This window comes from Coptis chinensis, chromosome 7, assembly GCF_015680905.1.
Source record: "Coptis chinensis isolate HL-2020 chromosome 7, ASM1568090v1, whole genome shotgun sequence".
NCBI classification, from domain to species: Eukaryota; Viridiplantae; Streptophyta; class Magnoliopsida; order Ranunculales; family Ranunculaceae; genus Coptis; species Coptis chinensis.
Genome location: NC_141462.1, coordinates 92394612 through 92463171, shown reverse-complemented (window position 1 = coordinate 92463171; position 68560 = coordinate 92394612). Strand labels below are relative to the sequence as shown.

Genomic DNA, 68560 nt, shown 5'->3' with positions numbered 1-68560 from the left:
CACCAGTTCGACGTCAATCTTCATACAATTCACTCTACTTAAACCCCTTAACAAACAATGAACTCAAACACACTAGAACCACCAGTGACATAACTAACCGTAAAACATTAGCCCAACAACTTTTTGACAATTCAAATAATAAAGAAAATCTACTACCACCCAACTCAAAACAACAAACTACTATTTTAACCAAAAGTAAAAACAGTAATGTACTAGTTCCACTTAGTGAGAGGAACATTGATAATAAATATTTTCCCATTACTCCATTGAGTGTTAAGAGTAAGCTATTGAAGTCATCTTCATTGCAGTTATGTATATATGCAACTGAATGAACTCGATACGAGTTTTGGGTTGAAGGTTTGGGATAGTTTTGAGTCTGACAAGTCGAGTCAGGTGAATGTTTGGGATCATTCGGATTCTGAAGCTACACTGGCTTCTTCGCCATTGTTGCCGGTAAAAAATATTGCGAACAAACCCAAAAACGAACAAGTGGTCTGGCTGAAAAGAGAAAGGGTAAAAAAAGAAATAAATTTTGTTTCGAAATAAAAAATAGACCGAGATTCATTAGTTTCACAAAAACAGGGAGTTTATTTAATGGTGGGGGGGGGGGGGGGGTGTTAAAAATAGGGGGGTTGGGCCACCATGAGGGAGGTTTAGCATAACAGGCTAGGAAGGAAGGGCGTGAGCCCCATTTCTTACAATAAAAACAGGGAGTAAATAAATGGTGCAACAAAAACAATTGGTAGAATCTACTAGACCACTATTTGTATTTCGAGCATAAATTTATACACCTATTTTTTTATTTATAAAATATATATATATTTTTTATAAAATATTTAAAAGATCCACACCGATTATATTGAAGGACCCTATCTAGCCCGAAAGGCTATCGCCGATGCACCATTTTGAGTAGACTCAACCACCTCCACCTTGTCCATCCATGAAGACTTGTTTTCGCTCTTCGGTCAACCCATGATAGCAGCACCTGTCTCTAGTCATAGTCACAAATTCGGAATTCATCATTAATTCGACAAGGATGAAATCATTAATTCGTACAAATTCATTTAAAAAATCGGGAAAATCATAAATAATTAAAACATAAAATAGTATGCAGTGTGTAATTGTGCGTCATGTCATTTCGAGTATATATCAAATTCAAATTTTGCAAATATATGTGTAAAGTCTTGTTATATCCTACAAATATTTGCAATTCAGAAAATAAAATATTAAAATAAATGAATTGAAAGCTATCCATCATTAAAAAAAAATCGCTAAACATCAAGAATTAGGAGACTTTTACCTTTTTTACTGTTTAATTTATTCGTTTATAAATTAAGTAACTAGTCAATTCGGAGACTTTTTACTTCTTTTTTGAAAGTAGAGATTTTTGTGACTATGTCTCTAGTTCGAAGGCTCATCTTTATATATATATTATAGCTCTCTCATCTTAAATTGAGAAAGCATAGCTAGAGTGTCCACGTGTCCATACTAATTACGATAAATTAGGAGGAAAAATCTGCGAAAACTAAGAAGAGTCGCGACATCGCATGAATTAAAACGAAAACCCCATACGTACCATCTTTCTTCTCCACTCACTCATTCAAGATTCGTACTTCAACTCCTCTCCACGTCCTCACTTTCTCTGAAATCACCGCCATCTTTTCTCTCATCGCTTCCTTCATCTATCTCCTCGACTTCTTCGACATCGATTTCGTCCAGTCCTTAATCCCTCTTTGCCCCCATTGAAGAAGAAGAAGAAGACATATTCATCACCCGTCTTCTCCCATCGTTGATTCCTCCTCCTCCAAAAACATTCACTCATTCATCCGAAGACGAAGACGATGAGGGAATTATTGATTCAGTGGTTTCAGGCACTACCCCGTCTTACTCACTTGAATCAAAGCTCAGGGATTGCAAGCGAGCGGCATCCATTCACCGAAAAGCTCTGCAGAGAGTCGCGGATCGGTGAAAATCTCTTATTGGATTGCCATTAGATGGGTTCGATTCTTAATCCATTTTGGGGCGATCTTTGTGAAATGCCTGTTGGTTATGTTCAAATTCCAAAGGGGATTCTTTGGGCCTTTGTTGCTCGATGGAACAGAGTATTCTATCCCAATGGCTACCACAGAAGGCTGTTTGGTAGCCAACACAAACAGGGGGTGTAAAGCGATTCATGTGTCTGGTGGAGCAACGAGCATGTTGTTGAGAGATGCAATGACTAGAGCTCCAGTTGTTAGGTTTGGATCCACAAAGAGAGCTGTTTACCTCAAATTGAAACCCCACCAGTTTGTCTGCCTACATGCCAAAAATAAGTAACTGGCACTGGTTAATGGAGACAGACCAAAGTTTGGGTTTATTAGTAATTAAAGCTTTTGCCAAGGACAGATTGGTGAATAGTGGAGATAGAAGACAAATGTGTATGATAGGGACCAGACGAAATATCACCATCTTCTTCTCCTTCTTTTGGTCCTCAGTTCACAATTTGATAAAACTCAGACAATAAAAGGTTTAGTTTGTTCCTTGGTTACTTTTCACCATTTGATTATTTAATAAGCATCAAGGCAGTAGCCTTTAAGATCAGATTGGGTTGCTTACTTCTTAACAATTTTTCATTCTTTGTTGCCATTGGTAGTGTTTTTCATCAATGTCGAAAAATTCTACTTCAATGTTAGTTCAACTAAACAATTTTTAGTGCTAGAAAATTTAATCCTTAAGACCCAATATCATGAAGAAATTATAGATCCAATTTCTGGCATAAACCAATTACCAAGTTTCTAAAGTTTTGCTGCTATTGTGTATAGCTACTCCACACCTGGAGGCTATTCCTGCAAGGTTGTCCATCCTATTGCACTTGCAAAAGTGATGAACATTGCACAAATGATGAAATCTGAATTTGACGACAAGCATTATTATCTTTCTAGTATTGGTGGAGTGGAGTGGAGACTGGTAGCGACGCAGCTGAATTTATTCTTCTCGGAGCAAATACTGTTCAGTTTCATTGATATCTGTGATGCCTATTCTTTCTTAATCTTTGAATGCCTACGAAGAGTTTGAAATTGTGAAAGCTACGATTTAGCTCCAATAATTAGAGAATTTTATTTTAGATTGATAGGTGATGTCTTTAGTTCCGTTTGTTATGTTTTGTTAATTGGTAATGTGTGTCTTATTTATGGTCATTACTTATCGTGTGTCTACCGTTGCTCATTTAAAGATTAAGCTATGTTGCACGGACACGTACGCAGACACTGATGCGGCGACTCGGCTATATCTCAAAAAATAGGACGCGAACGCGACAAAAGACAACATAGATCGACACACAGGTGCCTTTCTCCCAGAGGCAACACATGTTAAGGTTCTAAGCGATATATTTTATAATTTTATTTTATATAAATTGAACATTAAAAACTACATTAAATATATCAACATTCATAAATTCAAAACTATTAAAGATAAATAGTCACAAAATTAAGTTTAGTATTTCCTAATCAAACTTTAAAAACATGTCATAAGTCTTAACAAAACAAAAAAAAGCAAAAATTGAGTTTTTTAATATTATTTTGATTTATTTTTTATTTTTTTAGGTCAAAATCCGCATCCTGACCATGTTGACCGCATCCTGACTGCGTCTTGACCCGCGTCTGGTTTAGTTGACTGCGTCTTGACCATGTTGACCGCGTCCAACGCGGACACAGCCTATTAGTAGGTGCGTCCGTGCTTTAGAGAGATTAAGTAATGGTTTGGGGGACATGGTTTATTATTCTTTTCTAAATGGTGCTATGTTTGCAATATTATAAATTATTTACATGCGCCTGAATCAATTACTGTGTTTGTATCAGTAAGTGGAGGTTGTATTAGCTAGACTATCGTCTTATTGTGTATTGTCTTAACTATGTATGAGGGTTGTAAATGAATGGGGCAAGTGCATAGAGCATATTTGCACACATAAAGTGCAAATTGTATGTAACGCAAAGTAAGGGTTCATACAGTTTAGGGCATAGACTTGATGAGTTCTTCCTTGCTTTTTCAATATTTTTTTTTCTTTGCTCATTAGTTTTGGGATCTCTGTTCTCAGCAGATAACGTGGTGGATATTTCAAAGCTAACACCAACATATATACATATTTCTTATTGTAAGTTCTTGCATCCTTTTACAAACTTGATGAGTTCTTCCTTGCTTTTACAATTTTTTTTTCTTTGCTCATTAGTATAAATAATTGGGGTTTATCCCATCTAGTGGATGGTTGATTTCTATAATTAGTGGATACAATTAGATGATGGTTAAGAATTATGATGGCAATTAGGTTACATTATGTTCAACAAGATTATTGAATAATATGTTAGTAAGCTGTTACAATGTCCGATTTTAATTTTTTCCAAACTCATTAAGTTATTTTCTGCTCATTCAATTACAATAAATTAGTTGAGTAGTTCATATTTGTTTTTATTAATTAGAGAATTCTCAACACATTACCAGGCGTGTTCTTTGTGCAGACTATTCCACATGCATGTTGTTACCGTCTCAATTGAGGATGGCATCTAAGTACAATACTAAAGTATACTATAGACAGACTTTAATTGGTGGGAACTATGGTCTCCTCAACATGACAACGTTTGTTCCCAATCCTGATTATTATAGACAAGAAAATTTTCATTGAGATTAAAATGATATTTATACTTGAGTGATACTCTAATTCTAACGTCCTTCCTCTGTTGATGGATTTATTATGTTCAATGCACTGATGTGGCATCGGCTTATGGTCAAAGGAGTCCTTGCTGCTGATAGCAATTCATCACCATTTTTATGCGTTTATGCCCATTGTTTCAAAGGAAGAATGATCGAGTTCCATATTATTATTTTAAATTGCCCCAAAAAAGGACTACATAATCATAAAACTATTGGCTCACAAATGAAGTTCAAACACCACATAGATGTGGTGTGAATGCATGGACGAGCTGATTTTGTAGAAGTATTAGAATATCCAGGGTTTAGTGAATTTTTCTTTGTTTTGGTAGACAATGTTGTTACACCCTAAATTTATCGTAAGGTTCTCACAGGTGGGATCTTACTTATTAAATCTCAACTTGAAAGAGGAGAGAAAAACTACGATACATGTCTCCAACATAGACTGGAAAGCCCTAAACCTGCCAAAAACCCACGACTCATTCACCAAAAAAACACACACACACACACACACACACACACACAATGACTAAAATTAAAAACAATCCTAGAGATTCTCTCGCTTCAATTTCTTATTCATATCATTTCCATACTGTTATCATTGTCTTTATTTTTTTAGTTAATTTTTTGTTGCAATACTTCTTCTTTTTCCAAAACCCTCGAATTCATCTTTTAATTGTTAGTTGTAAGAGATGAATTTCCCAAAACCAATTAATTGTTGATCGAGAAATCAAAGTAAATAAGACTTGATACTCAAGCCATTATAAAGTTAGTAGAATCGATAAGCATATAAATTAAGTCTTCCCAATACTCAACCTATAGACATGCCCCTTAGGCTTTACATATGCTTTGTCTTTCACATCTATAACATCCCGGCTTTTTTTTCTTTTGTTTTCCTAGTATAAAAAAAAATAATAATAATAATAATAAAATAATGAAAATAGATAAAACAGATATAGGATATCCAGCAGTTATGGATAAAAGCCCGTAGGTAAATAGATAAGGGTTGTCCTTGTTTTTCGGTGAGTTTTCTCACGTAGAGTTTTGGGGAAAAACACAGCGAGAGTTTTAGACAGAAAAATGGGATTTTTCTAAAAGAAGAAAAGGAAGAGTTCTTCTGTTAGCTAGCTGATAATCGGAGAGCGCTACAGGTGAGTAGATATTTTATGAATGTTTATTTTATAAAATCTTTGTTACTGTAGATTTCTTTTCTGTTGAAATCTGTTGTGTTGTTAAAACTTAAAACTCAATTTGATATTGAACCGTAGAACCTGTGCTCTGTGTGGTGGTCCGCTATGTTTATTTGGAACCTGTTAGTATAGTATTGAAACCGCTTTGAACCGCTTGAAGCTCGAAAAAGCGTTAATGGCGGGCGAGCCAAACCAACCTTTGTCCGGTATATGGTTGTGGGAATAAGCGTGGGTTTTGATGTTAGTTGAAGTTGGATCGGTGTTGTCTGGATTGAAACTTGGTGGGGGCCGAAGCTATGAAACGATAACAAACAAACAAGCGTCGCCGCCCGAATTGATGGAGGGTCGAACACCTATTGCCGTGATTAAGTTTGATGTAAACTTAGTTGTTATTGGGAAGTGTCGGGTATGTGTTTTGGCCGGTTGATGGTTGTTGGTGTCTTGAGATGGAGCTTTTGGCAGAGCAAAGAATGGCGTCCGCAATTTTTGTATTGTTTAACTTTGTTTTGTTTTGATTTTTTGTTGTGAGGTTTTGTTGTTTGGTTATGGGTTGTTGATGGTTGTTTGGGCACCGTTAAAGCTTGAAGCTTTGAACAAGCTTTAATGGAGGCTTAATCCGATCTAGTTTGGATGAGGATAATAGATCTAATGATTTGAAGATTTTGCTTTCATTAAAGTTGTTTGGTTTTTTGAGGGGTGAAACCATTTGGATTGGAATGAGGAGGTGATGAGTGGTGGTAGTAGTGGTGGTAACCGGTGGAGAAGATGAACAGTGAATTTCGGTTGGGCCTTGGGCTGAAATCGGTTTGGTTTGGGCCGGTTTCAGTTTTGGGCTTTAGGCCAAGTTTTAGTTTTGAGTTGGGCCGGTTTTAAGTTATTTTGTGGGCTGGTTTTATAAATCCAAGTGGGTTAGGTTATAATTTATGAACAATAAGTTTAGATTGGGCTTGGGCCGAATCAGGCAAGTGGGCTTGAGTGTTTTTTGGATATTTTCATTTTTGGCTTTAAGTTTAGACTATGGGCTTTAGGCTTTGGGCTTTTGGGGTTAGATAAGTTTAGACTGGTTGACTGCTGTTGACCCTTGACATGTTGACTTTGACTTTGACCAGAATTGACTTTGACCAGGGTTGACTTTGACCAGTTGACCCAATTTGACATTTTAACTCGGATTATGATTTGGGCTATTAGGATGGGTCTAGGGCTATTATCATGCTTGGCTTTAGGCTAAGACTGTTATATATACGTGTATGTGTATTAACTACTATGTGATATTTCAGTTTTTATGATATGCAACGTTATGACACTTAGACATTAATCTAATTAATAACGCGTAAATAAAAAATACATGAATCAAGATATTCTTCCGTTCTCTAAAAGAATATATATAATAAATTTTAATAATGCGTAAACAAATTTACCGCACTCTTTTAGAACTCTCCACGCCTCAAGTTTTGGAATTGAGTTTTATGACTGTTGATGTCATATGTTAGGTGGGCATTTATTGAATGCGCCATAAATGGCCCGTTAAGCGTTATATAGGGGTATTCATTGAATGTGCCATGAATGACCGATTGTTTGGACTTTGCTGTAGAGGAACTAAGGTATTCGTCTTGCGGGTTAGTTGTATTCTTTGATTATGCGAGTGTTTGGAGTTGACTTTTGAATACCTAATATAATATCTACATATGTTATATAGAAGTTCTAACTTTCTTTTGCAGGAGGGTAGGACTTAATAACATTTTGTCTTGAGGACGCCAGTCCTACCCTTATACAGCAGTGGATATCAGTAAGTTTTAATTTAATGATTTAGATATTAAAACGAGTTATTAGAATGAGTTAATATAATGGAAGTTTTGCTTGGGAAGAAACTATGCCAGTTGAAATGACGGAACTACCTATCTTCCAAGCTGAGAATGATTAAGTTATGGGAAAATATAACGTGATTGTTTGGATAATTAAAGTATGATAATGTTTATATGTGGTTAGTCTATTCATACCAGCAAATTCCATTTTGCTGACCCATGTTTGCTTTGTTTTGGCAACGTGGGTGTGTTCTTAGGAACATAGATGGAAGGCAGTGGAACCGCGGCGTGTGATTTGGATTCTTGCCTGGAGCAGTCCGGGAGGTTATTTTATTAGGTCTGATCTTTTGGAAGTATGTAATAACGTAGTTTTCTTTTTGTATGATATGAAAATACGATGTTGAAGACCTGTTATTCTTAGAGTGGTTTGATGTTTTATTGGGACGGAAGATAGACTTTTTATAAAGTAATAAAGAGAATTTTTGGAGATTATTTTTGTTGTTAAGATTCTTTATGATGTGAGTTTTAGGTTTTGACATGTGTTGTATCCACCCCGTCATAGTCTGAGTTTTTAAACAATTGAATCGAGTGATGTTTGATATATTTATATTTCAAATATTCATTTTTTTTTTAATTGTTTAGAAATTCGGGCTGTGACAACATCTGTTTTGGATTGATATTGGACTCTCCTCACCTGTAAAAAGACCAAAATATTTAATGTGTAGAAAGGATAGAATAGCAGAGGAAAGATTTATTGTAAAAATTGACATAATTAATGGAAACCACAATTTTTAGCTGTAGAAAAGCATAATCCTAAACACATCACTAATGCTCACACTTGATGTAAATTTCACAATTATAGTTGGAAACATAAGAAACAAAACAAATCAACACACAAACTTTACCATTACAATTTTTCCCACACTCTGACCTCATAATATATAGATGCTCCCAATTGCAAATCATTCGATCAATACCAACAAATTGTCCTTGAAAATGTATTTAAAAAAGGGTTAACTAGTATTACCCCCCTACTAGATGAGCCAATTAGGATTTCCCCCAACTAGATGGAGAGATTATGGTCTCCCCCCTGAGTACACACAAAAAAAAACACGGTCAACCTAAGTTGACTTTTTTTTTGTGTGTATTCAGGGGGGAGATCCTAATTTCCCCATCTAGTTGGGGTAAATCCTAATTGACTCATCTAGTAGGGGGGTAATACTAAAAGATCCTTTAAAGAATCAACACTTGAAGTTAAATTCATGATTAACTAAACCTTCAGCCCATGTCAGGAGGTGCATGCAATACATTAGAGCATTCATTTTTTGTTTGGTAAGTCATAAGAGCAATCAAACAACCTAGGCATTGGAATCTCATGTTATTTAGGACATTTCAATGCCTGATAGAATATCTTAAATTAGAAACCTCTGTATTTGATCCCTATATGATCATAGGAATTGTTGGGACTCTGTTATAACTGGGGTCAATGTTGCAGAGTTCCTATGAGTACGAGAATGCCATAATAAAGATGCTATTAAGCTATAGGTTACTCGAGTTGTTCCTCCATTGCAGATACTTGCTTCAGTCAAACGTCAAAGAGATCACTCAATGTCTATGTAAACTGTTGGGTTGTAAAGGGGTGGCCGGATGAGAAATGAGTTAAATTTGATGCTTGCTAGAGAATTAGAATCATTTGATCACTATAAGGCAAAACATGAATCCAATGTCTGATCATGGAGATCCTTAATGGCATGTTAAAGTAAAGTGTGGCAGAAAAAGAGATCACCTATCATTTTGAATGTAGAAAGTTAATATCTCAAATTAATATGAATAGTACATGAAAACGAAGAAAATTGTATCTATACAGATGTTATGGCGATCAAATGACCACATAAATTACAAACTTGGGGAGATCAGTTGTGATTGCAGACGGTGAAGTAGAAAGTCACATCCGATCTTTGCTTATCTGCACCAAATATTTAGTATGTGCTTGGTGTTGAAGGGAAATTTAAGCACATGACTAGGTGTGTTGGCAAATGTGTTTTAAAGTGGTCATATCATGATCGGTCAGGGTATCGAATTCCCTATCAAAGATGACGAACTCTAAATGTCCTCGGGTCTGCCACTAGCAGACTACAATAAGTGTCATATCATCCTCAAACCATGACTATAGTATGCCCACGCCATAGAACCTTCGCATACTAAATGAAGTTTACTTAGTTGTTTGTTCTATGTACTCACATACTCTCATTGTTAGTATTACCTGAATTTTAAAGTTTGTTTTTGGTAAATTATGATATACAAATATCAAGAAACCTTTGGGTGCATATATATATTATTTACAGCCCAACTGCTCACATTTGAACATGAGTGCATACATTCCTTGCCTTTGTTATACTAAGGAATCCAGTTTCAACTATAGAATGATAGTAGACTCTTTGTTATTATTTATTAATTTTTCTAAAATGTTTTGATTGGTTTTTATTAGTGATATTGTATTTGATCAAGTGCTATTAACTAATGGGTTTATTATCTATTTTTTAGTTTGAATCATCGGTACGAGTCGGACTCTACTAATGAATGTCTCCAACCAATAATTCATTTATTCTTCTAACGATCCATTGGAATGGGAAGGAACGAGGATGATCAAGGTACTATGCTTTTTCTTTTATTTGACCCTTCATTCTTTTAAACAAGAAATCGAATATATAGATATTAGTCCTTATTATTCTTTGGGTTTGGGGGAATATACATATAAATGGTGGTGTTCTCTTTCTCTATAAATCAGTGGCAGTTTTTTGTAAGGTTCTGCGTTAGAATAATGATTGTGCTTATAAGAAGTCTAAGAGGATGAAGTGGTGAAGAAGTCCTAAACCAAGCACCACAGCAAGTAAGTCTTTGGACATGATAACGTGTATTGTTGGTTCATCACATGTATATTGTTCCCTGTGAGATACGCTTTAAACTTTAAATCTTATAGAATATTAACCGTTATCACAAGGTTATCTCATCCAAAAAAATTATACAGTGTTAATCTCAAGTACGTTCTTGGTATGATGTTGCATTTTCAGCTTTTATGATTTTGCATTGTAGATGGTTAGATTATAGGATTATGCTTAAAAGATTTCATTTAATTCAATTGGGCCTACCTAACCAAACTTTATTCTTTGGGTAGCTAGCTTTCTCTGCCAAAGAATGATATATATCAATTTTCCATACAATTTATGACCAATGATATGGAATATTCTAACTTCTTAAATTTGGACAGAAAAATATATAAAATATTGAAACTTAAGTAAATACTCTTAGAATGTCTCAAAGCTGCAGATTTTACATAATGAGATTATGTCAATTTTGCATAACACGTTGTACAAGAGATAACTTTGAAGTTTTTTATTTATTTTTATTTAAACTATTTGTTGTAATTTCTAACTTCAAGTATTTATAAATCATAGAATTGGTGGCAACGATGAAAAAATGGCTTGGAGTTTCTTGGTAATTCTGAGGAAAGGAGGAGCTCACAGGTGAAGTGGATGACGCTGAACTGAGGCGCGCCAAGTTGCTACAAACCATTTTTGCTATTTTTTCTATAAAGACAGTGATGGTTTTGTTGAAGCATTGGAGGTCAAAAGAGTATTGGAGTGTTTGGGTTTAGCTAAAACATTTTCTTTTGCTTGAGGTAAATATAAGTGCACCATTGTTATGATAAATGACATGTTTTCTACATCTATTTTGATTGAGCTTTGCGTGTTATAATATTAGATTAAATTGTCAATTTGACATTATAAGTTTCATTGATTGATTTATCTATATCATTAGGGGTTTATTAGATAAGAAAGGATATTCAACATGCTGATGGTTATATCCAGTATCCTGTGTGAGTTTTTTCAACCACCCATGCATTAAGACACCGGTCTACTAGCTTCTCTCAAAACACTCGATCTCAAATTTAGACACATACCAGTTTTACAGTGTGGATAAATCTGGAATTGGTGGACTGGTGCGTATTAGTGATAATCAAATTAAGTGGACCAACGACTATTAGGACATCTAGCACAGTTGCCTATTTATAGTTTTATTTTGTTGGTGATTAGAAGTTTTTTTTTGGTTTATGTGATGGTTTTAGTGGATCAGATCAGACTTTAAAATGACTCATTACATGTCATTTCAAGGTATTTTTATAAGTTTTCGATGATCCCAAATAGTTAAAATCATATATAACTATAATTTGATAATTTGATAACTAATAGAAGCATTTGTGAATTTGATTTTATTGCTATTTTTTGCAGAGACACTGCGGGAGGATCTACGTACACAGTTGGCTATTATAGATCACCTTGATTAATCAACGGGAAATCAGGAGCTTGATTAATCAATGGGAAAGTAGAAACTTGATGTTAAAGAATTGAATCAATTTCAAAGCACACACAAGACGGGAAATCACAAGTTTGATGAAAAAGAATTGGATCAATTTCAAATAACCATGAGACGGGAAATCAGAAACTTGATGCAAAACACTCACGAGACAGAAAAATTGGATCAATCCCAAAGCACCAACCAGACCAGAAATCAGAAGCTTGAATAGTACGTACTATGTCTAAGGTTCAAACTTATTCTATCCAACCAACCAAGAAGGCCCAATGCAACAAAATATCAAGTCTTTTTCATACACATTGTTCATTTGAAGTTTTAGAGCAAACTAAACCGCTAATGCATTTGTTTTCTCATGATTTTACCATGTTTCTTGAATAACATTATTGTTTGAATTGTACACCCATGAGGTGCTAATTATAGCTAGCACAAATTCCAATTGTATCATGACTTTCTTCTAATGGCAGATGTCTCTAAAAAAATATAAAGATGGAATTTCAAACGGGATTCATTACCAAAAGTCCAACATAAATAGTCTTACTTACTTAAGAGAACAAATAATCCAAACTCACTCACTCTCTCTCTCTAAAAAGTCTGAAAGTACAAATAGATAGACGATTATGACAATAAACAGGATTAATGCGCCATAAGTATGCAAAAATTGCAAATGTGCATTGTCGTGTGTAGCAATTCAAATTAGTTTTAAAAGATGAAAGACTTTTAACTTATATTATAAAATAATATTATTAAATAGTACCCGTTCGTAAGACGGGTTCGAAAACTAGTCTGACCCAAATGCCCATCACATAATTACACAATAAATAATCTCAACCAATACTTAGTGGGATTCGAACGTACTTGCAACCTCTCCAATGAGAAGAGGGGTGCACAACCAACTGAGCTAGAAGCTCGTGTGTAAAAAATTTGGACCATTTCTCGATTTGTACGTGTCATCCTTGCGCAGGGGCTATGCTAATCTTCTTCCAATTTTAACGGATTTCCCCGAAAAGACAAAAAGTGTAAGATTATAACTAGATCACACACATTTTGATAATTTATACACCCAGGGTAGATATTTTGGCTGGGCAAAATCAATTTGTTTGTACTATGCTGTGGAGTAGGCACAATACTGCTCTCATTATTAGCTTATCAACTTCACAGGCTGATATAATTTTCAATGCGCCGTAACCAGATGAACATCCCAAACTAATAAACTTTTCTAGCTTAAATCCCTGTCAACCAAAAAAAAAAAAAAACAGAGAACTAGAGGGACCTCAGTTGGCCATGTCAACTACTTTTTGTTCATAATGTTGAAGTAGTACAAAAGTGTTGTGAGTTTGTGATTAGATCAAGCTAGAACTGGATCAAAAGGCAACTAAAATCTACTTGTATTTCCGAGCTGCCATATCATAATTATTAAACCATAAAGGTAACTTTTAGTACATCAATTAGGGTATTTAGGTCATTGAAACATTTCCAAAAACATAGCCGTTATAGATGAGAGTAATGATTAGAAAACTAGGAAAAAACCAGGTTTCCAACCAAAATAACCTGTCAATATATGAACAAAAATTACAAAAAACTAGCCGTTATGAAGAGTGCTTCTGAACCCAATACCCATTCATCCACCTGACATTTGTCTCCGTTTTCATCTCCCCCAAAAAGAAAATAATAATGAAGATTCCTTGGCTCCCCTCATGATCTCTTCCCACTTAGTTATCAATCCGCTCTTATGTGTCACTACTATTCATCCACTATTCTCTCTCTCTCTCTCTCTCTCTCTCTCTCTCTAGTAAACCACTCTTTTCTCCTGTTCCATTGCTATCTTCTAAGTTCATCTCCACCATTTTGTTGGAGATAAGTAACAAACATCCTACATTTTTTCATTTCTGTAATAAAAATCTAGTCTTTAATGACTATAGAAGAGAGGAATCACTTCATCGATGATTTTAAGAAGTACCCATTTCTACTTCATCAAATTCAAATGCCAAAAACACCAAATGGGAGCAATGTTTTGGAACAAAAGATGGAAAAGTGGAAGAAACAGTCCTTATATGAAAACCCATTTCGGCATTACTACTTACTGTTGCTGCTTCTTCAGGTGTTTGCATTTCAACCAATATTAAGTCAGTCATGGGATGGAGTTATAATAACAGAAGCAGATTATCAAGCATTAAAAGCCTTGAAACACGATTTAGTTGACACGAAAGGGGTTTTGAGAAGCTGGAATGATAGTGGGTTTGGAGCTTGTTCTGGTAACTGGATTGGAATAAAGTGTGCTCAAGGTCAAGTTATTGTGATTCAGCTACCATGGAGAGGTTTGGGCGGTCGAATATCCGAAAAGATTGGTCAATTTTCTGCGCTTCGGAAATTTAGTCTACATGATAATGTCATTGGGGGTATGATTCCATCATCACTTGGTTTCCTTCCTAATCTAAGGGGTGTTCAGCTTTTCAATAACAGGTTTTCAGGTGCAATCCCTCCTTCACTTGGTTCTTGTCCTTTGCTTCAATCTCTTGATCTTAGTAATAATATGCTTACCGGAGCGATACCTTCTAGTATCGCAAACTCTAGCGTGCTTTCGAGACTTAATCTTAGCTTCAATTCCCTCACTGGTTCTATTCCAGTTAGTCTCACTCACTTACCTTCACTTACTTTCCTTGCTCTTCAGTACAATAACATTTCTGGTGTTGTTCCTAACACTTGGGGAGGGAGATTGTATCAGCTTCAATCTTTGACCCTTGATCATAACTTCATTACTGGAAGTATCCCTGTTTCATTAAGCAAGTTGGGTAAGCTTGAAGAACTCACCATGAGTCGTAACCTGCTTAATGGAACCGTACCTAATGATCTAGGCAATCTCTCAAAACTTCGAATACTAGATTTATCTAACAATGACATCAATGGAAGCTTCCCTGTGAGCCTTTGTAGCCTGTCCTCACTTGTTCGGTTGGATCTGGAGGGAAACCACATTGGGAATCAGATTCCAGAAGCAATAGATGGACTACAAAAGCTTACCGTTCTCGACCTGAAACAAAACCTATTTACAGGTCGAATTCCAGCTAATCTTGGAAAAATTCCCAGCCTTACCCAACTTGATTTATCTGAGAATGGTCTCACAGGAAACATTCCGTCTTCGCTGGTTGATTTAATTAATCTTAGCTTATTCAATGTGTCTTACAACAGACTTTCTGGTTCTGTTCCTTTTCCTCTTACTAGAAGATTTAATTCCAGTTCTTTTATGGGAAACCTTCTGTTGTGTGGGTATAGTCCATCAACCACATGTCCTAATCCACCGTCTCCTCCATCACCTGAAATTTTAAAACCCCGACGTCGAAAACTGAGTACCAAAAACATAATCCTAGTGGCTGCCGGAGCTTTCCTTGCAATTTTGTTTATACTTGGTTGTATTGTGCTTTGCTTTTTGATAAGAAGAAGAGCTGCTTCAGATGCTAAGAATGGTCAAGTAGCTGGTAAGGCTGCGCCAACAAGTGGGAAGGAGGCAGCTGCAACAGCAGCTGATGTGGAAGCAGGAGGTGAAGTTGGAGGGAAGTTAGTCCACTTTGATGGTCCATTTTTGTTTACAGCGGATGATCTGTTGTGTGCAACTGCCGAGATAATGGGTAAGAGTACTTATGGGACTGTGTACAAGGCTACACTTGAGAGTGGGAATGAAGTAGCAGTGAAGAGGTTGAGGGAGAAGATAGCAAAGAGTCAGAAGGAGTTTGAACTTGAGGTTAATAAGATTGGCAAGATTCGGCATCCGAATCTGTTGGCTCTCAGGGCATATTACTTGGGCCCAAAAGGAGAGAAACTTCTTGTCTTTGATTTCATGCCAAGAGGGAGTCTTGCATCTTTTCTCCATGGTATGTTTCCATTTTGCTCTAATATTCAATTAACAATTATTAGTCTACAATTGATCACACCACAAAAGTAGCAGCCACATTTGAATCAGTGTACTGACAATGTCCATGTTGCATTTATATTGCAGCGCGCGGACCAGACACTCCAATATATTGGCCAACACGGTTAAACATAATCATTGGTATAGTGCGTGGTCTAGACCATCTTCACACACATGAGAACATGGTACATGGAAATCTCACAACTGGGAATGTGTTACTTGACGAGAATGCAAATACCCAGATCGCCGACTACGGTCTATCGAGGCTCATGACTGCTGCTGCGAATTCCAATGTGATTGCAACTGCTGCTGCCTTGGGCTATAGAGCACCTGAGCTCTCAAAGCTGAAGAAAGCAAACACAAAAACCGATGTGTACAGCCTTGGTGTGATTATGTTGGAACTTCTAACAGGAAAGTCCCCTGGGGAAGCAATGAATGGAGATGACTTGCCTCACTGGGTAGCTTCAATTGTGAAGGAAGAGTGGACTAATGAAGTTTTTGACTTGGAGTTAATGAGAGATGCTTCTACCATAGGCGATGAGTTACTTAACACACTGAAATTGGCTCTGCATTGTGTTGATCCGTCACCATCAGCACGTCCAGAAGTCCAGCAAATTCTTCAGCAACTTGAGGTTATATTGCCTGAACTGGGTGCAAGCTCTAGTGATCGTGACGACCGTCCTGGTGATGTTTCTGGTGTTCCCTCGAGTGATTGAAAACTCTAAAGCAAATTTTAGTTGAAATTCTTTTATTCTTGATATTTGATGTTGGTGATATGTTTTTCTTAGTTTAGGTTAGTATATGTAAATATGCTTCATTTACATCAACTGTAGGAATTCTCTATGACCACATTCATGATTCATGTGGTGCTTTTGTTGCAAGTGTGTTTCTCGATCAATTTTCCTTGTTTGTTTTTCTCTTTTAATACCAAAATACCGGCTCCACCAATTGACAAAGTTTCAGCACATTTGATTCGAAATTTCAACCGCCTTCTACTGGGCACTGGCACAAAGTAACGTGATTAATTATTATTACTTTTTCACCGAAAACAGTTTTACACATGAACAAAGCCCGTAAAAATACCCAACAACACTAAACGACAAACACAGAAACATAAAAAGCCCCAAAGAAGAGAGGATAAACCCTAAATAAAATCTCAAAAAAAAAAAAAGTAGAATGGCATCAAAGTTCGGTATGGCAGGTGGAATACCAGAACGACGTGTCAGACCAATTTGGGATGCAGTTGACTCTCGTCAATTCAAAAATGCACTTAAATTGACTGCTGCACTTCTCACCAAATACCCCAATTCCCCTTATGCAATTGTAAGTCCTCTCTCTCTCTCTCTCTATATATATATATATATTTTTAATTATTATTGACACATTTTTATGTTATGTTATGTTATGTTATGTTAATAGGCACTGAAGGGACTTATATTGGAAAGAATGGGGAAATCTGAGGAGGCATTAACAGTTTGTTTAACTGCCAAAGAACGATTGTACTCCGATCATTTGGTTCTTATTGACGATCTTACCCTCAGTACTTTACAGATTGTTTTTGCTCGTCTTGATCGATGTTAGTTTTAGTATTATTACTATGTCTCAATTTTAGATTATAATACTTACTGTAGGGTAAATAATGCTTTATTTTCTCTTGTATATGCTAGTGGATCTGGCCACCAGTTGTTATGAGTATGCTTGTGGGAAGTTTTCAAACAATTTGGAACTAATGACGGGCCTGTTTAATTGTTATGTTCGTGAGTACTCCTTTGTGAAGCAACAACAGGTTTGATGTTAGCATGCGTTTGTTTATTGTTTTTTATTTGTTTGGAAAAACCATTGCTAATGTAGTGCTTTTTGTTGTGTGGCAGACAGCAATTAAAATGTACAAAGTTGTTGGCGAGGAGAGATTTTTACTCTGGGCTGTATGCAGCATTCAATTACAGGTTTCTCTCTCTCTCTCTCTTCAACTGTCATTCCTTCCTTTAAACTGTGCGTCATTCCCTGTAGTGGGAAGGTCGCAACACAAAGTACAGTTGTGGATTTTAAGGCATGTCATTTGTATATATTGGATTAGTTCCCATCTAAGACATAGTAAAATTTATCTGTGTTCACATGTGCTAGGCAGGGATACCAGTGTAAAATGGTGAGGTCATGTCTGACATGGACCGTGGGTGTTTGAGTTAGCCTGACATAACACGAATGGGTCACCTTATCGAATTCTCAGCTAATAGTTAAATCTGTGCATGCTGCGTGGATGATTTGTTAATCACTATGTCGTCACACTGCTTTAGGAGCAATTAATTATATCTTCCTTGCAATTTTTTTTTTTGTTTCCATGGTGCTTTAGGTGCTTTGTGGTAATGGGGGAGAAAAATTGTTGCTCTTGGCTGAAGGTTTGCTTAAGAAGCATGTCACCTCTCATAGCTTGCATGATCCAGAAGGTTTGCTCTTTCTTCTGTTTTTTCCCACTTTTAGATCTTTCTATCAGAAGAAATATATTTATTCTAGTAGTATGTCATAGTAATTTCTTAATCATACTTCTAGGTGTTAATATAATTTCTTAATTATATCGTTATGTTAAGTTATGACATAGTAGTAGTTATATTATTATTAGTGTATCAAAAATGTAGTTGTTTAGATTGATTAAGAAAAAGTAAAATAAAGACTAGACTGTCATAGTTGTGGACCAGAAAGTGCAAAATATTCTGTTGAGGTGGTCCGTTGTGACTTGTGACCGATTACTCCTTTCTGTTTCAGCCCTTCTTGTCTACATCTCTATTTTGGAACAACAAGCTAAATATGGCGATGCTCTTGAAATTCTCTCTGGGGAGTTGGGATCACTTGTAGCAATTGAAGTTGATAGGCTACGTATACAGGTACTTTCTAAAGCCTTTCCCCTTTTCCTCTCTCCCTTTTTCATATCTCTATCTATGTGTATCTGTCTGTTTATTGGACTATATATCTACGCAGAAAACACACACATACTCACCCGCACAAGTTGCTGACGACGTTTTAAATTTATATTCATTGGTTTGGGTGTATTCACGTGGTTTTTTCCACTTAGCAGCATTTATTCATTCATATTATGTGCTCACAATCAGAATTACATTGCCTACATGTTAATACTTCACAGAAGTTCCCATTCATAATCAGTGATATATATTGATTGAGTACATGACTTGTGATATCTAACTCCTTACCTCCTAACAATTTTGACATATTGCTGAATATTGTTCTCTCTTTCAATTCGAACTTCTATAACACCTGCTGGTCTTACCCATGTAATCAATGAACTCCTTATTGGAGAAGCAAGGCAAAAGGCAAAACCGCAAAAGTGATAAGGAATTTGGGGCCTAGAGGAAGTGGATTAAAGGTGGAGAGTGAAGTAAATAGAAGAAAAATTGTAACACCAATTGGGAATTAACAAGAATAAATAAAAAGAAAAATAATAGACCAGTGGGCATCCAGCGATATCGATGAACAAGAAAACCTCAAAATTGCACATGGAAGTTATCTTTTTTACCCTCAGGCAGTAATCTATGTTTTTTTTTCAGCCAAATACTTCTAGATCAGAAAAGAATTATACCATCTTGATCCTGTCAGCATGGACTAGAGAGTATATCCCAGCATATACAAGAATACCGGATTATCAACTGTTGAAATATCTAGAATTGATTTCAAAATAATATACTTCAAAGAAATAACTCTGAACGATATTAGTGTACATCCGTCAAAGTTAATAAACTCTGCTCTTGATTTTACATGTTGTTGCTATGTATGCACTCTCACCCCAAATGATTGTTTCCCCTTTTTGAGGTTTAACAGTACTTTATTTGGATTCTTCATTAGTAATTTTAGGAATAGAATGTAACTTTACTCCTATTTCTAATTTATCTGCTTCTCTCTGTACTATTTGACTTTAAGTTGACAGGGTAGACTTCTTGCTCGTGCATGTGACTATGCTGCGGCTGCCGATATATTCAAAAAAATATTGGAGTTATGGTATGCTGATCATAGTTTTTTCTGTGAGGTTTTGCATTTTGTGAGACTTCTTTCTTCCCACCCACAGCAAATATTGTACTCATGGATATGTTGCTAATGCTATTCCACTCTTAATATTTTCCTTTTTTTTTTTTTTTTTTTTTTTTTTTTTTTTTGGCAGCCCTGATGATTGGGAGTGTTTCCTACATTATTTAGGCTGTTTGCTGGAGGATGACAGCAGATGGTGCAGCCTAACAGTCACTGATCAAATTCGTCAACCAAATTTTGTTGATTGCAAGCTGTCTCATTTAACCGATGAAGCGGTGTGTCCTTATTGTTCCTAATTTTTGACATCTAGTTTGGTCCTCCTTGCCCTCCTGTTTTGCATAGTATTGGTGTAACTGACAACATTTATGCCACAAGATCCTTACTCCATACTGTTAATGGACTCTGCAGTTTGATTTACAAATTTCAAATGCATCACTCTTTGTGGAAAAGTTGCAACTTGAAGCCAGCTCTGATTTTGTAAGATGTCCCTACTTGGCAAACCTTGAAATTGAGAGGCGGAAACGTTTGTATGAAAGGGTCCAGGATAGCCAGTTAGTGGACTCGTTGTTGAAGTATTTTTGCAGGTTTGTCCTGACTTGTGTTAATTATCTTGAACAGTTTTAGTAGTTGACGTATGTGTTTTGGACATATCAACTGATATATATGTTTCGGACATATCGACCTGATATATGTGTTTGTCTTGTCATAGTCGGCCATATTACCTATTTGACAATTTGGTCATGTCATTGACGTTCCACTTCACTTATTGCTGTATACATTTTTGTACTAGATTTGGTCATTTGGCTTGCTTTACAAATGATGTGGAGATGTTCCTCCAAGTTTTGACTCATGAGGAGAAGATAAAGTTGGTAGAAAATTTCATCAGAAGTTGTGAATCTTCATCAACAACCCAGGTAAAAGCGCTTGGGCAATCAATCACCATATGTAAAATGCAAGAAGTAATTGGTGTCACGGCCAATCTCCCATTAAATGGTGAGTTTCTCGCTTGATTCAATTTGCGATCATCTATATATCAAGCTTACCTCTTTCTCTGAGCCATTTATTACCTTAGATTATGTTATATGCAATATTTTCTAGCTCGTATAGGAACCTGTACACTCCTGTCCCCTCTCTTTTCCACTGCATTGGTACGCACACACTATAGTGTTATTATGATTACGTGGTATATGTTTCACACATTCTTATTTAAATTTCTGCTGTTTATTCTCAGAGCTCATGTATACTGCGTTACATATGGCTGATATGTACTGTAAGAACCTTCCACTTTCAAAGGACTTGGATCCACAGGAAAATATGCACGGTGAAGATCTTCTAACTATGGCTGCCAATGTACTGGTTCAGGTATCTCATAGTTTTCCTCATTAAATGAACATCAACTATGTTCTAAGTTCAGTTTTGTTAGTAAACAATGACAAAATTGATACAGCTGATATGGTTTATAATGGAATATCCTTTTATTTTTGTAGTGCTGTTTGTGAACAAAGTTTATAGACAATGGGATATTAGCTTACTCTTTTTATCTGGCACTGTATAGCTCTAGATGATTCAAGTTGGTGATGGAAAGGATGAGTTGTGGCAGAAGCTAAAAAACCCTGAAATCTGTCACAATCCCCATGGATAGGATTGGAATGCATGTTGGTTTCCCCGAGAATAACTTAGATAGGACTTGGGAACTTGAGAAGATAGGTTATATCCACATATTTAATCAAAGATCTAATCTTGTGGCACATGCTAGTGTGATGAACCGTGAAAGCTTTGGCACACCCCTTGTTTATGAATAGGGATGCTCATAAAATGGCTGTCCCATAATAACTCGGCAGGACTTGGGAACTTGAGAAGTTAGGTTACTAGCACGTGTTTAATCAAAGATCCAATATTATGGTTAGTATGTGCATCCACCAATAGCAGGTTGAAGTGATAGGATAAAACTATAAAAGTGAGTTTTGGGGATGGGGTTTTTCTTATTCTTTGGGAGCTAGGAAGTAATGTTTGGAAATCATCTTCTATGATTTTTGTTACATTGTTGTTACAACCAATGGAATCCTTTTGATATTTATAACAGCTCAATTACTATGGCAAACAATGATTGTAGTGTTATTAAATTGATCATTATTTCTCATTGTAAATGTTAATGATTTAATGACTATATCAGTAAAAATTGTGAATATAAGTCATTTTTTTGTTACAGTTATGAATTGGTTTTGATACTGATAATAAAAGAATTGGTGTTATACTCCTTTAGAAATAATGACTATAGAAATAGTCTTATCAGATTCTATTAAGTCGTAAGAAATAAAACAAAAATAAATAATAGCGATATCAATAATTATGGATTTAATAGTTAGTGCAGTTTAATAATCATACTAATTGCAGTAGTGGTAATGATCAATGCAATTGGTTATGTCTAATCAACTAAGGAAGCAATTAGTTTGTAAGTGACACTGATAGGAAGGGAAACTAGATTGGACCACTTATTCGGTCTGCAGCGCCTCCAGTGCAATTTCATTTTGAGTTGCCACTTATAGTTGAGTCTCATCCCCAGTTTTGTTAGAGACCTGTTGGCTCACACTCGTTAGCAGAGATGATCTAATGGAATGAGCCTGTAGGTTTATTCGTGTTCTTCCGTTCAAGTTCAACTTGAGCTGTAATGTTTCAGAACTAAAGACATGTGTAAGCGAAATCCTTTGTGTGCAGAACGGTGCATCTGTGCATCTAGTCTGCTCTACTTGTTTGTTTAATTTAATTCTTCTCGAAACTTTTATCTCTGATTGTTCTCCTTATAGATACTGTTTGTTGATACATTTAGAGTATTATTTGCAATAAACCATGACAAGTAACATATAGCTAAATGATGGGATATGTATGGAATATACAAACAGAATTTGAAGTTTTGAACCCGTGCTGATCTTTTCTTGACGTTATTATCCTTTTCTGTCTGTTAATTAAATCTTGACTCATATCTGAATACTTTCTTGCCACAGTTGTTTTGGCGTACTAGGAGTTTTGGTTATCTGCTTGAGGCAATTTTAGTTTTGGAGTTTGGTTTGACCATACGAAGGTCAGTTTCTAATGCTATCTTTACGACATTTATGTTTTCTGAAAGCTAAACCGTTTACAACATTGGCTAATATATGTGGATGTGAAGTTTTTTTTGTTAGTAATGAAAATTAACTACATTAAGTGAACTGAAAATAGTATAGCGTGAGCTTAAGGATGTAAAAAGAAGAGATGAAAAATGCTTGGAATATGTCTGCGTAGAAAGTTGTGTAATTGAGGTATGGCTGTTCGTTCATCAGGTTCTGCTGAAAGAGTACAAGTTCACCGCCCGTTCATATTGGTTCAGCCATTAATATATTTCAGAGTAGTTCAGACGCACCCCATTCCTTTTAAATTTTTTAGGGCCACTCCTTGCTTGGCAGAACTTGTGACTATTCTCATTTCTAAATGAAAAAAGATATCCTCTTTTTTTACCGTGCCCAACAACCCTTAACTTTTTCTGTCCACTTTGAAATATCAAGGTTCAAGGACAACCAATTTAACAAAGTGTATATTCTATTTTCCATGGTTGAGGAAAGAAACACTCAGTTATTGTCTCCAAACACCCTCAAACTTCAAAGACTTAGCATCAATCACTCTGATTATCAAGTATTTGACAAACGTAAATTGAAATATCAAAGCATTTTAGCAGGATGCTTGTTGTTGACGGAGATGGTAATCATAATCTGAATCGGGCTCTCTGAAGAGAAGTTTTCATGAATTTTTTTGTAAGTTGGTTTGTGGCTACTGTTTTTAAGAAAAGGAAAAATGAACTGGTTTTCAAGATACAGGCACGTTTGTCTCTACCCTCTATTTTAAGGAACATATATATTGTCACATATATAGTGTAGTGAATCTATGAATGCCCAAAAGTATCTTTGTTTCTGTGTATAATTTCTTTACGGAGAATATGAAGTTTCCATGCATAAGTTTTTACTTTGGCATTCGGTTGTTCACTATGCCAGGTAATTTCTTAAAAGGAAGTCTTTTTGTTATATACATTTATATACAGATGCTAGACTGAGGATAATTTCTTTTGTAGTTTTTTATTTCTATAATTTGATCTAATCCTGGCCGTGTTTGCAAGCTTGCAAATTTCAATTATGTAAATGTGTTTGGTTGCCTTACTGTTTTTGAAAAAGAAAATTTTATTGTTTCCCAATTGGTTTTATTCTAATATCTTTGAAGAACTGGTGTTGCTGTTCATTATGTCTCTAGCCTATGCCCTTGGTTGTCATTTGTTGTCTAGATAACACGTGTTCCATGTTTTACAGGCATGTTTGGCAGTACAAGATTTCATTGTTGCACTTGTATTCTCATTTGAGTGCCCTTCCATTGGCATGTGACTGGTAATGTAAATCAACTCGTGTTGAACTCTTGTTTCTAGCTTGTTAGAAGTACTATCCTAAGTTTCTATTTTTTAGTAGTAGAGGCTGTAGTGGTGGTTAGATTGGTTCTTAGCTTTATTGTAGACGGTTTACTGGCTTGACTTAGTGAAGCTTCTTCTTCTATAGGTATAAAACATTGGACATCAAGAATATCCTATTGGAAACGCTTCTACACCACATTTTCCCCCAGATGTCAACATCACCCCTTTGGGTAGATTTATCTGAAATTCTGAAGGATTATCTCAAATTTATGGATGACCATATGAGAGAATCTGCAGATCTTACCTTTCTTGCATACCGCAGTCGGACTTATTCAAAAGTGAGTAAGATATATCTAATGTAGTAAGCATTTATTTATGAAATTAGATTACACATTTCAGATATTTATTGGAAGTCTGTCAGTTTATGATACCCTGGATACATTGTTTATGCTATGTATGGTACCCATGTGGACAACAACACAATACGACACTGATACACCTATACGAGTGGGATAGAGTTGAAAAATGTATCATTGTGTTTCTGCTGTCACATTCATAAAATTGGCAACGGAAAAAGGGGAAGAAGAGACTTCGCTCCCAGATATGTTGTATTGTTTTGTTTCTTAAGGGGTAGGATGCAATGCTAATTCAAATAGTTATGCAGAGAATTTCATTTTTTTGTTTTAACAAACTGCATAACTGCATAATACGGTTGTGGATTTTTGCCATTAAGGTCTCCACCTTGTCCAGGAGATCCATACTGGTGAATCCCATTAGTAAAGTTCTTAAGGAGGCTTGGTTGAATTCGTGCCTAATCTATGGTGATGTTTGGCATTTGCTTACCCTCTGTGGGACCCATGAGGCCGGAACGATTTCTTCTCCCAACCTGTATCCTTTTTCCCTGTCCCTTCCATAGGTGATTTCTTCTTTCTCTTTTCCTCTTCTTCTCACTCCCTTGTCTTCAGTTGAGGCTGCTTGGTTTGCAGTCTATTATAGTAAATTATTTACATTCTCTCCGACAAGGGGACAAGTCAGGCTTGTAAAGTAAAGTGGTCGTTACCCAGTAAGTATTGTGACTTGTGAGGCCACGGGTTTGAGTATTCAGTCGAACTATAGGGCTGGTGCAGTCTTGTCGGGCTCGTCCCAACCTATGAAACACAGACACCTGTGTTGCATGGGTACGGGTACGAGTGTCCGGTTTGGACACGGGTACGGCGATTTGGACACGGCGAGGTTTGAAAATCAAGACACGGAGACATGGCTAATATTTTAATTTAATATTATATTTTATTAAAAGATAAATTATTTTAAATAGAAAAAAAATATATATATATATAGATTTTGATAAAGCCCATTTGCCATTTTAAACAAGTTTAGATTTTGAATATAACCATTCCAAAAAAGCCCAAGGCCACATTGCTTAAAAGCCCCATTTAATCTTATCTATGGAAGAAAGAAAGAAAATAGCCCAAGCCCACGTCACTTATTAAAGCCCACATCTTCTTAATTGTGTTAAACAAACCCTAGATCTGAGTTACAAACCCTAGATTTGAGTTGCAGCCGCCGCCATGGAAGAAGATGGTGCACAGCCGACAACATCAGGTCAGTCTACTCCATTTCTTGCTCTCTTCCTTCTTTCTTAATCTTTTTTATTTTTTTCTTTGAAAGAGTATAGATTCAAATGGCGAATCTATGTCGTGTCGGTGTCGGTGTCGGTACGATACGACACGGGACACGCCGGAATAATAGGCGTACCCATGCAACACAGACAGACACTCCTCTAAGGGCAACGTATCCGTGTCGGACACTCCTCTAAGGGCAACGTATCCGTGTTGGACACATATCCGACACTGACACTCCCCGATATGCCTCCGACACGTGTCGGATACTCGATTTGGAGTGTCGGATTTATTAATTAATTTATAGAATTTCCGACACTATATGGACACGTTGGGGACACACGGGGGACACTTCTACATTTTATTCTAAATTTTAAAAAAGTGATTAAAATACTTAAAAAAAGACATGACTTGGTCGGGGTTTTATTTCACTCTTGAAATAAGGAGGCACAATGCACAATTGCACACTTTTGATGATTGCCAAGTCCTTTTTAAGTTTTATATATATATATTTGTTATGAATCTTCTGTAATTGTTATTTATTTCGTTGGCATTAGCTTGCATTTTTGGACATGTATGTTGTTTAATCTTTTAGAGTTAGACATGTTCAAAACTAGTTTTCATATTTTGATTGAAACTTAGTGGAGAGGGTTAAATTTCGTGACATATATATATATATAGGGGAGGGATCCATTTACCATGGTTTTTTATACCATGGTTTATACCACGCCCCTTTACAAGTTGAGTTAGAAGCTAATATTTTGTGGATATGATCTCCTAACTATGGATAGATTTTCTACAAAAATTTGGCTAATTTGGAAATCTCTAACCTATTTAAAAATTGTTGACAACTTTAAATTTTTTTTAACGGCCCAGATTTTTCAATTTTGCAATCATCTTTTGACATTGTTAAACATCATCAAATGAGCTGAAATTTTGTGGAGGTGATTTTCATGGTTTGTTGGACATATCCACAAAAAATTAGGTTCTAGTTCGTCTTGTGGGCGAAGTTGTGGGCCATGGTATAAACCATGGTATATTGATCCCTCCCCATATATATATATATATATATATATATATATATATATATATATATATATATATATATAATTTTCCTACTTTTTTGAATGACCATGTGTCCGCGTGTCCTACTTTTTTGAATGTCATATCCGTGTTGTGTCATATCCGTGTCGTGTGTCGGTGTCCGTGCTTCATAGGTGCCAACCCCATGTGTTGATATACATTGTCATGTCCCTGTTTAACAACTTGGGCCTTTTGGTTCCAGCTGTAGAACAAGCTGGTGATTAAAATACGGCTTTGGATTATTATTACTATAAATTTCATTATCATCATCGTTGTCACCGTCACCGTCACCGTCACCGTCACCATCATCATCATAAAAAAAGAGCCAATCGTTGAACAGCCAATACTTTCTAAGTTACATTGACTTGGACACGAGAGTATCGATGCCCGACACTGATACAATGTGTCTGTCAAGACAACCTATATGAAGTAGGACATGGGGATCAAACAGCCAAGTAAAAAAAAAAACGGTCAATTATCAGTTGGAGAAGTTGTTGATTGAGGTGAAAGAGGAAGGGAATGAAAAAGAAAAAAGAAAGCCTTTGAAAGTGTCTATTAAAGAAGAATGAAGAAGAAAGAGGAGCCAGAAGGCAGGGGATTAGTAAGAGTAAAGGGGAATACAATGAAAGTGGTGGACGACAAGAGGATTTCAGGAAAACCAAAAGGACGGCGCTCAAGAGGTTGGTAGAATGGACAAAGGTGAAGTGGTTGGGGGGCAATCACAGCGCTGTCTAGATAGCGAGCTCGAAAGAACAGCAGGAGGAGATAATCCAGTTCAGGGAAAGATGGGGTGTTGAGGTCAACAAAAGCAAGAAGAAAATAGTGAAGCTTCTCGGGGAGAGGGAGAAGATTAGGATGGAGGAAGATGAGGTGGAAGAAACCTACTATTCGTCTGAGAGCAGCAACTTTGACGACCTGGATGATGAAGATAGCGAGGGGGGTGATCATGTGCGGTTCAGCTGTTCGGAGGAGGATTTTGGGATGAGGTTGAAGAGGGACGATGAGAGGAGGATCTAAAGGGTAAATGGATTTGTAAAGGGGGGTTTTAAAACTAGTGGTATTTTTCCCCACTAGATGGGAAATTAGGGTCTCCCCTAAATACACACAAAAAATTTCGGTCAACCCACTTTGACTTTTTTGTATGTGTATTTTTGAGACCCTAATTTCTCATCTAGTGGGGAAATCCTAATTGGCTCATTAGGGGGTAATACTTTAACCCTTTATTTTATTTAGGATATAGTTGGTGTTGTTATTTTCTTTCTTTTGGGTTTCATTGGGAGTTTGGTGGTAGAACCTGGGCCAATTCAAGTTGTAAATGACTTGTCTTGGGTATTGATGTAACTAGCTACTGGTAATATCAATAGACTTATCGTTTACTGACCCCTAAAAAATGAAAAAAAAAAAAGAAAAGGACTCTCACGAGTCACAACCTATAAATGTCAAAACCCTTGTTTTCTTAATCTCAACTCTCAAGCTGTCATTGTCCTTGTCAAATTTGTATTCAAGCTCATATTTGTATGTCTGGAGTTTTATTAGGGCTGAATTGTTCACTTCCACAAACAAGTAACCCTGGGGATTGTTCCCTAGGTTTAACCCAAAATGAAACAAGGTGTACTACGAATCAGTCGTTGCGTTGTCTCTGGATCAATCCCTAGACACCATATTCTGCTACTACATGTGCTCCTGTCCAATGAGCCCGAATGTTTTGAACTCCCTTTAAACTAGGACAAAAGTAACTGGGGTCTTTCTCACATAAAGCATTCTTGGATATTCTTTCATATGTATATAGCCGTCAGATAGAAGTCGCTTTGTGCATCTAATGGTACCGTCTAAAAATAATAGGATAAAAAATATATATGTAAACTAAATATTCGGATACTGTTCGTGCCAATTTCTATCTCGTAAGGATTGGAAAATGACAAGTCGTATACCCTCTTATAATAGTATAGCTCGACACTGAGTGCATGGGATATTAATATCAATCTCCCTCTTATCAACCTTGACTTAACTATATATTGTTTCAAAGTAATTAATAAATTTATGATAAGTATAAACCTGAGGTGTATATGTTATTTGAATCTTCAGGTAATTGAGTTTGTTCAATTTAAAGAACGATTGCAACATTCTCATCAATATTTGATGGCTAGGCTTGAGGCTGGTATTCTCCAACTAAAGCAAAAGGCAGACAACTTTGAGGAAGAAGAGGTCACATATTTGACAGAACTGAGATATCTCTGTCATTTTTATTCATTTAGTAACAGATAGATCAATGTAAGTCATGTTTTCTCTTGCAGTCCATTCTAGAGGGCCTTGACTCTGGCATTCATTTGCTTGAGCTGTCAAGCGAAGAGAGTTCTAAATCTTTGACATTCAACGAAGATATAGAGTCGCGACCTTGGTGGACTCCTACACCTGATAAAAATCATCTCTTAGGTTGGTAGTATCTGCATCTTGTTCTTATATACTTTGCTATTTTTTCACCTTCTAAAAAGGTTAGTTGTTTGATCGTCTTTAATCGATAGATTCATTCCCAAGTAATTTCTGGAGATTAATTTTTTTGGTTAGGCTTCCAATCTGAAATTCGTAGAAAAAAGGTTTCGAGTATCAGATAATATAATGCAAACTTTACCCAAATAATTTTGGCCCCATATGATTGAAAATCTTTGCTGGAAACATCCTTTTGTAAAAAGAAAATTTGGAAATTTTGCACAACCAATGGTTTAAGTGTTCCTATAGGTTCTTTGTTGTTATTTTTTTGTATTCTCCTTGTGAATTTCTGAAGAGATATAATCATAATTTAAATTATTGAAGAAATTTTTTGACAGATCTTTCTCCATTTATTAAACGTTCTTAGTTTACCTTATTGTAGAGATGAAGTTCTTCTAACAAAAGGGTGTAGATTTTCTCTTTTTCTTTTTTGTTAGTTTGGCAAAAGTTTTTTGCGTATTGACTGCATACTTTATGTGAACAGGACCATTTGAAGGGGGCTCACTTTGTCATAAAGACCATGTGGTAGGGTATTTCCATTTGATGGCTTCTTTTCCAACCAACTTGTTTTGGTAGATTAGATTTATCATTTATGTCTGTATGTCATACTCGGAAGATTCTGTTGGAAACTCTAAAGCTGTTTAACATTTTTTAAAGTATATCTGAAATTTATTGCTATTTTAGTTTACTACAAGGGGTATGATAAATCTCTCTGCTGAAATTGGTTTCGGCATGATGATTTATTTGCAGTGTAGTGCTTATTAAAGTTTGCCTCATGGCCTTAATACACATTTCTCTAGGCTAAGCTAGGGAATCTTACCTTGACGCTACTTCCAGAGTCTCATGTGTGGAGGCTCACACCTTCTTGTTCCTTGACACTATCTTTGAGCTATTTTTTTTTACGATGTAATGCCTGCTCTGACACATGACAGTATTCACTATAATAGTTCTTGTGTTACAGCTGCTCCATGAATACTCGCTGTTATGGATCCTGTATTTCAGTTGCATACGAGGGCTCCTCATCTTTATGGTTGTCTGCATGTATGAACGTGTAAAATGTATATGCTCTTCATCAATAGATGGAAGTAAAATTCTTGTGGTTCCCTGCTAAATAAAAAAATTACATTAAGCAGTTAGTATATTTTTTGATATTAAGTGCAATGAAGTTGTCACTTATGCTTGTTATATGTGGTTCTTTCACAATTTCAAGAATTGCCCAATAATGAAAAAAAAAGTTAAAAAAATAGAGAGAGAAAGTAATCAGTGAAAATTAGCTTTCCTTAACCAAAGATTCAGTTGTTTTACTTTTATTATTTGTTTCCTCTTCAAGTGCCTAAAATCTTCTCATCTTCTTTATCTAGTGGCAGCAACAACAAGCCAAGGAAAGGGAAGCAACTGTTCGGAAAGTCATTGAGAGGAGGTCCTTACTTCCCCGTATGATATACTTGTCAATTACATGTGCTACTTCATCACTGAAAGGAACTGTAGAAGCGAATGGTTCTTTATGTGATGGTAAGAACTCCTTGGAGCTGAAAAGTCTGCTTGAGAGATATGCAAGGAGCCTAGGTCGTCACTTCCCTGACGCTGTAGAAGAAATTGTTGGAGTTGCAAATGGCCAAACATCTTTTGAGGTACGAAACATTCTGAAATCAATCCTCTACATGCTTATTCTTCTCACCACTATCCTTCTCCTGCATAAAGTCAGGCCCTTTTATTGTTAAGTCTTAGCAATGCAAGTGTCATATGGTCATTAAATACGGTCTTTACTCGTGAGTTGTATTCCAAACAGGTTTTTGGTTCAGATGTGATTGACTGGATGAATTTAGCCGTCTTTTTTAATGCATGGAAGTTATGTTCACATGAGCTTGATTCATCAGATACAGATGAGCACAGGTACAGTTCATGGGGCACAGTGGCAAAATTGATTGAGAAATATACCATGGCAAAGCTCAAATCCCTGCAACCTCTAATACAGTCTCCAGGAGTGGATTTAGCTACACTGGTACAGATAGTCACAGAAACCATGGCTTGGCACAGTATTATAATCCAGTCTTGCATAAGATCCTTGGTTCCGTCTGGCAAAAAAAAGAAGAAAAGTGGACCATCAGATAACTCTACCTCTCCACTTCTTCAAGCTATTCACGGTTCAGCCCAATCGTTGTGTGGTATAATTGAAGAAGTCACAAAATGGTTAAAGGGGCAGTTAAACACACCAGTAGCTGAGAAGTTTGATATCTTATATTCTTATTTGCACCAAGGTGGATGCAATGAGGGTCCTGGGAATGTTTTAAAGGTCTTAGAGGCTTTGGTGTCCTCCTCGACAGATCTGGAACATGGGGAGCGGATCTCTATGGCATTAAGCAAGTGGAATTCAGCTGAAGTTTTGACTAAGATAGTGATTGGTCAGGGAATGGAACTCCATGAGTTTCTCCATATATGTGAATCAAAGTTGAAGCTGCTGCAGTCCCTGAGACAACAGTTTTAGCTTCTATATTGGTCAGTGGGAGATTTATCTGGTTGTTTTGGATCAGTAATGAGCCAAAGGTTTGGTCTCACAGTAATGTGTTTCAACCTTTAGTTTGCAGATCCGGTTATCGCCAATATCTCGCCAAGGAGAAACATTGTGAGATTGGTTCAAGTCTTTGGAGCTATTCTTAAAGCGTTCATAAGCAATTTCCTATCAGTTGAGTGTCAGATTTCAGGAAGGGCTTATACGACCTTGAAGAAGATTGACTGCTGTAGTTCTAGCTCCCGATTTTATCTTTGTTTGGCAGAGTGTACACTAAATAACAGCAAGATTTCTCATCAAGACATGGTTTAGATTCTACCATGCACCGAATGAAATTTTGACGAACATATTGGTATAATTCTTTTTTTGGCTTCTCATTTTTATCATTATTTTTCCTGTAACATTTTGTTGAATGATTTGTACGTCAACTGCCATATAGAATATCGAGAGAGATTAAATTAATGGAATGGATTAGATAAGGTTGATGATTTGACTCATTTCTGCTCTCTTCGAAATCACGTTTTAAGGAACCTGGTAATTACCTTCTCTCGTTCTCTTTTCATAGTAAAAGTTCCGATGGACAAAGGTGTCTGAAGTGAAACGTCAGATATAATTTTTCACCTCCAAACCAGTTTTAAGGAACTTGGTAAATTCTGTTTTGTTGATTCATTTCTGTTTCCCCAGAGCAAAATTCGATTAATTTTTTTTGTAACTAACCAAAATTACTATTCTCTGGGAGAATGGCTCACTATTAATTATTAAAATTCGATTAATTTTTTTTGTAACTAACCAAAATTACTACTCTTCTCTGGAAGAAAGACTCACTATTAATTATTAAATATGTAAATCACTAGGCTTTCTCTTAACGGATGTCTGTTTACGGATAGAGCAAATAAGTATAAATTAAAAAGTTGTTCGAGACACTATGTAAATTGTTTCAAAACACTATATAAACTGTCTCACAAATGTCCGGACTAGTCCGGAGAGAAAACTTGTGTAAATCACCTGAGCAAAGTAGACTCTCATTTTGTGCAGCATTACAACTTTTGTTCTCATGGATGTTGTTTGCACTAACCTATTAACCAAAAAGTTCCAACCGTCATTGATGATTACTAGCTGTTGGAATCAATCAATTTTTTTATATCATGTGCCCTCAATGGGCGGCTAATCATGAAGTCATTAGAAACATTCAAAACAAAGAGGCATGTTAATCAAGGTTTGCATCATACAAATATGGTCAATGGAGCTGAATTGAAACATTACCACATTATTGTTGTTAGATTAGATCCTTCAGCCAATTGTTGTTAGATTGGATCCTTCAGCCAAGCTATGGTTTGCTCTGCCTGACTACCTGTAACAAACTTATAGACTTTATAGCCATATGCTAGAAGGTATTGAGAAGGAGAATAAGATAATGGAGTCAACCACATTAGACTTACTATTCAACCATATCACCTGACTTTATCTGTTTATTTTTTATTTATTTTTCTCCATTAAATTTTGGTTTCTAATTCTCAGATATCTGTGGATTGTGTTGGAAAAGATTGAATTTTTTTGTTTAATTTACTATTGTTAGGAAAAGATCTTCAATTTTTGTTTAATATAATTGTGGTGGATCTGTTACATATGATCCCAATTTATGTAGAACAAGAGTAGAATGATTACTATTCTTTTCCCTTTTTTTTTCTGGTGAATTACTTTCCATTCCAAATTTTGATTAGGTTAAGAGCGTTAATTATATAAAAAAAATATGATTAGATTACTGAGTCCAACTAATAATCCTATAGAGCCAAAGGGCAGAGAGCCAGATTGTGAGTACATTACCTTGCCTGGTTCCAATTTGCAATCAATTATATAACTGAGTCTAAAGGGCATCCAGTATGATGTTGTTCAGAACTTCAGAGTTCAGACTATCTACCAAACTCTTGGTCAATGCAATCATTTTCGGATGCTTATAAGAGTGTGACGTTGCATGTAAAGGAGATACCCAACTCCTGAATATTATTTCTTTTAACAACCTTAACTAACCATCAACTTCACTAATCTTGATTTGTCCAAGAAACAACTTATGTTTGGTGATATGGAAGTTTGTTAAAATTGGTAAAATAAGTTTGTTATACTTGAAAAACGAAGGAAATGAAGATGGCTTTGACTATTGTCTTGAAGTAAGATATTGATCAAGTAAACAAGTTGACATATATAGTGCAATTAGCATTTCATTGTATTGGAAACTTGTGGAACAAGTATAAATGAAATTCTCAAAATTATAGGCCAGTGGGTGCAACAACTCCTCTGTAATGTTGAACTGAATTGTCCTAGAAAACACACCTTCCATCCATTTGAATCGAAACCTAATCTGCCTACCCTTGAACAACCTCTAACCTCTGCATCATTGTTACTCATGTATATAAGAACATCATCAGTTAGTCTCTTGCATTACCACCTTAAGTTTCAAACTTCATTCAACAAAAGCCAAGTCCTTGGACCTGATCATGGTGGCTTGCTGCAACATTGTCATGTCAAGTTCTTGCTTCCTTCTAGGTCTTTTATTTATCTTTGCTTCTTCGGCATCTCTAATTGATGCAAAAACTCAGTACCATGAGTTTGTCGTAAGTAGTCTCTTCTTTCATAATGTATTAGTTCTCGGTATTACTTACAGTGAAACGTTTTGTGACTGAATAGTTGGATTGAAACAGATTCAAGCAACACCAGTGAAGAGGCTGTGCAAAACTCACAACATTATCACTGTGAATGGGCAATTCCCTGGGCCTACTTTGGAAGTGAACAATGGCGATACTCTAGTAGTCAAAGTTGTGAATAGAGCACGATACAATTCCACCATCCACTGGTAATTATTTACATGCATTAATACATTATACATACACAAGAACAAACACAAACACATACCCCACGGCAACTGGTACATGTACATAATACGTGCATGCAAACCATCTAACATAGCATGCAACTACATACCTTGCAGATATTACGCTTTCATTATGCATATGCCTATATACGTTAGTGTGGTGCTTTATTTGTTTTATCTTTTCAGGCATGGGATCCGACAAATGCGAACAGGATGGGCTGACGGGCCAGAGTTTGTAACTCAATGCCCTATCCGACCAGGAGGGAGTTACACTTACCGATTCACAATTGAGGGACAAGAAGGAACCTTGTGGTGGCACGCTCATAGTTCATGGCTTAGAGCAACTGTTTATGGAGCTCTGATCATATACCCCAAAGAGGGTTCTTCTTACCCGTTCACAATGCCAAAAAGGGAAACTCCGCTTCTACTTGGTAAGAACCTTCCATCATCCTTAGCTACTATTTTACTGTTGACCTAATCAGTAGTGCTTAGCACTAGGAACAGGGAGTACAGAGTTACAGTAATGTGATTGGTAACCACCGTATATAGTAACCAGTAGTACTAACCACGTTCCGACATTATTAACAGGGGAGTGGTGGGATGCCAACCCCATTGATGTAGTGAGAGAAGCAACAAGAACAGGAGCAGCCGCAAATGTATCTGATTCTTACACCATCAATGGTCAACCCGGAGATCTCTATAAATGCTCTAGCAAAGGTTTGGATTGTCCATTGTCTAGCCTCAATTTTTATTTTATTTTTTGGTGAATCTAGTCTTTAATGTGTGTTATCAAACTATTTCCTTACACGTCCTGACTGATGCCATGCAGACACTGTTATTGTTCCGGTGGATTCTGGCGAGACCAACCTCCTTCGAGTCATCAACTCAGCATTAAACCAAGAGCTCTTCTTTACTGTTGCAAATCACATGCTAACTGTTGTCGCTACTGATGCTTCATACGTTAAGCCTTTCACCACGTCTGTTATCATGCTTGGACCAGGCCAGACTACTGATGTTCTTATCAGCGGTAATCAGCCTCCAGCACGCTATTACATAGCTGCAAGTGCTTATCAAACTGCCCAGAATGCAGCCTTTGACAACACCACCACCACTGCTATCCTTGAATACAAATCTGCACCTTGCCCAGCGAAAAAAGGGCAGTCTGCAAAACCAGTTCTCCCATCACTCCCTGCCTACAATGACACAGCCACTGTTACTGCATTCACATCTAGTCTCAGGAGCCCCTCTCAGGTCCTTCTTCCAACTGATGTTGACGAAAACCTATTCATTACGGTTGGTCTTGGCCTCGACCCCTGCCCGCCTGGAAGCAGGCCTCGCAACTGCCAGGGACCAAATGGAACCCGCTTTACCGCTAGCATGAACAATGCCTCATTTTCGCTCCCATCAAACTTCTCCCTTCTCCAAGCTCACCAACTGGGCATTCCTGGAGTCTTCACCACTGATTTTCCAGCAAACCCACCACTTCAATTCGACTACACTGGGAATGTGAGCCGTTCACTCTGGGCACCAGTTCATGGGACCAAGTTGTACAAGTTAAAATACGGTTCCAAAGTGCAGATTGTACTTCAGGATACAAGTATCGTCACTACTGAGAATCATCCAATTCATCTCCATGGGTACGACTTCTACATCCTAGCTGAAGGATTTGGAAATTTCAACGCTAAAACTGATACATCCAAATTCAACCTTGTTGATCCACCTCTGAGGAACACAGTCGGTGTACCTGTTGGCGGATGGTCAGTTATTCGCTTCGTTGCTGATAATCCAGGTAAAAAAACACTAAAAGTTCCCTCTTCTAAAGCAACAAAGTTTAGCATCAATCTAATTAAAAACATCCTTATTCAATGTTTTTAAAAGAAAAGTTGTTTGCTTGACAAATGCAGGTGTGTGGTTGATCCACTGTCATTTAGACGCGCATATCGCTTTGGGTTTGGCAACGGCTTTCCTAGTAGAGAATGGAGTCGGAGAATTGCAGACCATAGAACAACCTCCAGCTGATCTCCCCTTGTGCTAAACATGAGCACACCAATAATTATCATCAGATTTTCACAAAATACCGATTAAAGTGTTCATTACAGGGTTTGTTATATTCTAGAAGTTCCTTGGGTTTGTCTGAGGTTCAATTTGTTAGATATCGCATTTAGGGATCACAGTTCTTGTTATTTTCATTCTTAAGTTTTGTTAGTCATGGGGCGGGGAACATATCTGATAAAGATGTGGAACCAGCATGTTGTTAGGTTTGCAGGTTCAGTTCTAGAACCAGTGTAAGAGACGAATAAGTTCTTTTCTTTTTAAATAAGTATTCGAACAATTACGATTGAATCGCAGGTTTACCTTCTCGGCTTCTCAGTTTTAATTACTAATGAAACGCTTAATTATAAACAGTTGGTAATCAACTTTGGATCAAAACAGAGTATATGTCTTGTCTCAGCTGCATCCGACCAAACAACCTGAATGGCCACTAGCACACTAACAAACTTCTTCATAACTTCATAAGGTTGGTGAACCGTTTGCTGGATGAAAAACAGAAAAATGTGACATATCGTGTTATCAAGCACGAGTTAAATTATGTACATCAAGTATACAGTTTACATGCAAAATCCTGACAGTAGAACTAAAACTAAAGAAGATTGGAAAACTATCAAAAGAGGGAACCGCCAAAACTTGAGCACTAAAGTCATTGTAGACATTCAATCAGATCACGCAACAAATTTAAGACAACGGGTATCATTGTGTATAACTTGGCATCTAGGCGAACAAAAGCGCATTCCACATCTTACACAGGTGTAGTTGGCTGTAAATCCGCAAACCGCACAGAAATGACGACGGGAGGTAGAGCTTGGAGGTCCTACTGCGGCTCTCAAATAAGAGGGAACATTAGGAGGCAAGGCTTCAAGATTTGCCTGTTTCATTAGAGGCATAATTAAAAATGTTATCAAAATCAACTCAAGATGAATCCAGAAAACGCAGTGACCATACACATGGAACACTAATACCTCCTGTAACAGCTCCATGAATGTCCTTGGAGCTTTCTTTACATTCTCAAGTGCCTTTGCTTGTCTGGTTTTTCGTTTCGCATTTTTAGATTGCTTCTTTGTGTATACTATAATGCAAGTGACAAGAAGAGAAACATCATTATCATTTAAAAGGCAGTGGCTATCTAATAAAATCTTTTACTAAGAGCACAATCTTAAAGAATTACACAAAACCAACAGAAGACTTTTTCTCTCTCTCTCTCTCTCCACCTAAGACACGCATTACAGGCACTTTGAGCTATTTGACTGGGAAAACAGAAATAGGCATAATCCAAACAACACCTGTTTAAGTAAGTCTAAACTACCAAGTCACTAGGTAGAGTGTGTTTCAAATTCTCTCTATATATCTCAAGCTTTTCTTATCTAACAAATGAAAGACTGAACCATTCAAAATAATATGTTCAATGAGATGAAAAGTTGGTCAAGGTTTGGTTGAGAGTTGAGAAGAAGAGGACAATATTGTTAAACCATGAGTTATGTTTATATTATTAGTCAAAACCTTGTACTACCACAGCTCATGGTTTAACAAATATATATATTTAAGTAAATTTCTTTGGGAACAAACCAGCCCATAAGAGCTCAAATCTCTAACCTTGGTCATCGTCGTCATCGAGAGAAGCTTCATCATCGTCGTAAGCTTCAAGTGGTTCCGGGGCCGCATTGTCATTTTCCAATGCTTCAAGTCGAGCTAGAGCTGCCTAATTTTATTTTTTTTACCCATAAATAATTTTCCCATTAAAAAAAAGAAAAGAAAAATTCTAAAAGTTTACCTGGGTACGATTATCTGTGCTGGAAAGTGCAGCAGCCATTTTGTTAGCCAGTTTACGAGTCCGACTCGATGTTCGTCGAAACGGCCCCGAGTTTTCTTCCACTTCCATGATTGGAATATGATGATGATTGATACCAACTTGCTCTGCTTATAAATCTAAACAAGTTTTTGAGTTTCTAGAGTTAGAAAGTTGGAAAGTTGGAATAGATTGAAGATTGTTGCAGTTTGTTTTCAGAAGAGTGATTCCGAGCAGAAACAGATGTAGTATAACGATATCCCTCGAAATTCCGATTTTGTAGAGTTTGGTATAAAAAATTATATCGTGTTTCGGTATTTTGAATGGTTGAAATTTGTCTGGGACTTTTATTTTTTCAGTTGTAAAATTATTATTATTGTTGTCTTACTTTTTCTTTGTGACTTTTGTAAATTGTAATTCCATGAACCAAGGGATGAAGAAGGTTCAAAAGGGAATGATGTTTTTGTTGAGAGTATTGCATGAACAAATATCAATATATACATAATCAAGAAGGGTTAAACAGTTTTACAAATACCTTATAAATTGGAATATTTTGTAGATATGATCTCCTAACTGTTCTAAACATTGTCACAAATAATCAAAAAAATTAAAAAAATTTAAACTTGTTAAATATAATTAACAATTTACAAAATTTGACTAATTGTAGACCGTTCATTTTCACAATTTTTTATATTATATTTGGCAAGTTTAGAAATTTTTGATTTTTTTAATTATTTTTGACAATATTTAGAATAGTTAAGATATTATATTTACAAAATAATAGCCTAATCTGAAACTTATAAATGCCCTAACATTTTGAATTTGTTTACGTGTGAAGATAAAATATGTCCCCCTACAACCCCTCCCATTGGATTTATTGTGATCATAAAATTTACATACTGAATCTCTAATGGCCACAATGAATTTCTTTATTCCAGTGAAAGTAGGTGTTATAAATATTGGTACATTTGTAAAAGAATTTGAATGTTGATACCGCAAATTGAATTCCAAAACTCACATTCCCTCATCACTTACCCCTAAATAATCTGCCTGCCTAATGAAATAACAGAAACAGGAAAAAGGAGGGAAATAAGCCATTCTCAAGTTGAGCCCTGCCAATTATTTCCCCTTAACGGGTGCACATCCTAACTCGATCCAAAAACCTGTTGCCCTTTCGTGACAGGATCTGGGACTCACAGGGTCAAAAGGCCCTAGTATGACGACCAGAAGCTTGACCACAAAGAAGAGCATTCCTTGGAATTGGAAATTCATCTCTCCATGAATGTGCAGGGGAGTAAACTCGAAGATAGAACTGCTGACCCAAGTATTGTCGGGCCCAATCTGCAGACCTTATATTCCACATTCCCACATTGTCCAAAGCCATATATATAGCAGTCCATGACCTGGGATAGACCTGCATCCAACCAAGCACGATACCAGTGTAAGAAACTAAGAACTATAACCACCACATTTTTCTCAGCAAGTGACCGTGATAATGTAGATATATAAAGTACAACATATATAGAAATATACTAGTTTATCCAAAAAAAAAAGAGAAAAAATATATAAAAAAAATATACTCCTTTGAAATCCCACCTGAATCGTGCTACGAGCAACTGTATCTCTTAAGTTGTAACCTAATCTACTTGCCGATGACCACTGCCCTCCATCCATCCTGCGCATACCACACATTTCCTTAGTTTCACAAGACAAGAAGAAACAGTGCAAAAAGCTGGCATGCTAAGGTTCATAGGCAATTGCATAAAATGTGTCTTTGACTCTTTGTTGTCAATTAGAATTTAAATAGCAAATAACTGTTAAATTGCAACAGCATAAGTCTTCTCAACTGTTACTGTTTCTTCCAATTGCACCCAACAATTTTATACAAGAAAATGTCGATATGCCACAGTTTCCACCAATTTCCTTCTAGACAAATTATCCACATATGAAGAAGATTCCCCTCTACTACTTCAAAACCCTGTTCAGCAATGCTTATATGTATATAGCCAAAAGGTACAGGCAGAACCAGCTGAAATAAAGCTTCCGCTTATTATATAGCGGATGCAATTTCTCATGTCTATCAAATTAGTGGAGAATTCTAACAAGGTAGAAGCATTTTGTCAGCAAATTGAACACATGGAAAGAAGCGAAATGCTTGAAACAACTTACAAAGCCCTCTACTTTAGAATATTTTATAAGAATCACTTAATTTCAGCTAGTTAATAGCAATGAGCAAGAAAATATTACCCCACAACAAAGAAGGAATAACCATTGATGTGCCATGACTGCACGCTATCTTCCCAGTTCTCAAACACAATTTCAATAAATGACCGGAAATCTGCATGCATGACAGAGGTCTGGAGATAGGCACCTCCACCATTAGGCTGCTCAGAAATGCTTCCAACATAGAAGACATTAGGGATGTTGAAGTAATCGGCAAGCTTCAATGGTGTGTCTGCAGGAGTGAAGGACACACTATTGACAGCATATCTCTGCTTCCCATTGATGATAGGAGCAGTGTTTGCGAGCCTAATGGTTCGACTGGGTTTGATCAAGCCATAATGGTAAGAGCCTTGGGGATTGGGTCTAGGTCCACTTGCTGTCAAATTCCACCTGGGTTCAAGAAAACAGAACGTCACATATGGATAACACTGCCAGTTGAACGCCACACAAAACGGTTCATAGAAACACTTCATAGTACATCAATGGTTCATAATGTCATTCTCTAAGTACACCAGTATGTTGGGATTGAATGAATACACAATGTGGTAAAGTGAAACACACGCAGGATAAAGTAGTCAAAACTCAAAAAGTACAGAGAAAAATAAAATGAGCACTATGATTTTTTTAAGCATGGATTTGTGAGCTATTATACACAAATCCCATAAGCGAATTACATAAAGAAAAATAAATAAATAAACAAAAAATAAAGGTTTTGAACCAAATAACTCAAATATTTGACCGGTGAAATAGCCTTCAATTCTTTCCTTACTGCATGAAGGAATTATAAATTCATTTCCTTGTGCTCACTTAGGAAAAGGATAGTATGGATATACATTCCCATTAGACATTTTAATGGAATGATATACTTCTTCGTTAGAGCTCATTTCCATATAAACATTTAATGATTTGTAATTATCTAGCTAGGCCAAAATGAAAAATTACAAATTCTCCACCTGCAGCAAAAACATAGTCATATCCCATCTAAATAGAAGAGTATTTACAAGATGGATTGTGGCTAAGAAAGATACGGCATGCAAATTCCCATATGAGGAGAGAATTCATAGTAAGAAAGTTCAAGTAAATACCGAATAGATCTAGCCTGTTGGATGGAAGAATCAATTTGTATGGTAGGTCCACCAGGTGGACGGCCATAAACTTTTCCAGCTGAATTAGTGTAGTGAAGAATGGCCGTGGTAGTGAGCACGCGAGAGGTAAAGCGCGATGAAACAACAATATAGTAGTCAAATGGGCTCTGATTAGCAGTAACCAACACAGAGTAGGACTGTCCGAGATGGATGTCAAGAGATGAGTATGTGGTCTGCAGTGTGTGTGACCCCTCTACTTCCACCAACTTCATCGTGTGGCCTTGAATTCTGAAGTTGATAGATGTCGTTAGCCCAACATTTGATATGCGAAACCTATATGTCTGACCTGCTCAGCAAGTTTAAGATATCATTGATATGATGTGTAAAAATCCTACTGGAACGAGGAGGGGAGAGTAAAAGTCAAGTGTTAGAGCATTGCTGTAATCTGAAAATAACTTGCTGATATTCACCTTGATTAACATTAAAGGTGTATCCATTCCATCCACGTCCATTAATGAGAAGTCCGTCAGGAAAGGGAAGATTGTGTCCACCATCTAAGATTGCTTTTAATTGCTGTGAAGCAATCACTTCAATGTGTCATATTTTCAGCCAAAACAATTATAGTCTGATTGATCTCACTTAAACATCAAATTTCTCTTAAGTTTGGTTTAAATAAAAAGCATCATAGAAAGAAATACTCTAAGATTGGTAGAGCAGTAAGTTCTCTGTTAAATATTGTAAATAAAGTAATGTACTTACTCTATGACTTCTTTTGAACCAGTCACCAGCAAGTACAGTATGATCCCCAGCTGGAGGAGGGAAAGGAACAGGAATCCGAGGACGACTATAGATAGAAATACCACCAAAACCACCTGCAGCTTTATGAAATCCCAATGAAGGATAGTAAAAGAAGCTACCAATCTGATCTTTCACTTGGAGCATATAAGTGAAGTTTTTCCCTGGTGGAATGGGGCAGTTGGTACCAGACACCCCATCCTGCCAAGAATTTCTCCTCTGCTGTAAACCATTCCTATTCACAATCACAAAACATGAATGTTACATTCTGTACCAAGAAAAACCATATGTCAATGGCAACATATGTATATTCTGTACCACCAAAACATATGTCACCCAGGTGACGCATGTTCAAATCCCGCAAACAGCTAAAAAACATAAGGATATTCTTTTTCAATGCATTGTTACTTATGTAATGTGAATGTGATGCATTATAGAAGCTCTTGTTTTTTAACATTTTTTACCTGAGATCATATATTTCCATTGAAACTAGATCTATCAAGGCGAAAATAATGACTGTAACGAATTTTATTTATATACAAAATATATAATTGAAAATAATTAATGAAAAGAAAAATTAGTTACCAAGACATGAGAAATGGCTCATTCAGGTAGTTATAAACACTGATAATCAAGTTATCATTTGTAATAGAATCAATCTTTGGACCTGGAAACTGTCCATTTATCAATATCCCCTGCAGCATATTACACATTATCAACAACAATTTAATAATTAAAAACAAAATATAACAAAAAGAAAAATGCTGTGCAAAGTATAACAAAAACAAAACTTGTACCGGTTGTTTAACACCAAGGGGGTAAATGTCACCATAAGTAATCTTCCATGTGAAGAACCTGTAAGGGTCTTCACCATTTACAGAAGAAGCAATGTAGAACAACAACAACAGTAAGAAAGAACATAGACCCCCAGTGTTCTCTCTCATTCTTCTTGTCTATCAAAGAAATGAGGAAGAAATATACTAAACTGAGCTTCTAAGGATCCATTAAAACAGCTGAAAGCTAGGAAGAGAAAAAAAAAATGGGGTCTTTACTCTCCCACTGTCTTTAGCTTCAGCTTCTTTTCTTTCTTGTGAATGTTTTTACTCATGTTTTTATATGTTAGAAGTCTTAGATCTAGTGCCAGCTTTTTGTTAGCTCATAACAAGCAAGTTGTGGCAGAGTTGCAGATGTCAGAGTCAGACAAGAGTGAAGATTGTTAAAGACAAAAAAGGTGGGAATTAAGCAGATTACACCCAACAACCCATGCTTGCAAGTGCAAGTTCACGTGCAGACGGTGCACTGCATTATTGGATAGTAAATACTACTACTACTGCTAAGCGTTGTGTGTGTCTGTGTAATTGATGAGTTATTAAGTTGACAAGCACTACTACTACACTAGCTAAACCAAACTAGTTAATAATTCCCATTCATTAAATCTTCATTTCTGTTAGTAGCATTTTTGTTGTTCAGCATTTCTGTAAGTGTGTCATTTTGATTAAAAGTTTTACACATGAACTGCCTGTGCGTATTTCCCCTAAAAGTACACAGAAAGAAGAAACTAGATAATGACGATGATTAAGAGTCGGGGAGTGATGAGGTATTACTGAATGACACTCTTACAGCCCAGGTCTAATTAGATATGCGTATGTCCTGTTAAATTTTAAAAGGGATCCAATTTTAAAAACAACTACACATATATTAAAAAAAGTGTAAACTGTGAAGAAAGGGTATATTCACAATTACAACTCACTGTGATGTCTAAGAACACCTTTCTTAAATGTTCTAAAATCACACAATTTTACTAGTGAACATAATGAATGAAAAGAATGAATGAAAAAGATGGATTGAATCAAAGTTTTATTGATTGGCAAGAAATATTTACAATCTCTCTTTCTCTCTCCTGTTTTTACAGTTTTTGTAATCTGGACTGAATGAACATGAATCCCTTTTTAATGCTCTTCTAATCTTTATATAGTGTCATGATTTGGTTTGGACCCAGTCAATTTTTGACACGTGTCTCTTGTCTTTCTTTCTCATTTCCCGCCTTCTACCAGCAACACAATTCAAACACCCACGAGATTTACCTAGATATTGACTTTATGCCAATATCTCGAGTTTTAAAATACTAAAATGAACATATTTACAGGTACGATATTTGCCCATTACATCGCCCCTTGAAATCTTGAAATTTTTATTTAAAATTTTAACTTTTCGAGAAGGAACTATATCAGATAACGAATATGAAAAACTATCGGGCCCAGATAACAACCCGAGCCCAAATTTTCAATATTATAAATTTAAACTTGAACCATTTTTCCCTCTTTAGCTTATCCAGTACGCTTCCCAACAAAAAACCTCTTTAGCTTCTTCAAGCTTTCAAAGCAAAGAACACTGGTTTTCTTCTTTTTCTTCAACTTTTCCGAAAGTTAATCTCGTCTTCTTGAAAAACTATAAGGTATGTTCTTTCACCCTACACTTCGCTAATCTTTCTAAAACATGCATTGATATATTCATTTTAACGATACTAGATACGATATTTTATCTTAACTTTAGTTGTTTACATTTGAAACCCTTAATTTTGCATAAACTCTCGTGCTAATGCTTATGTACTGACATACATTACTACTTTAAGCTTCAAACCATGAAAAGTTTGAATCTTTTTATTCACAACATTGTTTTCATCTTTTTGTTTGTTTTGGTTTTACTGTATTACAATATTTTCGATATTAAAATATACATCGGTATTTCCGATGATTCAACTTTTACATCAACATTACCGATACTCTAATATTATGTTGCTAATAAAACTTTATAAATATTAAATTACCGATATTAAAAATACCTTTGTCATTCCTTCTTTATGTATAGTCATTTCAATGGCTAGTGAAGATACCATCTCTGATGCTAGTCTCCCTTCTGAGGATACCATATCGGATGACATTCTTTCTAACGATATGCTTCATGATGATAGACCCTACAACCAAAACTTTGCCTCTACCTCAACCAATAAATCTTGACTCCCAAATATCATGGGACCTATCTTATGTTGTAGAAGGTGTTCCCTGCCATCCCTTTGAAACCACTAACTCTGAATCTGAGCGTGATACTATTAAAGATACCAGCCGATGGAACAATGGACTTTGTGGTTTTTTCATCAAGTAACCAAACCTAACTTTAGTTTAAGCCGCCTATCAAATTCCCTCCACCCTTTATTTACAACATTACGCTGGTGCTCGGGCTTTTACTAAATGTCGAGTGGTACCAAGAATGGAATCATTGTTATTGTTGGCCAACTCGCCGTTGGACTGAGATTTTCTTTATCCAACCTCGATCGTGAAGTACTGAACCATTTGAATCTTTCCCCTGGTCAAGGTACGGGTAACTTTTGGAGGTTATTGTTTGTTTGTAATTACTACAATAGCCATCTCTCTCCCGATAGATATGAAGCTGACCGTATTAGGTTATCCGATATTCTTATGCACTATAGATTTTGTGAAAAGATTATCGGATATTTTTATCCCAAAAACATACCCACCGAAACATTAGGGGTATTCTTTGGAAAAACCGTAATAGCGATAAATAGTGGACCCAATACCCCATTGTTGTTATAGGCCCATGGGAAAGTGCCGATAACCCAGCAAAATCCTCCTTTGAAACATCAAGTCTTCAACTCCATAGGTATGTCCTCCCTTTGATTTGTTTTCGCTTTTTAGATCTCGGAAATCCCATATTTGATTTCACTCTCCTTTGCGTCTTTTCAGTACTTCTCCCTCATTTTTCCAAGGCTTGTGCGAATTCAAACATAGTACTGAGGCTTTTAGAAGGGACTGAAGCCGATGTCAATATTAAAACGGGTGCCGATAAATAAGGGAATCCCAAAGTTATTGTTCCTTTTCCTGATATCTCAAACTATCGCACACCTCTTTATGTTCTCAAACATCGAGCTCTTCAAAAAATGGGTCAGTCGCCAACTCCCCTTCAATCTCCTTTAACCAATTCCTCAGATGATCTTCCCTTTCTTGTATCCTCCTTTGCCTTGCATGGCTTGCCTCCTAAACTTCTCAAAAGTTTCTATGACTATCTAGATGACAATTGTACCATGACTCCCAATCTTTTCCCTGATATTAAAAAAGAGGTTCCTAACTTTTATGAAATATCCGATATTACAAAGTATATTTAATGAGCATCTTTTATTGTATACAGATATGGCTCCTTGAATGCCGATGAATGCCAATGCTGGTCACTACTTATCTGAGAAAGGGAAAAAAAATCATCGAATCCCTCCTCAACACCCATTGTTGCTGATAAACCACCTGCTCCTTCTTCCATTCCTACTAATCATCCTAATGCTCCTAAAGATAAGCCTCCTTTTGCTTCTTAGTACAACACCACCATTCCCCCTCCAACTACTATTGCCCCTTCTAAAAGAAGAAAAACTCACTCCTGGGGTGAAAGTGGCCTTCCCGATGGTCAAAACCTTAACTCCGTCTCGTCAGCCAATGCCAATGAAGTCTTTAGACCTGAGTTTCGCCTTATTGATGGCAACGATATCCCTTTAACAGCCTCACTTTTCGAAGATACTCATAAGGATAAGTTAGGTGTTGCCTTAGCTAGCAGCTGTGTTCTTCCCAAAGACAAAATTGCTGCTCTCAACATCAACCCCACTGAGCGCCTTACCAAGTTTTACGATCATATGGAGAAGTTACTCATATCTTGTCTTTTCTCCTTTCATATCACTTTCATCTTTTTACTTTGTGCTTATCTGCTTTTGATATTTTAATATAGCGAAAAGTACTTGCCATGGCTTAATTCGATCTGCTTCATAAGCAAGAATGCGAGATCGGGCGTATTAGAAAAACTCTGACCACTCAGCAATCAAAATTCGACAAACTAACCCGAGAAAATAGCGGCTTCAAGAAAGAAATCCATCAATTGAAAACTGATATGAAGCAGCAATCTGAAAAAGCCGAGAAGACTTTATCGGATAAAGAGGCTGAACATGTTGAACTCGTGAAAAAAGATGCTTGAAGATTTTGCTGCCGAAAGACATAAAAGTGCAGAAGCCTCTGAAGCTGCCGATGCTGAATTCAATACTGTCATGGCAGCTATAAATTCTTTAGGTGATAAGTTGGATATCTGCAAGCCTTTTGTTCCACATAACATTCTTGTAGAAAACAATATGATTTCTGATAATGAAGAAGGAGATACAGCTACTGTGGGTGATACCACCTCACAACTTCCTCCTGATGCAGCTCAAAATGCTGAGGCTACCCTATCTAATGTTGATGCCCTTCTCAACAATCTTCCTCTTTAAACTATCATCTTTTTACTCCAAAGTTGTAATTTCGGACAAGTTATACTTTTTGATTGTTATAAATTCTAACTTCCATTGGTTTTTTGCCATGACTATTTGCCATTATTTGTATTTTTCCCTTATTTACATTTACCACCATCGAAAATCAAATTTTTCAATCCCCTTAACAAGGAGATAGTATCGATGATACTTTGACTTGTATCAAAAAGAAAATACAATTTTTGATATCCTCAACCAAAAAGAGAGTATCGACAATACTTAAATTTGTATAAAAAAGAAAATATTATTTTCGATATCCTCAATCAAAAAGAGAGTATCGACGATACTTAAACTTTGTATCAAAAGGAAAATATAATTTTCGATATCCTCAACCAAAAAGAGAGTATCGGCGATACTTAACCTTGTATCAAAAAGAAAATATAATTTTCGATATCCTCAACCAAAAAGAGAGTATCGGCAATACTTAAACTTTGTATCAAAAAGAAAATATAATTTTCGATATCCTCAACCAAAAAGAGAGTATCGGCTGATACTTAACCTTGTATCAAAAAAAAATACAATTTTCGATATCCTCAACCAAAAAGAGAGTATCGGTGATACTTAACCTTGTATTAAAAAGAAAATACAATTTTCGATATCCTCAACCAAAAAGAGAGTATCAGCAATACTTAAACTTGTAGAACTAATATAAATCATTGCAACATACCTTTATTATTGAATGATCTCTAATGCCTCATCCTTTGCTGATATCTTGTCCGATATTATCATTTTTGTACTTCTCAGAACCTCTCCTGCTTGATATCTGCCCCTGTTTTTTATTAGGACTTTTTGACAATCTGCCTGAGATCAACATTTTGTTAATCTCAGGAATTTTTTATGTCTGATATCTGCCACTGTTTTTGATATCAGAACTTTTTGACAATATGCATGATATCAACACGTCTGTCAATACCAGGACTTTTTACGCCTAATATCAATATTTCTGTCAATACTAGGACTTTTGACAATATGCCTGATACCAACACGTTTGTTGTTACCAGGACTTCTTATGCCTGATATCTGCCACTGTTTCTAATATTAAGACTTTTTGACAATATGCCTGATACCAACATTTCTATCGATACCAAGATTTCTTATGCCTGATATCTACCACTATTTCTGATATCATGACTTTTTGACAATATGCATAATACCAACATTTCTATCGATACCAGGACTTTTTATGCCTGATATCTGCCACTGTTTCTGATATCATAACTTTTTGACAATATGCCTGATATCAATATTTCTATCGATACCAGGACTTTTTATGCTATCTACCACTGTTTCTGATGTCAGGACTTATTGCCGATATGCTTGATATCAATACTTATATCGATACCAGGACTTTTTATGCCTGATATCTGCCACTGTTTTTGATATCAGGACTTTTTGACGATATGCCTAATATCAATATTTTTATCGATACCAGGACTTTTTATCATATGATAACACCATATATTTTTATATGAAAATTGAAATTTGAAATTTGAATCCATTTGTATTGAATTGAAAATTCATGCTACACATGTTAATTTCCCATAAAATTTCAAAAAATACACTATTTATAGAATACCTTCAAATTATTGATATTTTAAGGTTTTGCTAGCAATTCACCATCAGCTTTCTTTAGATAATACACTCCATTTATCCCCACTTTGTGAACAATGTATGGACCTTTCTAATTTTGCCGATAACTTCCCATCTCCCTTTTCTTTTGTCAACTATGTAACCTCTTTTAGCACTAGGTCACATTCTTGGAAATTTCTTTCTTTAACTTTCTTATTGAATGCTTTTCTGAGCTGCTTGTGATAAGAATCAAGCTTCATTCTTGCTTGCTCCCTTCTCTCTTCCAAATTCAAGACTTCTGCCTGCATCCCCTAGTCATTCAACCCTTTTTCTACAAGCATTGTTCTTGATGTCGATACTACCATCTCAGCTGGTGTCACTGCTTTCATGCCATTAGCTAGGGTAAATGGCGATTCCCCCATTGTTATTCTTGGAGTTGTTCTGTATGCCCATAACACACTATTTAACTCATCAACCCATAAAGTTTTCTTATCCTCCAACTTCTTTTTGATGTTGTCCATAATGGTCTTATTTGTTGCTTCGGCTTGCCCGTTTCCTTGAGCGTAGTAAGGTGCCGATGTAAAATGCTTAATCTTGTATGATTCTAAAAAATCTTTCACTTTACCACCAATAAATTGAGGACCATTATTTGATATAATAGCATATGGCAATCCATATTGGCAAACCACTCTCTCAAATAAAAAGCCGGTGATGTCCTGCTCTTTGATATGTTGCAAGGCTATCGCTTCTACCCACTTAGTGAAGTAGTCAGTTACTGCTAACATGAATCTTTTCTTCCCTTTTCTCGGCACTAAAGGGCCCACTATGTCCATCCCCCACAATGCAAATGGCCATGGGTTTGAGACACAATGTAACTCCTCTGTTGGCACATGAATGGTATGTCCATGCTTTTGACATTGGATACACTTCTTTGCATATCCCAGACAATCCCTCCGCATTTGTGGCCAGAAATATCCCTACCTTGCAATCTTACTTGCCAACGATCTTCCTGCCGAATGATTCCCACATTTCCCTTCATGCATTTCTGCGATTCTTCTGCCAATATACATTTTAAATGTGGTCCTCCTAGATTTTTCCGATATAGTTGATCATCAATTAATAGATATCTTTCAGCTCCTCCTTTTATCCTTCTAGCCTCATTCTTATATGATGGCAATTTTCATTCTAACAAAAATAGCACATAATCATTCAACCATGACGCCCCCATCGTGTCTATTTCCATTACTTTTGTATGTTTTGTATTAATGCTTAGAGTTTGCTGAACACCGATATGCAACAGACGACCTTCCTCATTTCCAAGCATTGCAGCTACATATGCCAATGCATCGGCATGTCGGTTTTCTCCCCTTGTCGAGATGCTGAAAAATAATCTTCCTAAAATCCTTGAGTTTCATTTTCACCAAATTTAGATAATCTATCATGTTGTCGCATTTTGCAGCATATCCTCCATTGATCTGGCTTATCACCAATTGTGAATCACTGAAGACTGATAAGTCTTTGACATTTAATGATTTAGCCATCTCTAAGCCTGTTATTAGAGCCTCATATTCAGCTTCATTGTTAGAAGCGTGAAAACCTAAAGTAACTGCTGACTCGAGTCTTTGGTTTTCTGGAGTTATTAGAACAGCACCAATACCATATCCCTTTTGCCCTGATGATCCATCTACAAAAAGTCTCCATCCATTTGTACCCACCCAAGGATCATCCTCATCCATTGCATTATCCGGCTCTTGACAACAATAGAAGATTATCTTCTTCAGCTTTCCAATCTTCATCTTTAGCAGGAAAATCTGCTAAGAAGTCAACCAGAACTTGGCTTTTCTCTGATACTCTATTCTTATATTCAATCCCAAACTCATTAATAAAACCGACCACTTCGCCATTCTCCCCGACTTAGCTATCTTAGCTAAAGTTTGCTTCAAAGGAAGATTTGTCATTACTACTACTGAATGGGATTGAAAATAAAGCTTTAACCTTTGAGTAGAATATAGGAGAGCTAATGCATATTTTTCTAACATTGAGTATCGAGTTTCAGCTTCGAGCATTGTTTTAGATTGAAAATACACAGTCACTCAGCTCCATCTTCCACTTTGACGAGTATTGAACTTATAGTGAAATCCGAGATGGCGAGATATAAGAATAGTGTATCGCCTTCTTCTGGTTTTATCAGAGTTGGTACTTCTTACAAATACTTTTTTAACTCGGTGAACGCGAGTTCGCATTCCTCACCCCATACAAATTTTGTATTCTTCTTCAATAGTTTGAATAAAGGTTTACATCTATCAGAAGTTCGAGATATAAACCTATTCAATGCTGCAATTCTACCTGTAAGCTTTTGAATTTGCTTCCTTGTACTGGGTGAAAGCATCTGTTGGATAGCTCGAATCTGATCTGGGTTAACATAAATTCCTCACTTTGTAACGATATATCCAAGGAATTTTCCTGAACTTACCCCAAAAGTACATTTCTCAGGGTTAAACTTCATATTAAACTATCGGAATATTCGAAACACCGTATCCAAATCTTGAACATGGTTACACGCCTTCTTTGATTTGATGACCATATTATCTATATACACTTCTACAATATGCTTAATCATATGCTTGAACATCTTTTCCACCAATCGTTGATAGGTTGCCCCTACATTCTTCAAACCGAATGACATTCTAATGAAACAATAATTCAACAACAAATGTTGTCTTCAATTGATCTAATATTGACATAACAATCTGGAAATACCCGGAATGACCATTGCAGAAACTCAACAATTCGAATCTAGCTGTTCTATCCACCAGTTCATCAATTATAGGCATCGGATAGTAGTCCTTTGGGCATTGTTTGTTAACATCTGTGAAATCAACACATATCCGAATCTTGCCATTCTTTTTCGGGACAACCACAATGTTTGCAACTCATTCTGAATTATCGATCTCTTTGATGATTCCACATTCTAGCATTTTCTGAATTTCATTTTGTACTGCTTGCACGAATATCGGCCTGACCCTTCTATGACGTTGATGAACTGGGGTTGCTCATTCTCGCATATTCAATTTATGGGAACATATCTGAGGGTCGATACCAGGAAGATCAGCCATCGACCAAGCAAATACATCTTTATTCTTCTTTAGAAACTCAATTAAATCACTCTTGATTTATGAACTCAACTCTGTTCCAATGAAAGTGAAGCAACTTTCATTGTCTTGTCCGATATTGATCTTTTGCACTTCTTCCATTGTCTTACTTAGGATTATCTCGGGATCTATCTTCATCTCCGATGTAAATCTAACATCCTCCTAACGATTTTTACTATCGGATCTTGGAGATGAACTTTCCATTAATTGCTATCTGGTGACTTCCGAGACGCCCCCAGTTTCCACTTTCTTCTCTTTCATCATACCCTTCACGGTAGCAAAATTACACTTCTCGGTTTCCGACCGGGTCGCCTCTTATCTCATGTGGCCCATACGCTGTCGGAAATTTGATAACTTGATAAAAAGTACTCGGAACTGCCCTTATAGCATGTATCCATTTTCTTCACAAAATAACATTATGATCTGAATGATGTTTTATGACTATAAACTTAGTCATAATAGTCCGTAGGCCTGCCCTTACTTGTAACTTGATTTCCCCCGCCGGTCTTGTTGAGGTCCCATTAAAACCATACAAATTAAACTGTGGTTCTTTTAAATGGGACTCTTCAAATCCGATGCCTGTATACGCTTTCCAAAACAAAATATTGATGGAACTACCACAATATACCAATATCTTTTGCACATCATAACCTGATATTCTTAATGTAATCAACATAGCATTATCATGAGGCAACATTACCTTTGACAAATCGTCAGGTACAAACATAATAGCTCCAGGTATACTTGCCGATATGAAGGTAGGGTCTACTGGTATCGGTTCCACATTTACTTCCAGCACCTCCTTAACTGTCGATATCTTTCGAATTTTATCCCTTATGATTTTTTTCTGTGGGATAACCCCTTTGTATATCATATTGATCACCACTAAAGGTTTATCATTCATCACCGCCGCAACTTCTGGTCTGGCATCAACTCTAAACTCCCTGAGCTTTCCATCTCTCATTAATCAATCCACTTCCTTGAGCAATTGAAGACATTTGTTTGTCTCATGATTCTTTACCTTGTGAAAATTACAGAAGGGTTTATCGTCTATCTCCTCGAGGCTTATGAGTCGGATGTTGGAAATAAGGTTCTTTTCCCACCCTTATCAAGATGTCTTCCAATGTGGTATTAATAGCGATATAATTGGACAGATCCAACTCCTCTCTTAATGACCTATCAAATTTCTTCTTCTGTGAAGGTTGGCCATCGGATTTCGAATAAGAATCATTCGCCTTTCGCTTATCGGATTTATGGTGGGTCTTTTCTTTGTCTTATTTACTTGCCTCAGATACTTGTAACACAGGTTGAACTAAAGCTGATAGAACACCCTCTTCAACTTGCACATCTTTCTCAGCTTTATCATAAAGCTCTCTCAAAGTCTTAATATCCTTTCGAAGCATATACTTATGCATATCGGACGCAAGAATGAGCCCTGTTTGAAATGCCATTACTATTGTCATCTCAGACTCATCCAAATGTTCTACTAACTGTGCTTCTGCCTTGAACCTGGATAAGAAACCTTTCAGAGATTCCTTTTTTCCTTGCTTCAATTGGAACAAAACCGACACCTGCTTTGGTTTCACTCGCTGATGTCCATAATTGGTCAGAAATTTCTCTTCAATCTCCCTATAACATGATATTGACCCCCCCCCCCCCTCTTGTAAAGAACAAAACCACTTTAATGCCTTCCCCTTTAGACTTGAAGAAAAGGATTTGCATAACAATGAATCCAGATATGCAGTTCCCTTATATATTGAAAATTGATGCTGAAATGCAAAGAGATGGTCCATTGGATCCAATGAGCCATCATATTGAGTGAATTTAGGCAGTTTAAACTTCGGCGGAACAGGCATCATTTCGATACTTTGATGTATTGGATTTCTACTAACATCATCTGCCAATTTCCTTATTGACGCTGAAGTCTTCTCGAGCACTTGGTTTCCCAATTGTTTTAACATCATTTCTTGTATAATCTCCTTAGTGATGGGCTGTTGTATCGGCATTTCAGCTACTGGTGATACTTCTGCCCCTTTCTCATTTCTTATTGATGCCTTTCCCATATCATGACTACCCAATTTCGAACTACATTCCTCCTCTTCTTCTTCCTGAAAATTCCTAACCACATTACTTGGACCTCCTCTATTCAACATTGATTCCCCTTTCTTCATCTCGCGATTCTCTTTTAATAAAATAGCATTCTGCCTCTCTAATTCTTTCATCTTTTTCAACAATTCCTGAAACGATACCTCCATATTCACATTTGTTTCCACCTCCCTCCGACTTACTGAAGCTCTTGTGTTCCTTGTATCCGATTGATTATCATTCTCCATTCTTTTGCAGTTTGCTTTCTTCCTAGGAGCCATTGCAACCAAATTCATATTCTTCTAACACACTTCCTTCACTCAAATCTCTTAGAAAACCTATGGATTCTGGATCTTAGAAGAAGAAAATCAAAAAATTTCTTGTTCTAGATACACAGACGGCGCCAATGTGATGTCTAAGAACACATTTCTTAAATGTTCTAAGATCACACAATCTTACTAGTGAACAGAATGATTGAAAAGAATAAATGGAAAGAATGAATGAAGAAGATGAATTGAATCAAAGTTTTATTGATTGGCGATAGATGTTTAGAATCTCTCTTTCTCTTTATTTCTCTCTCCTATTTTTACAGTTTCTTGTAATCTGGACTAAATGAAAACATGAATCTCTTTCTGATGTTCTTCCAATCATTATATAGTGTCCTGATTTGGCTTGGACCCAGTCAATCTTTGACACGTGTCCCTTGTCTTTCTTTCTCATTTCCCGCCTTCTACCTGCAACACAATTCAAACACCTACAAGATTTACCGAGATATTGGCCTTTATGCCAATATCTCGAGTTTTAAAATACGGAAATGAACATATTTACAGGTACGATATTATGATGTTCTTCCAGTCTTTATACAGTGTCTTGATTTGGCTTGGACCCAGTCAATCTTTGGCACGTGTCCCTTGTTTTCTTTTCTCATTTCCCGCCTTCTACCTACAACATAATTCAAACACCCACGAGATTTACCGAGATATTGACCTTTATGCCAATATCTCGAGTTTTAAAATACTGAAATGAACATATTTACAGGTACGATATTTGCCCACTACACTCACAACATTATTGGATTCACAATAATGAAAACGATCATACTTGAAAGTATGCTAAGAAAATTCATCACTATAGTGTGCTTAATGTTATTTGTGTTTTTCGTCCAATAAAAACGTCATTTATGTTTTACTGGCAACATGTATCAAAAAATGTTTAAGGGACATTCCACTAGACACGTGATGTGCACAAGACCCACATACAACTACTCTCTCAACGCATAGTTCGACCTCAGACACACGGATACCCGTCACACTTGAAGCCGACTTGGACACTCACCATACTCAAAGACTCGCATACATATCAGCACTAGCAACTCGTCACTCAGCTCCACCTCGTGACATCATCACCTGCCACTGTCATCATTGCTACCATTACTCTTAAGTCTCCTTCCTGCCGTAATATATAAACCATTACAGTCATTCACCATCATTATAGAATACTCACCATTATTACACCCTATGCCAGTTCAGACAACCTTGAACACCTACGGCTATTACTCCGTGCCTCTTGTGGAAGCATGTCATTCATTTTGACCTCATATTTGTACTCATCAATACACGTGTCGCATCCGGTGAACACTTTCAAGTCTGATTATTGATCTCAATCGATCTAAATTATTAACTCAAACTTCACTACCACTTCCAATATATTTATTGGATATGTATGCATCTTCATCCTCATGAAGAGGAGCCATTAACAACCACCAAAACTATCTCCTTTTCTCATCCTAATTTAAGAGCTAATTCTTAATTTGGTATAATGTCTTAATAGTCTTTCAGGCTAAATCTAGACATTTACATTTAGCGTTAGCGCTGTCGTCTGTCGTCTGTGGGGAATTGCAATTAAATCAACTCACATTTGGTTACAATTGCAATTGATGTCCTGTTAAACCTTGCTATAAGACACATGCACAATTCAAGCTCCAATTATACCGGACCACCTAGTCTCCTATTTTGGACTATCTCGCTGTCATATTTGGCTGACCAGCAATTCATATTTCGTTGGACCTATCACATGCCTTTAATTTTGGAGCTGGTCTTATCTTGCTGTAACAAATGTCCTTTGGATTCAGTACTTCAGCCACGCAATACACACGCACCCCTGGTATGAGTGGCCCAGAATTCACAGCACACCATACGACCTGCGCAGGGTAGATTTAGCCTTAATTTTGAGGTTTATCTTAGGCGAGTCCCAGAAAACTTATGTTGTCTCGACCTTTTTTTCCCTATTTTGCAGGAAGTCCCTCTTTTTGAACGACTTCAATAGATCATTATCCATTCCAATTCGATTCACGACGCCTCTCCTAGTTCCCACGGCATCAAGCACACGATTTCTCCGCCATTTCTATACAAGACAATTACTGGTTGACCATGACTAGTGGGGCCTAGGGGTGTTAAAATGGCCTTCAAACCTAGCCTGCCCGTCCTAACCCGGTCCATGGGATGAAAAAGCTATCAAAATGAGGTCCTCATACATTCGTGGGCTTAAGGGAGGGTAAAGGCCTAGACTTCGAAACTTAAGCCATCTTTTAAGCCCGGCCCTCATTAGGCCCTCAACATTTATCACATATATTTTAATAAATCTTCATACAATATATTTTATTTTAGCATTAATACATTAAAAATCACTTAAAAGAACGTTTATCTCTTACGTTTGCCAACCTTATAATTTCATTATAATATTTTATGAAATGAATTTAGTTGATCTTAATGGACTAATACAACTTTACCACGTTTTTTTAGTAGTTTGAAGGTTTAATTGTCAAGTGCATTCAATTTTATCATTTTTAACTAATGTTTATAAATTTATTTTGTAAATTAAATGTATAACATAGTATCCAACCCTCACGTTTGGCCCTCAAGCCCAGCCCATCAAGCCCTTTTGAGAGAGTTGAGGAGCGGATAAAGGCTTCGAGATTTAAGCATTGGCCCAACCCAACCTGGCCCTTTAGGCAAATGAGGGTAGGGCTAGCCCGGGCCTCAAAGCATGAGAGCTTCGTTGTTTGAGGGCCGGCCTGGCCCGGCCCAACCCATTTGACACCACTAGTGGGGCCACACATATGACAACCTGAATACTCACTTGGCAATCTAGTGATGAATCTAGAATTCAAACTCAAATATTCAAGTCTCTACCAACTTCAACTACTTGGTCAACCTCAACTTACAACAAGCACTCCAGTTTGTTTAAGCCACTCACTCGCGCTCTCATTTTTGTTTGGCTCGTCTCATTAACAACTACATTTTAGGGAGTACACCTACTCTTTAACCAATATTATTTTGCTTAAAACATCTAACAAACCATACTAAACATTTCTATATTTTCATTTACATTTTCTACCAACGACGTCTTGACGTTTCAGTATACACAATGTTCGATAACTGAGAGCTTGATTTTAATTTATATCCTCCAAAAATCAATTTCAAAATACACATGGCGAACGCTCTTACAAAGGCATCATCAATGCATGACTTCCAAATCCAAGTAGGTCCACGACCTAACTCTCGGTGCATATGTTGAGTGCCCTTACAACGGCCTCAAACAACATTCCACCAAAAACGATATTTGATGATTGAGGTGTAGATTTTTATCAAGCCCTCATTGAGACATAGTGAATACAAGCACGTCATTGACATCCAAGTTAACACATCTACATTTTTTGGTTTTACCAACTACTCTAAATCCTTACTAACTACTAGTAACGTTTTTCATTGCATAGCTTGACGTAGTGCATGTCAATTCAACAACTTTTGATCACTGAGGGCTAATAGCCGCACCTACAATGTACAATCACCGAGGCTACATTCTTTATTTGTTCAGACGTTCAACCCAACAACTGAGGCCTTGGCTACTTCATCAAATCACAAATAGTCGTCTCCTCGAATGACGTCTCATCCACCACTCATCTAGACTTTTCCGGATTTCTCATCAACACGCCATTTCCTAACAACGTGGTCACGAGAAAGGGACATCCCACTAAACACGTGATGTGCACAAGGCCCACATACAACGACTCCTTTAACATAGCTCAACCTCAGACACACGGATATCCGTCACACTAGAAGTCGGCTCCGGACACTCGACATACTCAAAGACTCGCATACATATCAGCTCCACCTTGTGATATCATCACCTGCCACTGTCATCATTGCTACCATTACCCTTAAACCTCCTTCCCGCGGTAATACATGAACCATTACAATCATTCACCATCATTACGGAGTACTCACCATCATTACACCTTATGCCAGTTCAGGCAACCCTGAACACCTACGACTACTACCCACATGCCTCTTGTGGAAGCATGCCAGCCACTCATCTCAACCACATATCTATACTCATCAGTACACATGTCACATTCGATGCACATTTTCAATGCCTATAAAAGCCACCCCCAAGAACTACGTGTGGCTTGACTCCAGTTTGATTATTGATCTCAATTTGAGTTATTAACTCAAAGTTCACTACCACTTCCTATTCATATACTGGATACATAGACATCTTCATCCTCATGTAGAACATCCATTAATAACAACCAAAACCATCCATTTTCCTTATCCTAACTTAATAGCTAAGTCTTAATTTGGTGTAATGCCCTAATAGTCCTTCAGGGTAAATTTAGACATTTACAGAGAATTTGAAAAACACCAATTTGACATATCTAGTTGGGGTATGAATTATCCTTGTTTATACCTCAACATTAGTTGATTGTTTATACCTCAACATAATGTAAGATCAGTAATAATACATATTGGAGTATGAAAAATCACTATTCATACATCAACATATATAGTGTATGAGGTTTGTTCACCTATTTTGGTATGAACAATCATTGTTCGTTCATCAACATTGTTGTTCATACCAAAACGACAAAAAAGATAAAATCGGAAAACATTTATTTCAAATCCGGGATATTTGTCCTTACGGATTATTTTCATCCGAAAATTGGTTTCTAGCTCTCTTCTATATAAAGTAGGCGAAGGGTGTGTGATTTCATGTATATAAAATACATAAGGGTAAAAATGGTGTTTAAGGAAAAGAAAAAAAACGGGGCAACTTAAATTTAAGGGTTTTTTAGACATTAACTTCAACACACACACACACACAAATTTATAATTGGGAATTAGACATAATCCCCACTCTAATTTTCTTTAGACATGCCCCCTCCCTCCACTTTATCGCTTGATGTCGGTCAATTAGGTTTGATTCTCATTGACCGTTAGTCTAGATTTTATTTTATTCTAATAAAATAATAATAATAATCTAAAACTCCTATGATGAAATGTCGAATATTCCCTCAATGGCCATCAAATACATAAATTAAAAACTTTAAACACCCGTTAAATGTGTTAATTGGTTCATGTTTGTTAAATAGTATAATATAAAGACTTGATTTTAAATAGCAAATTGCATACAAAATATAAATCATTAAGAGCATATTTGGTATTTCATCATGGAAGTTTTAGATTATTATTATTATTTTTTATTAGAAGAAAATAGAAAATCTGTACTAACGATCAATGAGAGTCAAATCTAGTTGACTGACATTAAAGTGTCTTGTGGGGGTGGGGGTGTGTCATATCTAAAGAAAATTAGAGTGGGGGATTATGTCTAATTCCCAATTATAAATGGGTGTGGGTGGTGGTGGTGGTGTGTGTGTGTGTGTGTGTGGGGGGGGGCGAGTAAGGGTGTAAAAAAAAACCGTTGACCCATCACCCAGCAGGTAAACTGTTTTTGACCCGCCACCCAAACCCGGACCGACCCAACAGTTAACCCACCCTGCCCCGCCCTCGTTTCTATGCGGTCTGGGTATGGGTGTAGGTATTGTCTTCCAACCTTACCCCTCCAATTGCCCGACCCATACCGTTCCAAAAATTGTTTACTCCACCCCGTTGACCCGCCCCAATGGTCAAATAGGATCTGACCCTACCCAACCCAAGTAGTTTTTGAATTGTGGCCAAAATCGATTTGGGATGATTTTGAAATCCCCACTATGAGTGTACAGTGTACTACAATTAACTTTCCAAGAAAAGTAACAGGTTTGGTAAGATGATCTCCTCACATGTGACACGTGGGTTACTACACAAATGACTATGGCTTGACCTTTAGCTAATTCTGTGGACATCCAATCATCAAACTAGCAACTTTTAGTGAAATAGATATCACAAATCACAAATGACTTTTTCGGTCTTAATATATGGCAATTGGACTCCCAACAACTATATTTAAGGCCTTAATATATAGCAGTTAGACTCTCAACAACTATATTTTGATATTATAATTGTAAATTACTCAACATTCAAAACTATAACAACTACATTTTGAGCAAATAACTCTCTTGACCTTAATATATGGCAGTTGGAACCCCTAATAACAACTATATTTTGATGTTAAAATTGTCAATTTCCAATGAAAAAAAAACTATAAATACCCACTTGTTTGTATTTTTTTTTTTACAAATTTACAAACTCTCTAACTCCCTCAATTTTAAATATTATTCTCAAGCTCTCACACTCAAGTTTCAAGCAATCAAGTTACTCTTTCAATATAAATTCTTTAGTTAATTTGGACTTCATAAGTTACAATTATATTCCTATTAGTTATTTCTTCATTTTTTTTTTATAATTATTGTCATTTATTATATATCTCTTCCAAAAAGCACCCTTCTTATTATTTATAATATATATTATGCATGCATATTAGTATTAATATTTAATTTTCATAGTCAAGTTTTCTTTATCTCACTAAAATTTTAATATGGAAGGTGGAGATAGTGTTAATGATAATCCATATTTTAATGATAATATTCATGAGAGTGATCCAACTTAACAATCGGGGTATTTTCCAAATCTTGATCCCTCAATTGGTGAAATGGCTACATTACAAACTCCTAATAGTCTTGAAATGTTGGTGGATCATATCCTTTCCAACCTAGGGAGTTAGTAGAAGAACAAAAAAAAAAAAAAAAAAAATAATATATATATACCGGTTTGGCAAAATTATGATCTTTTAGAAATTTATGATCATAAAAATAAAGTATGGAACAAAAAAGGTAGATGTTATATGTGTGCAAAATTATTGGGTGCAAATGGTACTAGTAGTCTTAGAGATCATACATTAGCTTGTGCTAAAAAAAAAAACTTGATCTTAGTCAACCAAGTTTAACTAGGAGCCCCAATGGTCAACTTATTGTTTTTAATTTTGCTCAAGATGTGGCTAGAAGAGAAATTGTGAGATGGATTGTGAAAAAAGAAATTCCACTTACAACCGCCAAATGCCCCGAATTTGAAAAGATGGTACGTAAATCTTTATATCCTCAATTTGTAAATTTTTTACATAATACGGTTAGAGCAGATGTTATCAAAACTTTTATAGAGGAAAAAGATAAATTAAAGTCTACTTTAAGAAACTTGAATGGAAAAATTTGTTTGACTTCGGATTTGTGGACATCAAACCAAAATATGGGTTATTGTACAATTACAGCTCACTATATTGATTTTGGGTGGAAATTGAACAAAAGAATTGTTTGTTTCTCTCAAATAGATTATCCATGTACGGGTGAAGAAGTTGCTAGTTATATTGTTGAGAAACTTTATAGATTGGGCATTCATGATAAAATATTTTCCATTTCTTTAGATAATGCAAGTTTAAATAATAGTGTCGTTAATATTTTGAAACATTCATTGAGATTGCCTTTAGATGATTCACTTTTCCATGTTCGTTGTAGTTGTCATATTTTAAATTTAATTGTTCAAGATGGTTTAAAATTTTTCGAAATTCATAGAGTAGTAACTCGTATTAGGTATAATTTACAATTTATTTTCAATGCTCTATCAAGATATCAAGTATTCCGTGAAGTATGTAGTGTTGCAAATTTAACTCCTAGAAGACTTCCTATTGATATCCAACATAGATGGAATTCTACTCATAAAATGTTAAAAGAGGCTATTCCTTATTATGGCACAATTAAAAAATATTTGAATGATAAAAGATGTCCACAACCCGTATATGATTAGGATTGGAATATAGTTTAAATGATTAGAGATTTTTTAAGTGTGTTTAATGATGTTACTATTTTCTTTTCCAGTATTTATTATATAACTGTTAACATGGCAATACATCATTTGGCTAGCATTAGTTTGGTTTTTGATACTTATAGATGTATTAGTGGGTTTGAAACCATTGTTGAAACAATGGAAAAGAAATTTGTGAAATATTGGGGGAAAACTCCAACATTATATGGAATTGCTTATATTTTAGATCCTAGGGCAAAATATGATGGACTAGATATAATGCAATAAATTATTCTAAGTAATTTTCAAAATTCTACTGAAATTGCTAAATGCTTTGATACTAGTACTGTTATTAAAGATGAAATTATCAAACTCTATGAAGAATATGTTTAATACCATATTGATGCTGATGCAAATATTAGTACTAGTACAAGTAGTAGTAGGCCTAGTAGTTCTAATTTTGGCCAAGGAGGTACATGGGCTCTTCTACAAGGTCGTATGAAATCTACTAGTTCAACTGGATCCGAACTAGTACGATATCTATTCGAACCCACTGTTACAGAATTTGGAGATGATTTTAATATTTTGGATTGGTGGAAAATGAACAAACAAAGGTTTCCAATACTCTCAAGAATGGCACGTGATGTATTAACAGTTCCAATGAGTACAATTGCATCGGAATCGGCATTTTCTATTGGGGGACGAGTTCTTAGTGATTATCGAAGTCGAATGGTGCCACCATTAGTGGAGTCTCTTGTAAGTCTTGAAGATTGGTTTAGAGAGGAAGATGCCACAATCGTAGAAGAAGATGACGATGGAGAGATTATCGGAAAGGAAATGGAATTTTTAAATCTAGATTAGAAGTACGTTACTCTGTAATTTTGCTTTCCCTTTTGTAATTTTGCTTACCACTTTTGTAATCTGACCGGCGTTTATGAACAATGGTCTTGAGTTTGATTCCAAAAAAGCAATATTTGATTATTATGTTAAACTCTCATCTGAGGTTGTTGGAAGGTAATGATTTTAGTTTATTCTCAAATATGAATCATTGAAGATGAAGGAAATCAAATGTATTCCCTTTCAGCGAAGAAGAAGCAAGAAATAAGATTTATTGTGTTTCGACATACTGGATTTAGAAGATGACAGTATGCAGTATCTAATTTTTGCTTTGATTTGTTTTGATTCAAGGTCATGGATCGTATGAATACACAAGTTTCACTTTCTAATTAAATGGTAAACAACAAGCTTAATATTCATTGTAGGCTTGTAGCATGTGTTTGTAGACTGTTGACAATTTGTTTTCTTATAATCTTATGAAATTTATTAGTTGCAGACTTGTAGTTGCGGAAATTACAACTTACAAGCAAATAGACCTGATTAACTCAAGATCAAACATCGAAACAGTTTAGTAATCATAAGTTCAGTTAACAATAAAAAAAAGTGATCACATGTTCAAAATTGGATATGCAATTTTGATTGGATTTCATAAATTTGATCTCAGGTGCACTTCTGATGCTACTCCAAAGGTTATGCTCATATCCATTTGTGTTTTTCTGTTTTTTCCCTTATTTTTTAAGAAAGATAGGTGGAGAAGGTGCTGTTTACCCATTTTAAAAAACCGGCCCGTTATCCGACCCAAGACCTGCCCTAACAGATTGGGTGACGGTATGGACCTTGACACTTTGCCCCACCCCCGCCGGAGACTGCCGGACCTTCAACCCCCCGGACTTCCCCCCCCGCCTTCTTCTTTGTTTTGACCGCGGATGACCCAACCCGCCCGTTTTACACCCCTAGGGAGAGTATGTCTAAAAAATAAAAAATTTAAAACACGAGTCCCTAATCTTCTATCTAACAAAATAGAAAAGTGTGGGGCCCAAAATACCCCATCCAATAGTAGGTAATTATTCTCACCAAAATATGATTTGACATATTGAAGTGTGTAATTTTGTTAACTGCAATTAATATTATGGGATCTATAAAAAAATTAGCCAAAAGTCAACAATTGCGGCTGGGCTTATAAACTGTTGGGCCTCAAAATTTGACATAATACTACACAATTAGGTAGCCCTATTGATGCTATTGTGCTAATGGATAATGGGCAATTGGGCATACCCTCCTCTAATTTATAAAAACGTGGAATTTGGTTTGTGGAAAGAATATAAAACCGTATGCCGATATGTCGCCAGATATCGGCATTTAAAATTAAAGTTTGTTTTGGAATAAATTGAGGTCCTCCAACACACTTTCGTCGTCTGAAAAGCCAAAAACAATGAACGACGATCAACCACTAGAAAAGATAGCGATTTCCGGTCCCACACTAGCATCTATAATCCAACGGTTCTCCTCATCTGAAGGAGACGTGGATGGTCTATTATTCGGCCACGTGACAGAACCCAGTTCTTCCAATCTCCACGATGACGACCACGATTCAACTCAGTCGAACAACTCACCCTCACTCGTCGCCAACATAACCAACTTCTTCTGTTCCAATTCCCTATCCTCATTCTACGACTCACTGGGTCGACTCAACAACTCAATATTAACCCACTTACTCCAAGATCGTCAACAACAACTCATTGGTTGGTTCGTTGGTCGTAGAAAATCTCCGCTTCGTCCATCCATGAGAGAGTTTTCAGTCTCGTCCTCACTTTTCACCCTCACCACACAACCTTGTGTTTTTTTACTACTTTCCTCACCTGTTCATGACCAGTTGATACACACACATGATTACAAGGCGTTTCAGTTTATGCAAAAGAATGGCCTTTTCGAGTCCAAGTCGATTGAAGTGGTTAATATTGGACCTGCATTTCGTGGACATTATGGTTCTTTTAGTCCCAATTCGGAGTTTCCGTGGTTAGCGCCTTCTAGTGGAATGGAGGAAGATAAGGGGAAGAGAGATAGGAGAGTGGAAGGGTTTGAGGTTGGGAGGTTGAGTAAGTTGATGGGTTCCACCGCCTCCAATTATACTTCCGAGTTGGAGGATTTGTATAGTGATATGCTTGGTAAGCTTGGTGATTTAGCGCGAGTTGTTGAGAAGAGCTCGGCATTGGTTCTTGAACAGGTCAGTCATTGTAGTATTGCACTATGTTTTGTTTTGTTTAGATATTTGCCATTGTCAATTAATCAAAATACTTATGTTGAGGAATTGGTCCCATTGCATATATAATTTATCTTACCTTTTAGTTGAATATTTAGTCCTGAGAGTGTATGCAAAACTAAGTGACATTGACACTGGTACATGTAAGGAAAACCCAAAAATTGAGGTACATAACCTTGAATGTGCTAAGTTTTTCTTTTCAGAATATGGTGTTGGGATGTTGGATTGAGCAAAATATGTATTTACTCCAAAGTTCATGCATCGATACAAAATGAAATCAAGCTAATAACTTCCAAATTAAGAGTTTCAGAATGTAGTGTTTGTTCTCTAGTGTGTGGTACGGTTGTACACATATAGACTAGCAGTGCTCGTGAAAGTCATGCAATCCAATTTCAATCGTTGGCGACTTGGTGTATCTTCGGCAGGCCCTGTGACGTACTGCAGTGTGATGCCTTTGGCCCTGCAAATAGCACATAATTCTAATATTCGGTATTGATATTGATACTTGAATGATTTTAGACTTTCTGTTATTTCGTTCGGAAAGTGATATTCTTGTCAAATTCAAAAGCAACTTGTGGGTCAAAAGTTATGGCATTCTAATTTTATGTCATTATCCCTCCCAAATTTTGTGTTTGCACTATGTTTTGTTTTACTGTGGTGGTAAAGTGGTTGAATTTGCAAGTCTATCATATTTGTGGTTGCCAATTAGGAAAAACACTCAAGTTATTGATAGATGGGTTCGTTACTTATATGCATTATTACGAAATCCATTTCGAATTGGTCCCAAAGCATATAGAATATCTCTTACCCTTTAGTTGGATATTTAGTTGTGAGAGTGTATGCAAACATTGACACTGGTACATGTAAGGAAAACCAGCTATTGAGGTAATTGAGGTTAATAGGTTATAAACCTTGAATATGCACAGTTTTCTCTTGTGAGAATATGGTGTGGCTATGTTGGATAGAGCAAAGTATATATTTACTCCAAAGTCATGCATGGATACAAAATGAAATTGAACTAATAACTTCCAAACCACGAGTTTCAAACTTGTAGCGTTCTTCCTCTACTGTGTCATACTGCCAAACACATATAGGCTAGCAGTACCCGTGAATGTCATGCAAACTAATTCCAATCATAGGCAACTTGGCACATCTTCAGTAGGCCCTGTGACGTACTGCAGTGTGTGCCTTTGGCCCTGCAAATAGCACATAATTCTAACATTTGGTACTGATATTGATACTTGAATAATTTCAATCATTTCGTTCCTAAAGTGTTATTCTTGTCAGATTCAAAAGCCAATTTGTGGATCAAATGTTATGGCATTGTAATCCTATGTCATTAACCCTCTCAAATTTTGTATCTGTTATACCCATTGATACACAGTTTGTTTCTTTATGCGCTACTTACTTCCATTTGCAAATCTATCTGTCCAGACTTTATAATTCACTGATGGTGCTTCTTCCCAAGGTTTAAAGCAGCCACTGATTTGATTGGCTTTTTATTTTTTTGATTTTGTACAGGAACATCGAAATAGAAAAGTAAGAAACAAATATGCAGGATTGGAGTGATTGTGGATGCTTAGGGGGATTCTATATGTTTTTAAGGTAATAATCCGTCCTTTATAGTATGCGATACAATTTTCACTATCTAAGTAGTAAACAACAATTCATAAAAATGGATAACTTCATGGTGTAAGACAATCTTGCAAGGTTAAAGTTCTCTGAGTTCACGTAGTGTTTGTATCCCATTGTTGTGGCTTCATACAACCTTGTTGTTTAGTAGTTTTGTGAATAAACTTTAAGGAACATGAGGCACAAGGGCAGACAGCGAACATTTATTTTCTAAAATTTAGCCATTAAATTTATACTCACCAAAATTATACTGCTGACAGAAGAGGATTGTTATTGTTCCAAACTAGTCCTCCTGGCAGCAGTCTACTTCATGGCTAGAGAAGTTACTGCTAGTACTTTTGGGTTATTGTAATACTTGTTCATTCCAGTATCTGTCTCAGTCGTAGTGCATAAACAAAAAATGGTAGTATCTTTTTGTGCATGAGAGCATGAGCCTCTCTTTTTACTGAGCCAAAATTACTATGTTGAAAAGCTACTTCTGCAAGGGAACTCTTACCATTTTCATTTTATGATTCCCTGAATAGTTTAAATCCATTGGTATTGATTTCTAAAGTAATTAATGTTCTTCTTGCCTTGATGAATAGTTAAAAACCATTTGTATTGATTACTAAGTAATTTTTTTTGTTTTTGAAGGCAAGCAGATTGATTACTAAGTAATCAATGTTCTTGTTGCCCTTCCACAATTTTGTA

The 68560-nt window shown here is 36.4% G+C and overlaps 6 protein-coding genes, 1 long non-coding RNA gene and 1 pseudogene across 8 annotated transcripts in view; 4 read left to right on the top strand and 4 right to left on the bottom strand.

The window, feature by feature from the left end:
* Positions 1 to 12961: 12961 nt before the first annotated feature.
* Positions 12962 to 13057, bottom strand: LOC147490014 (U6 spliceosomal RNA; annotated as a pseudogene).
* A 766-nt stretch (positions 13058 to 13823) lies between these two features.
* Positions 13824 to 16892, top strand: LOC147490013 (putative leucine-rich repeat receptor-like protein kinase IMK3). Its single transcript, XM_086572583.1, has 2 exons — positions 13824 to 15909; positions 16035 to 16892. Exons 1-2 carry the CDS (start codon positions 13956 to 13958, stop codon positions 16661 to 16663), a joined length of 2583 nt encoding a protein of 860 aa, XP_086428709.1. The 5' UTR covers positions 13824 to 13955; the 3' UTR covers positions 16664 to 16892.
* Positions 16893 to 17065: 173 nt separating this feature from the next.
* LOC147490011 (Tetratricopeptide repeat (TPR)-like superfamily protein) lies at positions 17066 to 32600 on the top strand. Its single transcript, XM_086572582.1, has 19 exons — positions 17066 to 17270; positions 17367 to 17523; positions 17615 to 17733; positions 17819 to 17893; positions 18298 to 18391; positions 18708 to 18826; positions 19882 to 19952; positions 20113 to 20254; positions 20388 to 20563; positions 20770 to 20972; positions 21211 to 21341; positions 22982 to 23058; positions 24311 to 24385; positions 24551 to 24743; positions 29193 to 29312; positions 29402 to 29540; positions 30079 to 30119; positions 30956 to 31225; positions 31384 to 32600. The coding sequence occupies exons 1-19, from the start codon at positions 17124 to 17126 to the stop codon at positions 32077 to 32079; spliced, it is 3045 nt and encodes a 1014-aa protein (XP_086428708.1). The 5' UTR covers positions 17066 to 17123; the 3' UTR covers positions 32080 to 32600.
* On the bottom strand, positions 27613 to 31690 carry LOC147490012 (uncharacterized). Its single transcript, XR_015202072.1, has 2 exons — positions 28319 to 31690; positions 27613 to 28158 (listed from the first exon to the last, which is right to left on the bottom strand). It is a non-coding gene; the product is annotated as an uncharacterized LOC147490012 (long non-coding RNA).
* A 1729-nt stretch (positions 32601 to 34329) lies between the features above and the next one.
* Positions 34330 to 37312, top strand: LOC147490010 (laccase-5-like). Its single transcript, XM_086571731.1, has 6 exons — positions 34330 to 34712; positions 34800 to 34951; positions 35156 to 35400; positions 35558 to 35686; positions 35799 to 36758; positions 36874 to 37312. The coding sequence occupies exons 1-6, from the start codon at positions 34596 to 34598 to the stop codon at positions 37002 to 37004; spliced, it is 1734 nt and encodes a 577-aa protein (XP_086427857.1). The 5' UTR covers positions 34330 to 34595; the 3' UTR covers positions 37005 to 37312.
* A 140-nt stretch (positions 37313 to 37452) lies between these two features.
* Positions 37453 to 39083, bottom strand: SEF (HIT-type Zinc finger family protein). Its single transcript, XM_086571732.1, has 4 exons — positions 38796 to 39083; positions 38618 to 38723; positions 37987 to 38093; positions 37453 to 37893 (listed from the first exon to the last, which is right to left on the bottom strand). Exons 1-4 carry the CDS (start codon positions 38901 to 38903, stop codon positions 37690 to 37692), a joined length of 525 nt encoding a protein of 174 aa, XP_086427858.1. The 5' UTR covers positions 38904 to 39083; the 3' UTR covers positions 37453 to 37689.
* A 638-nt stretch (positions 39084 to 39721) lies between these two features.
* On the bottom strand, positions 39722 to 44254 carry LOC147490008 (L-ascorbate oxidase homolog). The gene is made up of 8 exons (XM_086570854.1): positions 43711 to 44254; positions 43499 to 43608; positions 42878 to 43148; positions 42589 to 42691; positions 42119 to 42464; positions 41058 to 41423; positions 40407 to 40485; positions 39722 to 40224 (listed from the first exon to the last, which is right to left on the bottom strand). Exons 1-8 carry the CDS (start codon positions 43855 to 43857, stop codon positions 40012 to 40014), a joined length of 1635 nt encoding a protein of 544 aa, XP_086426980.1. The 5' UTR covers positions 43858 to 44254; the 3' UTR covers positions 39722 to 40011.
* A 21072-nt stretch (positions 44255 to 65326) lies between these two features.
* LOC147490007 (BRISC complex subunit Abro1-like protein) overlaps positions 65327 to 68560 on the top strand; it is a 3688-nt gene continuing 454 nt past the window's right edge. The window contains exons 1-3 of one of the 2 annotated variants that reach the window (XR_015201503.1): positions 65327 to 66202; positions 67760 to 67843; positions 68504 to 68557. Coding sequence is in view for 1 of the 2 variants with exons in the window: in XM_086571619.1 (XP_086427745.1) it covers positions 65411 to 66202; positions 67760 to 67807 (840 nt within the window). In the remaining variant the exon portion in view is untranslated. The remainder of the gene's footprint in view (positions 66203 to 67759; positions 67844 to 68503; positions 68558 to 68560) is intronic. The other variant, XM_086571619.1, reaches the window with a different exon arrangement.

What these genes read in the sequence shown, in the direction of transcription:
- LOC147490013 (XM_086572583.1), top strand. Translation starts at nt 13,956, where the DNA reads ATGACTATAGAAGAGAGGAATCACTTCATCGATGATTTTAAGAAGTAC. An exon ending in TCTTGCATCTTTTCTCCATG is followed by an intron (nt 15,910 to 16,034) that starts GTATGTTTCCAT and finishes TTTATATTGCAG; the next exon opens with CGCGCGGACCAGACACTCCA.
- LOC147490011 (XM_086572582.1), top strand. Translation starts at nt 17,124, where the DNA reads ATGGCATCAAAGTTCGGTATGGCAGGTGGAATACCAGAACGACGTGTC. An exon ending in CTCATTTAACCGATGAAGCG is followed by an intron (nt 20,255 to 20,387) that starts GTGTGTCCTTAT and finishes TGGACTCTGCAG; the next exon opens with TTTGATTTACAAATTTCAAA. An exon ending in GGCCAATCTCCCATTAAATG is followed by an intron (nt 20,973 to 21,210) that starts GTGAGTTTCTCG and finishes GTTTATTCTCAG; the next exon opens with AGCTCATGTATACTGCGTTA.
- LOC147490010 (XM_086571731.1), top strand. Translation starts at nt 34,596, where the DNA reads ATGGTGGCTTGCTGCAACATTGTCATGTCAAGTTCTTGCTTCCTTCTA. An exon ending in CTATAAATGCTCTAGCAAAG is followed by an intron (nt 35,687 to 35,798) that starts GTTTGGATTGTC and finishes GATGCCATGCAG; the next exon opens with ACACTGTTATTGTTCCGGTG. An exon ending in CTTCGTTGCTGATAATCCAG is followed by an intron (nt 36,759 to 36,873) that starts GTAAAAAAACAC and finishes TGACAAATGCAG; the next exon opens with GTGTGTGGTTGATCCACTGT.
- SEF (XM_086571732.1), bottom strand. Translation starts at nt 38,903, where the DNA reads ATGGAAGTGGAAGAAAACTCGGGGCCGTTTCGACGAACATCGAGTCGG. An exon ending in GCACAGATAATCGTACCCAG is followed by an intron (nt 38,724 to 38,795) that starts GTAAACTTTTAG and finishes AAATAAAATTAG; the next exon opens with GCAGCTCTAGCTCGACTTGA. An exon ending in TCATGGAGCTGTTACAGGAG is followed by an intron (nt 37,894 to 37,986) that starts GTATTAGTGTTC and finishes CTAATGAAACAG; the next exon opens with GCAAATCTTGAAGCCTTGCC.
- LOC147490008 (XM_086570854.1), bottom strand. Translation starts at nt 43,857, where the DNA reads ATGAGAGAGAACACTGGGGGTCTATGTTCTTTCTTACTGTTGTTGTTG. An exon ending in GAGCCATTTCTCATGTCTTG is followed by an intron (nt 43,149 to 43,498) that starts GTAACTAATTTT and finishes GATTGTGAATAG; the next exon opens with GAATGGTTTACAGCAGAGGA. An exon ending in CAACAGGCTAGATCTATTCG is followed by an intron (nt 41,424 to 42,118) that starts GTATTTACTTGA and finishes TCTTGAACCCAG; the next exon opens with GTGGAATTTGACAGCAAGTG.